The 60,948-nt window shown below is 38.7% G+C and overlaps 1 protein-coding gene, 1 long non-coding RNA gene and 4 pseudogenes across 15 annotated transcripts; 4 read left to right on the top strand and 2 right to left on the bottom strand.

The window, feature by feature from the left end:
- Positions 1 to 355: 355 nt before the first annotated feature.
- LOC147474471 (eukaryotic translation initiation factor 3 subunit G-like) lies at positions 356 to 1,955 on the bottom strand (annotated as a pseudogene). The gene is made up of 2 exons (XR_015208299.1): positions 1,538 to 1,955; positions 356 to 912 (listed from the first exon to the last, which is right to left on the bottom strand). The product of XR_015208299.1 is annotated as a eukaryotic translation initiation factor 3 subunit G-like (transcript).
- Positions 1,956 to 6,274: 4,319 nt separating this feature from the next.
- Positions 6,275 to 8,698, top strand: LOC147474470 (uncharacterized). The gene is made up of 3 exons (XR_015209405.1): positions 6,275 to 7,622; positions 7,730 to 7,751; positions 8,525 to 8,698. It is a non-coding gene; the product is annotated as an uncharacterized LOC147474470 (long non-coding RNA).
- A 4,166-nt stretch (positions 8,699 to 12,864) lies between these two features.
- On the top strand, positions 12,865 to 19,442 carry LOC147474469 (uncharacterized). Of its 12 annotated transcripts, none has more exons than XM_086581976.1 (11): positions 12,950 to 13,088; positions 13,266 to 13,385; positions 13,493 to 13,536; positions 13,630 to 13,703; positions 14,847 to 15,312; positions 15,594 to 15,703; positions 16,298 to 16,331; positions 16,744 to 16,803; positions 17,499 to 17,583; positions 17,689 to 17,762; positions 19,357 to 19,442. In XM_086581976.1, exons 4-11 carry the CDS (start codon positions 13,662 to 13,664, stop codon positions 19,425 to 19,427), a joined length of 942 nt encoding a protein of 313 aa, XP_086438102.1. In that variant the 5' UTR covers positions 12,950 to 13,088; positions 13,266 to 13,385; positions 13,493 to 13,536; positions 13,630 to 13,661; the 3' UTR covers positions 19,428 to 19,442. The 12 variants fall into 12 exon arrangements, with proteins under 12 accessions (XP_086438100.1, XP_086438111.1, XP_086438108.1 ...); XM_086581981.1 differs by having other exon boundaries at positions 13,626 to 13,703; positions 15,594 to 15,664; XM_086581975.1 differs by having other exon boundaries at positions 13,626 to 13,703.
- A 283-nt stretch (positions 19,443 to 19,725) lies between these two features.
- LOC147474468 (nicotinamide/nicotinic acid mononucleotide adenylyltransferase-like) lies at positions 19,726 to 24,332 on the top strand (annotated as a pseudogene). The gene is made up of 7 exons (XR_015209655.1): positions 19,726 to 19,752; positions 20,072 to 20,155; positions 22,533 to 22,617; positions 23,236 to 23,315; positions 23,542 to 23,643; positions 23,861 to 23,920; positions 23,999 to 24,332. The product of XR_015209655.1 is annotated as a nicotinamide/nicotinic acid mononucleotide adenylyltransferase-like (transcript).
- Positions 24,333 to 27,991: 3,659 nt separating this feature from the next.
- LOC147474467 (putative E3 ubiquitin-protein ligase ARI7 pseudogene) lies at positions 27,992 to 38,941 on the top strand (annotated as a pseudogene).
- Positions 38,942 to 52,307: 13,366 nt separating this feature from the next.
- Positions 52,308 to 60,948, bottom strand: part of LOC147474466 (protein NRT1/ PTR FAMILY 5.2-like) — a 10,718-nt pseudogene continuing 2,077 nt past the window's right edge.

Below are 60,948 nucleotides of genomic sequence, written 5' to 3'. Positions count from 1 at the left end.
GGGTTAATACTAGTTAACCCATTAAAGAATGTATGACTAATGTTATTGTCTATTAATTTGAGCTAAACATTAAGAGATGGTTTTCATACCAAGATGATAAACAACATAAGTTTGTCACCAATTCATGCAAGAAGGGGAACTAACTGAATGACACTTGAAAGCAAACCATTCAAGCTTTTAATAGTAAGTAATTAAACCATTCAATCTATTATCCGAAAAGACATCTCAAATATCTTTGAAAGCAAAAAACATAAGGGTAGTAATAAACCTCCAAGACATAAAAACAACGATCACATGCTCAAAATTTGATAGTGCCATACATATAAGAAAAGACAATTACGAGCAGACCGGCCTCAGACTGACTAACAATCTAGTTTGTTCTTGGTGCAGCCTATTGTACTCTAAGGATGAGGTTGTCATAACCATAACCATTGAGCTTTGCAATAGCCTTCCCGGCGTCATCGTTGTGTACAAAGTTGACAAAACCAAAGCCTCTGCTCATGCCAGTTTTCTGGTCGTAAGCAATGTAAACATGTCTCCACGCGGGACCAAAAGTCTTTGAAGAGATCTTGCGTCGAGCTCTCGATGTCCTCTAAGAGATTGGTAACATGAACCGAGTTCTCATCATTCCTACGCCTCATATCCTGTCCACTCCTGTTAGCTCCAGCCCTCTAACTAGGAGGAACATAATTGCTCCCTTTGATGTGCCAGAACTAGGTGGTGCGGTTTCAAAAGCGGGAGGTTTGTCGACAAAGCTTTCTGGTGGTTGAGCAAGATCCTTGAAAGGGCACTGTGCAGTTCAGTGATCACCTCTCTTACCACATGTCTTGCAAACCATGAGGAAAGCACCGCCGCCTTTCCCAAGATTTGACAGGAGATCTCCTGCACTTTTGCCTTCATCTGGTTTGCTACCTACAGATAGGAAATCTCTTCAAATTTAAAACCAAATCTAGAATGATCTAAGGAAAGACGAAAGTCGAATAGTAGTAATGAGGAAAACGTACATACACAGTAAACCAGATAAAAAGATCCAAAAGTATCATAGAAAATTAGCAAAAAAAAAAACATGAAAAGGAGCATATTGAACCATTCAAGTTTGAGACAACTTTGAAATGCAATAGCAAATATTTCAACTCAAAAAAATAGAGAGTGAATGATATAGAAGCCATCCAGTTATGATATGATGGACCAAATAGATATAACTTATGGTTAACTATTTAAAAGTGATCAAATCCAAAGTTCTTGTCAACGTTTAACAAAGAACAATTCTATTCAATGAAGGAGGGCTCGCACTAACAAATATAAGAAGGCCAAAAGTAGAAACAACAAAACCCTGAAAGAATGAACCAAGCACACTCTAATACATTCATCAGTCATCACTAATATTTGATAATATCCGTGACAATGTAACTTAACTAGTTAGCTATAAACATATAATAACTTTCTCAAACAAAGAAAACAAAACTAGCAATATCAATAATAAAATCACAATAATAATAATAATAATAAAAAGTTTTGTAAGGAGAGGGAATCGAACCAGGGGTTCTAGGGCGTTCAAGAATGATCTCTTCATTAGAAACCATAGTAAGCCGACTACCAATCTCATTTTTATTAGCAGCTTCCCCAAACTTATCCCAAGATCTCCTCTGAATAGCCGCTTTACTTAACCTCGCCTTAGATAACTTTCTAGTACGTACGGTAGTGGTCACCTTAACTTTCTTCCCTTCTTCATTAATCTTATATGATATTATTTTCTTGACACCATTTGCGTCAGGTTCGGTTACGACTTCAGGTGGTGCAAAATAATTGTAATCCTCATTGCGGTCATCTTCGTCTTCTAAATCTCCCCATCGTAGTTTGTTGTTGTTCAATTGGTCCATCATCGTCATCGCCATGGTTTTCGGTCTTGCCGCTACCCTAAGAAGATGTTGGGATGGAAGTTTTTTTTTGGGTTTCTGATTTGATTGAGTTGTGAGTTGGAGGGTAGGGTACAAATAGGGCTTTGATGGAAACGGTGTGTTATTGGGCTGGGCTTTAGGCACTTAATACGGAGGACATCAAAACTTCATATTGCAAATGGAGAAATTTAACTAGTCTTCAAAGCAAGAAAAGCCCATTTAGGGGTTGTTGTGGAAGATTAGTAAGGTATGGAAAGAGGAATAGTTTTGATCAACTAATGCGCGCACAGGGATGGACCCAGCATTTTAACTCTCTCCGGGCTAAACAACGATAACCAGAGTCTTAAAAAAAAAACACACACACATTAAAAAAAAACAACTGAAACACCATAATTCACAAGTAGCCAAATATATATACTAATTCATTAAAATATCTAATCAAGTTCGACTACAAATCTATTTAAAAAGTAAAACTACTTAAACAATATTTTACAGGTCTTGCGGGTGTCAAAATCATCTATTAACAAATCCAGATTAATATCATTAGGAAAATCTCTTTCAATGTAGATGACCATTGAATCTGCGAGAAACTCATCCTCTATCTTGTTTCGAAACTGTGTTTTGATAAGTTTCATGGCTGAGAATACCCTTTCTGTAGTTGTTGTAGATATGGGAAGAGTAAGTACAAGACGAACCAATCTATCAATCAAGTGGTAGGACTTTGACTTTTCAGTTTCAACTAATCTTCTACACAGCTCATACATCGTGGACATATTGTGGAAAACCGAATTACAATAAACATCAATCTCATAATGCTACAGCTGAGTTCTCAATATAATTAACTCTTGATCACTCAAATCTCGATTGTTAATTTTAATTCCCATCATGGTAAGGTCCAAAAGAAATGCCCACAAGTTTCTCAAATGTTTGCTCAAGCATGAAACCTTACAAATTACTCCTTAAGAAAACATGGTTTCAATACACTTGCACAAAAAGATCCTACCCATGGGAGAGGCAGAAATGGTTTTGTAATTCATGAAACATCTTATTCACCCAATTCTAATTCAAACAACCATAACAAGATTATACTATAATCAGACCAACTCATGCAACTAAAATCTATCAAAACAATAACTAAACCAATGTAACAAATGAACATACAAATCTAATTACCTGCCAATCTCGATAGAAAAATCACCACGAATAGTTCCAAGAGCAGACTTAGAAGGGTTAGTTGCTCCAATAATCTTTCTACCAGTAACAACAACATTCAAAATTCCAACGATATATATATTGTAGTATTAATAATAATATGTGGAACATACTTTTGAAGGAGTCAATGTGTAAAAGCTTGAGCCTTATAATCAATATCTGAGAATCATGAATAGAAGAATCAAGAGAGAGAGAGAGAGAGAGAGAGAAATATCACTTTAGCTAAACATACAAGAAGTGAACTTTCAGAAAAGTACCTAGGCATTCCTCTAGTGCAAGGTAAGGTGAAGTCAATGGTGATAGCTGGACTTGTAGACAGGATCAAAAGCAGAATCAACGTATGGAGAGGGAAACTCTTGTCTTTTCTTGGTAGAGCAACTCTCATTAAATCTGTACTCACTAGTATTCCTGTATACAACATGAGTATATATATAAATGGCCTACAACACAATCAAGCGAGCAGAGACAGTTCTAAAAAAAATTCTCTGGACTTTCTGGAAATCCTTATACTAGTAGGGATGTTACTACATTGTGGGAAAAAGTGTATAAACCATATGAAGAAGGGGGTCTTGGAATTAGAGGATTGAAGGAGATCAACTTAGCACTTCTTATGAAAAATGCATGGCATATCCTTACTGCAGAAGTTGACACATGAGAAATAAATATTTCACTAGGGATGGTGAGATGATTAATTATTATTTGAAGTCCTCAATATGGTATGAGATTAAATGGGCTATGAAGGAATTGCTACCTAGATGTCAATGGATTATTGGCGATGGCAACAAAGTTGACCTTGGGAGAAATGGTTGGATCAGTCCTGTGTCTCTCAAACAAGCTTTAAACATCTCTGATATGGAGCTGAAAGGATGTAGAACCAAAGTGTCTGACCTTATTTCTAATGGGAATTGGGAAATACCGGAAACTATCAAGGAGGTGATTTTATGATATATCGATATATAATTGACCGATATATACGATATAAATTGTTGACTTTGACCAATCTTTAATTGATTTTTATCAATATATCGTTGATATTTATGATATATATCAGTATATATCGGCGACATTTACAATATATTGACATACAAAACAAAATTTAAACCAGCCAACAAAAAGATATATACCCACCGATATATCGATATATCCCATAAGAAATCAGCATTCGAAAGAAATCAGAGTGAAGAGAGACAAGAAGAGTTGGCATGCAAATATTTGGAACCCTCATGTACCAGTCAAGGCTGCAGCCACGACATGGAAGCTCTTAACGAACGCAGCAGCAGTAGATGACAACGTTTAGAAGAAAGGAGTTCATTTAGCATCAAGATGCTATGTATGTAGTGTTGGAAATGTGAATGAATTTGTGTCCTCATGGGTTTGAACCCATGACCTTTTGTATCTACTACACTCTAATGTGGGGGGCTTTAGTCCCACATTGGTTACTAAACTTAAGACTCTTAAGTTTATATTGGTTGTGTCCTTATGGAGGGATAGTGTAGAGAGATATAAGGAGGTGCTCGCGCGCACACAAGGCCTCCTTGGTTTGGGGGCTCTCGGGAGGTGGGAGCTCCAGAAAAGCAAATCCACCCAATTGGGCTTCGCGTGGGTGCGAGTACTAGGCTTGTTTTTGCGTTTTTTGGTCTTCTTTCCAAAACTGTAACAGTTACAAAATCTTTCCTTGATTCGAGTCAAACCTTAAAGGCCAACCATACCGGCGGCGTTTTTCGTCTTAAGGAAATTGTGCCGAGCACAATCCTCAGTGATAAGTCTTTACTGCATTCTTATTACTGTTTTTTATTACTAGATATTACATGTAGTAGATGACAACGTTTAGAAGAAAGGAGTTCATTTAGCATCAAGATGCTATGTATGTATGACTCATGATGAAACTCTGAAACACTTGCTATGGGAATGTGAGCACGCACAGAAACTTTGGAAGTGATTGAGTATGAAATTTGGCATGAGTTCAATGCACATCCTTTCTAGAAGCCCAGTAAGCAGCAAAGTTTAGAAGCCCAATGATTAAACAAGTATGGGATTCGGCATTAGTTGCGACTATGGTAACTCTTTGGGGCCATAGAAATTTGATATTCCACGAAGACAAGACCACCAACTTCAACCTCTGTACAGGGACGATTAGAAGAATGATTAGAGCTGCTGCAGTTCTTCTAATAGGTCATTCTTTTCATTAAATGGCTGATTTACATGTGATGAACTCTTGGAATCATAAGGTACTTTTGCCTAAAGCTCCTAGAATTAGGAAATGTTGATAGACGCCTCCTCCTGTCGACAGTCAAGATTAATTGCGATGGGTCTGCACTGGGGAATCCTTGGCCTGCTGGTATTAGTTCTACTTTTAGAGTTGCTTCAGGAGATTTTCTTCTGGTGATGTGGAGAAAAATTGGAGTCAATACAAACTACATGGCCAAATGCCTAGCTATTGTAGAGAGTCTGGAGATAGCAGTCCAAAGAAATCAGGTAAATGTTTGAGAGTCTGACTCGGTGGTTCAGGCAAACTTCCTTGGCAGATAAAGAATAGATGGAAGAAGTGTATCTCGGCAGTGTGACAATTCATGATCACTTCAACCTGGATAGAAGCCAATTTCTCTGCAGATCAAGCGGCCAAGACTGCAACGGATATGCCTTATGAGACCTCTTTCTTGTATCATGGTAAGCCCCCATGGTTACTTAAATGGGAGGCTTCCACAAGTACGTATTTTAGATTTGACTGAGATGGGTTAGGCATTGAATGAGTGTTGTGTTGGAGGCCTACCTAGTAGGGTTGCAACTTTATTTACTCAATGTCCTAATCACAGGGAAAGGCTCACGCCGTGACCCTGGTTTTTTCCTTTCTTTATTTTACAATTATACTTGTTTGTAATTCCTTCCCTTTTTCCCATTCCTAATACAAAATCTTAGCTCACTTGGCAAAAACAAGTGATTGCGAAGACAAAATTTGCTAGATTCTCATCTCCTTCATGCTTTGTAAGAAGCGACACTAGACAGGTGATTCCTCTTAATAGATGCATAATGGTTGAAGTGTTTTTTATAATTAAAGCAGTTTGGTATTCTATTTGTAACTGATTTTCTTCCCTATCATTACCAATATGTGCACAATATACATTGTGGTCTCGTTCATGACTGAAATGCTATTATTTGATTGAGCTAAGCAGGTCCTCACTGTGAACCAAGTGGTCGAGATACTACTCCGGTTTTTGGAAACAAGAGACTGGAAGACTTCATTCTTTCAGGTGATTCCTCAGATAAAAAGATGTGAAGCTGAGGTGGAAGTACAAGACACAGAAGACGCTGACATTGAACCCAAAAAGAAGTGCACCAAGCGATCCTCTTATGCTGAGACGGAAGTACAAGAGACAGAAGGCAGTGATGTCTAGACAAAAAAGAAGTCCACTGAACTACCCTCTTATGCTGAGGGGAATTCACTGACTTGAGCCTGCTTATTTGTTTTGATGAAGAAGAATTTCTGATATTTGTAATTTCCAACTTGCCCCGATTGTGATCATATTGGTGAATTATACAATATCCATCAACGCAAAGGTAAGGTTTCTCGACATATTTTGGCTTTACTTCAAGAGATGGGATAGTTGTGTTTGACATTAACAGGAACAGTGCTGTATACGGTATACCACACTGGCAAGTATGTGAATAAGGAAAATCTACAGTAAGAAAATCAGTAGATTTGGTAGCTCATATATTTTGCCTACTCATAGGCAGTTGATCAAAATACTCGGAAGATTCCTTAAATCCAATTGTAGCTGTAGCATAAAAATGTATAAGACTACCAATGTATCTCATCACTTTGGCATCTAGAGGCCTCTTAGTAGGTAACAACCTAAGCTTAAGAAACTACCATATGGCAATCCAATTTAACTGCTAGCATCTTGGAATTAAAAATGTTAGTCATGTATGTAGAGAGGTGGCGCTATAGGTGGTATACTAATGAGATATTACTGGAGGGAGTGGCGGTGGTTTTTCCTCTCTATCTCAATGTAACTCTCCATATATAAGCGGAGGGAGTGGCGGTGGTTTCCCCCCTATCTCAATATAACTCTCTATATATAGAGTGTTATTGAGCGCTTGAAGTGGCGTGGAATGGAGTCAATTGTTTTGTATCCCCACCACCAAGTCAGAAACTAATTATGTTGGAATGGTCGAAGGTCGAAACAGTGTTTTTTTGGTGGAATGGAGATAGAGGGTGGATACTAAAATTATTGTTGAGAACCGAAACCGAGGAACCGATAGAACCGCAAATATAAAAATCCAAACTAAAACCGCTAAAGACATTTGATTTTTCTGTGAGAAGCACAAAAGACAAAGCCGAACATTAAAAATGATTTTGTATCCAACTGCAGGAAAAAGAGGATGAACGAAAGAAGAAGAATAACAATGGAATAGCAGGAAATGGATGAGAAAGAGGCTGGGGAATCAAGTCAATCAACTACTCCAACTGCATTTCAAATAAATCGTCCTGTTAGAGAACTCCGCATTGAAAAGGTGTTCTTTATTCGTTTCTTCTTCATTTCTTCATTTCGACTCGTGTTAATTTTTTTTTCTAACTCACTTCTAAGATTCTATTCCATATAATTTTTCAAATATTTCAGGGCAATGGTACTGCACTTAAAGGTATTGTTTTCTCAACTCTTGTCCATTTCCATGAACATTGATAAACACACGACCTAGGTAAAGCAAAAGCACATCAATGCCAATTACCTAATTTAGCATCAAATCTTGCACTAGAAGATATTCCTTTTTCAACATGAACTGAGAAGAACACAGTCAATTTGCTTGTTCCTGTGCATGAGAGCTGAAGTCAAAATGTCAAAATTTGTTGACTAAATGACCTTTAAAGTGTGTTAACTGCACAGAAACTAGATAAACAAACTCAACAATTGGGGTTGTAATATTTGAAGGTCAAAACTGTGGTTGTAGGCAGTGGTATATTGTTAAGGGAAAAGTGAGGCGAGAGACTTCCCAAGTGTGCTCCTTGTACTACGGTACAACCTGCGTAGATTGTTGGTCGCCTGGGGGATTGGGAGGGCCATGAATAATACTTTAATCATTGGGCTTGTTTGCCAACATAGACTAATGGCGCAGCATGAATTCTCGTTTAGGGTGTGGAAAATTTCCAACTCTAACTAGTAGATCCAAATATCATTTTGAATCGGCAATGGAATATCATGCTTAGATTAGATGGCAATATTTTCATGATTTATTGCAACTTTTCCTAATTCAATGGATTTGTTGGGGTGTCAGTATGAATGAATGGCTACAAATGATTTTACTCAATTTTGCTTGGTAATGCTTGTGATTCACGTAGATGTATAGAAGATGAAGTGCGAATTACGTGTTCATCAACTTATAATATTTCTAATTTGTGCTTTTCGATAATAATTCAGTGCAATACAAGCTATCAAGGAAAAAGAACGAGGAAATTCTGAAGATGCTTCATGTCATACTTTTTGGAAGGCGGGGAAAGGTAGTTTAGGATTTACTAAGAATGTTTTTCCACCCATAATTGAATTTTATCATAAATGAGTGAATGCAAATAGAGTTATACAATAATTTTGATGTTATAAAGTGTGTACAGACATGGAGTTTCTAGGCCTAAACACGTTTTTGTGTGTCAAATGATTGGATGTCTTTCAGATTATGTTTATCTATGTGGTTTTTGGTATCTCAGTTGAATTTTTGAATGCTCCATTCTGTGATCTGCACAGTAACTCGAAGGTTGATGTAACAACCTTTATTTGAGCTGTACCAACTTTCTTTTCTCTTAACATATAAATTATTTGGATTTTGTTACTTACCAGAAAAAAAAAACATATAAATTAGGAATCGAGAATACTTCAATCCTTTGTTCCACCTTGCTCGATGGATCTCCAGTCCGACTTAATTAGCGAGCAGTCTCTTGCAATGTAAATAAGTAAGTTGCAATTGATTGTGCGCTTCCATTGAATGATGCTAGTCTATGGTGTGGTGATGTGTTGCGTTGAAAGTTAGTCATCCTTCTTTATATATATATATGTATGAATCTAGTATCGAAAAACAGTAATAAGAAAGGAAGTAAAACTTATCACTAAGGATTGTGCTCGGCACAATTTCCTTAAGATCTTAAAAACGCCACGCGGTATGGTAGCCGCCGGCCTCAAGCGTACGTCTCCCAGGATACAACAGTGGATGAGCGTGTCACCAGCCAATGACCAGCTCTGCAGGAACTCTCAGCATACTCCAGACCAGTTTTTAATTAGAGGAAAATAATGTTGTGTTTTCGTATTTTCTAAAACAGGAGAGACCTTAGTTTTATAGATCTGAAAAAACGCAACTTCAGGCTATTGCCTTTGCCTTTATTGTTTGACTCGAATCAAGGAAAGACTGTTACAGTTTCAGTTTTGGAAAGAAGACCAAAAAACGCAAAAACAAGCCTCGCACCCATGCGAAGCCCAATTGGGTGGATTTGCACCCCCCCCCCTGCGCGCGACGTGCACTAAGGTTTTCTGGAGCTCCCACCTCCCGAGAGCCCCCAAACCAAGGAGGCCTTGTGTGCGCGCGAGCACCTCCTTATATCTCTCTACACTATCCCTCCATAAGGACACAACCAATATAAACTTAAGAGTCTTAAGTTTAGTAACCAATGTGGGACTAAAGCCCCCCACATTAGAGTGTAGTAGATACAAAAGGTCATGGGTTCAAACCCATGAGGACACAAATTCATTCACATTTCCAACAATATATTATAGCTCTACCCTCTTCAATTGAGGAAGCGTTTCTAGGGTGTCCACGTGTCATGGCTAATTAAGAAAAAACTAGATTTTTGGACCCGTTCAACGAACGGGGACCGTTTTTATAAATTTTATTATTATGTATTAAAAATATTATTTCCAAAGTATATTGAACTCATACAGTAAATTTATTGATCAAAAATATTATTTCCAAAGTATATTGAAACTCATACAGTAAATTTATTGACCATAGACTAAAAGACTGTTTTTTTTTATTCAATGGGAACGGAGTCCATCTGGATCCAATTCTAACACCTTTGCATACATGCTTTGATATTTCTTTCACTCGCGATGTTATTCATTCAATTGATTTGATGAATAGAACATGTACTTGTAACTATTGGCGTATTGATAATTTCTTTTGCATACATGCTATCGCCTGTATTGGTAGTAAGGGTGATTCCTTTTATGGCTACATTGATGAAGGATATACGGTGATCGCGTTCAGGCAATGCTACTCACATTCTATCAAGCCAGTTCCGAATGGTTCTATGCTAAGACGCATGCCTTATTCTCCTGCGGTTTATCCGTGTAGTCCAAAGATTGGTCCTGGTAGACCCAAGAAGAAAAGAATTGAAAGCACCGGTGTGATTCGTTAGTCTATGATTAGTTTTGATGTTCTCGGCAAACCATATGTTTTTAGTTGTCTTAATTGGGATTTTTAAGTTTGGTCTTTTGACATTTATTAATGAGAAATTGATATTCATTGTATACTTTTATGGAATGTTGATACTCATTTGAGATTATTCGCTAGTCGGTTTGTTTTATTTTTCATTTGTTATAATGAAATTTATAGTCTGTAAAATTATTCATGTTGCGGCAGAATGATGATCTGACATTCATATTGCGATGCATTGCGGTTGTAATGAGAGTGCAACATTCATGTTGCGGTTGTAATTGATAGTGCAACATTCATGTTCTGATCGTAATTGAGAGTGAAACATTCATGTTGCGTTTGTAATTGAGAGTGCAACATTTATGTTGCGATCATTATAATCGTAATTAATAGTGCAAACATTCATATTGCGGTTGTAATTGAGAGTGAAACATTCATATTGCATGCACGCGTCGTAATCGTGAGACTTACTGAACCTATCTCTTTTAAATGAGACTTCTCCATTTTACAGGTGTCATGCTATGTACTACAACTACATAGTTTGATGTTTCCTTTTAAACTTGGTGTTTTTGTCTTTGGAATCATGTACTCATAATGTAGACAAAGCTAAACCCATTTATTAGAAACTTGGAATTTAGGAAGCAATTGGCTAATGAGGTATTCAACGTCTACTAATACAAATTGTAGGGATTATAGGTCATCCTATATAGGGTCTGAACTTTACTACATATTCATAACAACAATCACAATTCACAAGAATGAACCTAAGCACAAAATGGGATTTATGAAGTACCAAATTCTCAAGAAATGACGAAACAAGCCTCAGTACCACAACCTTTCATCTCTAAGAACTGAATGAACCCTAAACATTGGCCCAAATGAATTCCGAGAAAATTTAGGCATAAAAAGTAACCAAACTTTACAATTATGCTAACATTTTCTTAACTCGACATCATTCCAATTCAAGATCCACAACCATCATCATTTATAACTATCTCGATTTGAACTAGGTAAAACGAGCGAAGAAATCAACCAAAATAGAGAACACCAGAAACCCTAATTTCATTCACAAAAGATCTAACTCTGATTCATAGGTTCCAAATCAACTATATATTACATCGACACTACTAACATTGAAACATTCTAATACTAAATACTAAAGACAGAAACATTGAAACATTGAAACAAACCCTAAACAAATATCTTCAAGAACTAGTAAATTTGGTAACCGCCTTGGTGCCTTTAGAAACGACATGCTTAGCCAATTCACCAAGAAGAACAAGACGAACAGCAGTCTGAATCTCTCGAGAATTTTTCATAAAATGTGTAGACAGAGGACACTTCGGCCACCCGAATAACTACGATGCTAGCTAGCTAACAACAAGACCAACATAACTACGAGTTAACAGTGCAACATTCATGTTGTATTAATGTTTCGGCACCCAACAATATATTTTCTTTGCCTTTCGTTTTTGGGTTTTTGCTCGTTGAGGCGGTAGTTGCATCTTTAGTTTGTTTCGGAAGGTTCAGTTTAGATTTAGCGGCCTTCCCTTGTTGCGTAACTCGAAAAGAAAACTAATGAATTAGTAGCTTGTTTCAACCAATTACGACTGCAACATGAATGTTGCAGTGTGCTTTTTTTACTGCAACATAGATGTTTTAGTGGAAAACATGCCTCAAAATTCAAACAAACATCACCAATTTAAACCTCAAACAACACTCATGTTGCATTCGACCCAAAATACTCATGTTAAAGTGGGATTCGATAATGCAATATCCATGTTGCATTGGGATTTGACAGTGCAACATCCATATTGCAGTGGTCAGTGACAGTGCAAATGAAAATCCAAGTATATTCGATGCAACACTCATGTTGTAGGGAATACATTCAACACACTTTAACCAATTTTTCATAAAATGAAAATCCTAATATATCAAAATTGTGAAACTATCAATGAAATTTGGTATCTAACATTTTTGCCCTCTTGTTTTCTTTTTTTTTGTAGTAGATCTTGTGTTTGCTTGCACATTATCGTTTGAATATTTTCTTTTTTCTTCATTAGGGTTATTCATTTCGAAATTTGGGTTTAATTTGGGGAACTAGGGTTTTGAAATTTGGGTTTAATTTGGAGAACTAGGGTTTCAAAATTTACATATGTTGTTGATTGCAACATGAATGTTGCATAATTGTCTAGTTTTGATTTTTGTTTAAGGGACAATTGTGTAATATTGCCAACAAATGGACCGGATGGGCTTTTGATATAATTAGAAAAAGTTGTGTCTTTTTTACGTAATTAAATTGGAACACTGGGCTTTAAGCCCATTCTCTGTTTAATCTATTGGTATTGTCTGTGAATTGATGAGTAGTTTAGTTGTCAATTTTAGGGCTCATTTTATTGTGTGTGTGAAGCCATGAATTGATTAATTATCATTTCCAGGAGTCTTTTATTGTTGTTCTTATATAGGTGCATTGAAGAATAAAAATCTCTCTTTGATATTTTCCAGGAAACACACGTTAGAAGTAATGTATCCCGGTTTTCTGGCTTTGTATGGCATGAAAACGAGGTAAGGGTTTTAGAACGAATCCTGATCTCACTTTTGTATTCTTCAACTTTGTGTGTGTGTATGTTTACTTGGCCTGATTTACTTATGATGTCTATTCACCACTCTGGTTTGATCGATACAAATTATCTGTATATATCTTTTTGAACTTCCTTAATGTGGAGTTTTTCTTCATTTCAGGAGAAACAGAGATTGAAAATAAAAGAAAGACTCAATAAGTGCGTGAAGGAGAAATTGTTGGAGTTCTGCGATGTTCTTGACATAGGTGTGGTGAAAACTACAATAAAGTCAATAAAGAAGGTTAAAATCTCGCCATTAAATGTTGGGATTTGGAGCTTTGTTTTTAAAAAAATATAGCATTTCTAGTTTTTTCAACACTTACAAACGTGTGGTTTCTTAACATGCAGGAAGATATTGTGACACAACTAATAGGTCACTTGCAGAAAAGGAGGTGGTTTTATTTTCTAAGTTGTGTGATAAATGCTCTGAGGTTTTTGTTATCGTGGTCCTGATCTATGAGGGTTTTGTATGTATTGCCAGTCAGGTACTACTAAAAAGCGTAGTGTGGAAACAAGCATGCAAGAGTCTGGACGATCAGCTGCAAAGCGCTCATCCGTGGTACGTGCTGTTTCTTAACCAATTCCTTTGCTGTATATTTTATAGGTAAAAGGTTGTGAAAAAAAAAAGTTCTTGAAGGGGGAATTAGAAGAAGGGGCAAACTACCTGAAGATTGTGACGATATTATGAGGGAGATTGAGGAAAGTATGAGACAAAACGATAAAGTTGTAGAGTAAATTGATTGATTCAATCTTTGGTACCTGGATGCAGAAATGGGTACCTGGATAAAACGGAATTTGTTATATACAAGTACACTGATGGATTGAAATATAGTATTTATTATTATTTTCTTTTATTAAACAAGTATATAGTTTTTAGTTTTTAGTGAGCCCAATCACAGTCAAGTGTATTTAACCATTAACTCAGTCCAATTCTATTCAAATGGTTCTACTGATTTATCTTCTTCTTTTTCGTCACGTGCACGTATTGGTGAGGTTGAATATCTTAAATTACAGATCAAAGAAAATGCAATAGTTATTTTGAACTTTACATTGCTATGAATTTTTTTTTTGAACTGAATTTGGGTGTTAGCCTTACCCCTCACCTGCGTTAAAATCTCAAATAAACTTAATTATATTTATCCTCCTCCACATATATACTCATTTGAACGAACGAAGTACCACTTGCGTACATTTTCAAGACCAGCCAGAAAATCTGCGGCCCTGTTGGTTTATTTATATACATGAATGAATTCTAGTGTAGTCATTGTGCTATAGATAGAATAGCAGCCTTCAGGTTCCAAACATACCAAGGAGCTTCTTCCTCTGCTCTCAGTATATAAACTGATCTTTTGGAATCAGATGCAATTATAATTTTTGTACAATGTAACAAATAAGCAATACAAAACCCCGTAGTCCCATTAGGATACCCTGCATCTCTTGAAGTACAGCTGACTTCGTTCCACCTGCACCAGTGTAGGCTAACACTGCTATGAACTAATGTTTCTTGGCATTTTATTGTGATTCTGTGTTGTACACGTATGGATGTGATCAAATTTCAAAACATGAAAAATGACATTTAAGAGGAATCTTGGATAGTGTTGTGAGTCAATCCGTAATTAACTCTTCCAAATTTAGAAGATAATGCTATTTTGGTTCTTATATGTATCTTTAAACTCTGGTTTATATTAAATTGTTTTTCCAGAAACAGAGAAAGACTGAAGGTAGTTCGAATGTGGTGGAAAAGGAGAGTGAATCTGAATCGGATGATGAGTTTGAAAAGGAGGAAGCTGAAGAAAGACTGAACTCTGATCCTGATGGATCTGATGATGAGGGGGCTGAGCACTCCGAAAGTGACGTAAAGGGAAGTGAATCTGGAGAAGATTCGGAAGAAGAAACAAGAAACCATAATTCTGGTTTGAAAGGATCATCAGCAAAGACCACATCCTCAGCGAAAGATAAATCCAAGAAAGTAACAACTGAAAAGAAAGAAACTCTAGTCAAGTCACCTAAAAAGGTCCCAATGACGAACAACTCTAAGGCCAATGATAGCATTGGTGAAAGTCCAGTTGTCTTCTCCAGGAGGAAGAAAAGTGAAGAAACAACTAACAAGAAATCCTTCGCTCCATCGAAGTGTTCTTCTAAGGAAAATGACAGTATGGAGAAATCTGGTAAAATAATTTTGAATCTTGATTTTGTGGTTCTTTGTTAAGTGAGTTAGGATAAACTTTAAAGGTTGGTCAAAATGGAATAGAAGCTTGGTTCAGGCTTCTTAATATGTCAATCCGCAGAATGAGTTTTCTTTGTCTCAAATTTTGAGAAAAAAATATATTAAAATAGTAATAATAGAATGCGTAGTTTAGTTTGACTTGATTATTTACTTTTGGTAGTCCATGTAGGTGAGTAGAGCAAAATCTTTCGACTAAAACCTGATTGTCTATAATTCTTGAAGGTAAAAAGAGTGTTAAAGGGAAGGATAAAGTTAAAGAGGCATGTGCTCCAACTGACGAGGAACTCAGGAAGGTGATCTATAAGATTCTGAGTAGATCTGATTTGAAGACGGTACACTTATTTTTTTATTCACCCATTTATATGATAAACTGCTCAGCCTGATATCATTTTGTGGTTATCATTGACTGTACTGTCCTTATTGCCTGTGAGAACTCGACTTAATTAAGTCTTGATTGTACGGATACAAGAGTTTCTGTTGAGAACTTCCGATTATTTCCTTTGTTGTTGCTAAGTATCCATGTTCTGTCTTTTGGTTTGCTTGTTGTGTCAAGTAGAGCACCTTATCGTATGTTTTCTATTCATTTAAATTTATGATATTGCTAGTTTATGGAGAGTTGAATCCTGTCTGAAGTGAATTGATAGGATTGAACCGACTTTTAACTTGGCATTTTTAAGAGAATCTAGTTATGAATAAAATACTTATTTAAGCATAAACTGCGTAAAACTTTCCAAAAGAGGTGAAGAAGGAACTAGGAAGAGGCACCAATTGAAGTTGATCTATGGATGGCTATTTAACCTGGCCTACTGAGCTTACTTTTAAGAACACATCCCATGTCTTCTTCATTTCTTCATTCTGACTCGTGTTAATTTTTTTTCTAACTGAGTTCTGAGATTCTATTCCATATAATTTTTCAAATATTTCAGGGCAATGGTACTGCACTTAAAGATATACCTAAAGGTATTGTTTTCTGAACTCTTGTGCTTTTGTTTTTTGTTCTAGACCGTTCTTTGCTAATCATTTACCAAACAAATTAAATATCATATAATATATCTAACATCTCCATTTCCATGAACATTGATAAACACATGACCTAGGTAAAGCAAAAGCACATTAATGTAGTACGATAAAATCTGTTTTCCCTGCCACCTTCTCATGCCAATGTAGTACGATAAATGTCCTTCTATCCTAGCAAGGACATATAGACTCAGTTTCTGGAGAGATGGGTTTACGTGGTTGATAAGTGATGAGTATTGTAACCGAAGAATGAAGAAGACATGGATGGTTGTGTGTTTTGTTAGTTTTTATGTTGGTTTACTTTTCACTTTGTCTATTCTACTTATCGGTGGTTCTCAGTCTTCTAGTGTATCAGTGTATTCTTTTCAGCACGCAGTGGGCATGTGTGGAAACTATTCTCTGGTGAATGAAAGGAGTAAGCGTTTGTTTGCTTGTTTTATATACCATAGGAGCATGCTGATAAACATATATAATTAGCTAGCCTTCGCACCTTAGATGGTTTTGAAGAACACTTCAATACTACATACTAACTTTCGGCATCATCTGTTTATCGATGGAAGAATAAAATTGGTTATAACAGTCTTAACATATTAACTAAATTCCCACCTAGGAGGGAGTCCACGCCATCGATATTAGAATTCTGGACTCTCCGCAGTTATAGGCATCCAAAACACATTAGAATTCGAAATCTCACCAAATTTGGTTAGGGTGAGAATTCTCATAGTTTCCAAAACGCAGTCATTTCCATGAAAAAATAGCAGATAAATTTTGGGCCACATACCCCCCTCGGCCCAGAATGTTCGCTCTGCTCACTTGATTCAAATATTCCCGAAGGAAAATATAAAGTAAATGAGCCATCATACAATACTTCTCGTGTAAATTTCGTTATATAAAAAATAATAAACAATAGAAATCTAAAAAAGCAAAACCGCTAAACTGCGAGCTTCCATAGCATAGTGGTAGTCGTTCGCTTCGTAAGCGAAAGTTCGCAAGTTCGATCCTCGCTGGGAGCTTCTCTCAATTTATTAATATCTGTTGTTTTTTATAATTTTGTTCCCCAGAATTATGAATGAAATCAATCTAATACCTGCAAAGTGATTATTGTTTCAGGAACAATGGATATTCCACTCCCCTTGGACAGACTATCTTTCCCATCACCGAGTAGTGATGCCACCACACTCGATGCTGTTAATAGGTAAAGCTTATATTATAGTAGTTTTTTTACACCCACTTTTATCATATTTATGAATTACAACAACTTGAATTACTTCTTAGAAGCATTTTTTTCTTGGTAAACTAGAGACCAGACATGCGTTGTTTTATTAGCAACTGGAAGCTTCAATCCTCCTACATATATGCACTTGCGATTGTTTGGTAAGTTCACTTATATATATTGTGTTTATTATTTTGCATATGCTAAAAAAATCTTGTTCTGACATTCATTCTGTTCGGATCCGTACAGTTCTTCCTTAATGTGTAAGTTTTCAAGTTGTATTCAAAATTTTAGATAATGTCACTAGATACTCCTGCGTACAAGTTACCTTTAACACTTATAATTTTCTGAACTAATAAAAAACATGAAATACTGTTGGACGGATTACCGCCATTCTTTAACAATATTTACAAGATCACTTGTCTGTTTGGTTTAGGTGGAAACTGCCAATTTTCATCTCTTAACGAGAAAAAAGTCCAATAATGTAGTTATGTACCTGTCCTCCTCTTTTCTGGTGTAGTGGTATGTATACATTTTATTTATGTTAGCTGAAACAATTCAAATGGCCAAACATAAAACTTGCTTGTGGTATGTTAGATCAAGTAAATTTTCATTCATGTATGAACAAATTGTCTGCAGAAATGCCCACTTGCAAAAGTGTTAAAATTGTGTGTGTGTGTGTGTGTGTGTGTGTGTGTTTTCTTTTCCACGTTTTTGTGGATATATTTTCTAAGCCATAGGTTACATTACTCGTCTACCTCACTACACTTCTGGATTTCATTGGTTTTTCAAATTGTGGCGTAAGTTATCAATTCCATTTAGAGATGACACATATGGCCTAAACAAATTATCAAATTTGCCTTGGGACACCAGTCTTTAACTCTCACTGTTGTCATATCAAACTCCGCTCTTCCATATTTGTCTATTGCAAACTTGTCACCGAAGCAAGAGCACAGAGATGCATGCAGATAACTTTAGGGTTATACTACGGGTTAAAACCACAGTACTCTTACTAAGAATATAGATTCATTGAACAAACTTAGTTTCTCCAAATTTTGTTAAAATAGAAATTCTCAAAATTAAATATTTAAGCCTTATTTGTTAGATGGAAGGATTTCTGTCAAAGTAAGTAGACTCAGTCAGTTTACCAAAAACAAAAGTAGACTCAGTCACTTTCGAGAAAGGAAACAACTTTATTTCTTTGATAATTGAGTACACAATTGGTCAGCTTGCATAGAGGTTCCATGGTTTTATTGGCATTAATGTGGCTGGTTGTGACGTCCAGCATGTTGGCTAGCTATGCGTCCACACTCTCACTGCTGCTTGGCGTGTTCTAAAGGACGTATGCGGCACGACAAGCAGAAAGCAGCAAGAGATGACCTTCCAACTTTTATATAATCCATAAATTTGTGTTTCATATTAGTTTTAGAATGCATAAAGAAACAAATGTTGAAACATGTCGATTGAGTTTTCACCGAATCAATTACTTAGTGACCTTTTGCTGCAAAAAACTTGTTCACTCATTGTTGCTAATCCTGAAAAAGTATGCATCAACCAATTTTCTTTATACAAGAATTGTCGTGGCTAACATATGTGAACCATTACAACTTGTTTGAGTGCACTTTAACCCATATTTCTTAGATAATAATACTTTTATAGTTTGTGGATATATGACCTGTCAGAGTAAAATATGATATTTTTTGTTTACTTTTCTGAAACTTCTAGTATGCATTTAATTAATTCACTCATGTACAGAACTGGCAAGAGATGCACTGAGTTTGGGCCGGTTGTTATGTTCTTGGAGGCTATATGTCACCTGTAAATGACGATACATGAAAAGAGTATGTAGCCATCTGTTGCCTGTTATCAAAGCAATGGATTAAAATTTCATTATGATAACATACAAATCTTCGTCTGTTTGTTTTTTTTTTTTTGAGAAGTGTTATTTAGGTTTTATGCATTTCAAAGGCCAAGTGCAGTAGTGGTTGCACATTGTGCCTCTTATCTCTAGTACCTTTGTCAAAAGGATGTGGAAAAGGAATTAGGTATTTTGGTCTTTTGAATAAGCGTCGCTCACTGATAGGATCTCCTTCTAAGCAATGATTGTGATTAAAGGAAAAAATAATGAGGACAAATATTGATGGATTTGGGGTACAAATTTTTATGAAGTTTGATGAATTTATAGGAATCTTATTTGAGTAAATATGTCACAAATGCCTTTTGGCATTGAAATGAGGAATGATCTCGTTTAAAAACAGGCTTACCAATAAAAAAAAAAAGAAAAGGAATGAGGCCTCTTGAGGTCATAACCTACATTATTTTTTTGTATTAAACGTAATCAGTTATTTTATCTTACATTTTTCTTATCTCAGGTTTTGCAAATTTTTTATTTACTGTACATTTTATTTATTTAATTTTCGTTCTACGTGTCGCAATATTGAAGCCACTATTAATTTCGCGTATTTTATAGGACCTGGTATCTGCTGAACATCGACTTCAATTGTGTGAACTAGCATGTAGAAGCTCGTCTTTTGTAATGGTGGATTCATGGGAGGTAGTTAATATGCAAAGTATACTTTGATTTCCGTTTTCTATGACAGTTATAGTCTTTTCTAGGTTTATGAATAACCATCTTTTTTTTCCTGGTTGTGTCTTGAAATTATATTAGCAGTATGTATCTGTTTGTCGAGTTGTCAACCTTCACAATGTCCTACTTTCATATTCTTTTTCTTTGAACAAATCTTGGAGTTAGACAGACCCCTACATTAATATCTTGGATAAAGCTTGCCACTCTATCATCTACGGTATTTCAAATCCAGAGGAGTGAAATAACAGTTACTATCTAGTTCATTGCCAATACTAGCTAAGTGATATGTTGCCTATTGGTTTCCATATAGTGATGGATACAGGCATTAACGGAGCCACATTAGAGTGACCTGGGGCACGTGCTCCAGGTGAAATTTTGAACACTAACTAATACTATTGCCTTGCTACTGATAATTTAACATTAATAATTCTATTGCATTGCCACTGCCTTGTTTCTTTTCATGTAGTGGACTGTTACGAGCCGTTGTCTTTTTAACTTGTAAAACACATGTCAGGGTTAGCTCATATTAGGTTATAAACTTCTACAGAAACATGTTAAATCCAACTACACATGATTCCTTTTAAATCATTTTGTTCACTATAATATTCAACTTGATAAATTTACAGTTTAATGCTCGATTGATCACATGGGGCCTGATTTTAGTGCGCAAGTTAAATCCTGCATGACGACTCCGTGTCCCGCTCGACTCTTTTTAAATCATTTTGTTCTTTTGTAGTATTCAACTTGATAAATTTACAGTTTAACGCTCAATAGTTCACATGGGGTCTGATTTTAGTGCCCAAGTTAAATCCTGCATGATGACTCCGCGTCTCCACTTGACTCGTCCGAAATTCTCATTTGAGTGGTCACCCGTGAAAGCAAGTAGTAGGAACTACTCCACTTCAAATTTTGGTAGTTTTAGTTAGATTCATACTAGATGATAACTTTATAAACCTCGCAAAAGACGATATTTGAAGAGGGAGAAAAAAGCAGTTACTCCGCAGGGCTACTCCGACTCTCTAAGTACCCCATGTGTAAAAGTTTCCTGGCTCCACCCATGGATACAGGCTTACAGTTAAGGCATGTAACCAATGTGAAAGTTCATGCGTAGCTGCTACTACTTAGCACAATAGCAAGGTAGATTTTCTATCTTTCTGACTATGTTCATTGCCCTCATACAGTCAGTTTCAACTATGATTCTCTTCTGGTTTTGCTTGTCGCATCCTCTGCGTCCCAACAATATGGCATATAGTTCTTGGTAAATGTCTGGTTTGATATCCTTCAAAGTTGTGTGTGTGGGTCAGGAGAGTATTGCCCTCTTCATATCTTATAATTCACCAGCATCACATCTGCATCTGTAATTGCATCATAACTTTTACTTCCCCAATGTTACACTTGAATGCTTGATCCATGACTACTGGATTAAAGTTCACATGCTTGAACTCCACCATAATACCAAGTCTATTAAGAATGATCTTGCTTGACATGATCCCTGATACTACTTAGTAGTCCTGGTAGCTAGGTTTTCATTTCTTTCATTATGTTGTCACAACATGCCAAGGTTGGCTCGAGCTCCTGAACCTTCTGGATTTGCGGTCTTTCCAAATAAAACATAGTAACACAGATGAAAGCATTGCCTATTTCAGGCTTTTCAGAAAATATATCATTCCTTATACAGATTTGCATCAGCTTCAACAAATCCATGTTAACATTGTTGTCACATACCCGAATTCCTAGGACCTGTTTGATGCTAGACCAAACTGCATTGCTGTAGAGACAACTGAGAAATAGGTTTTTCTAGTGCTCCATTTATTGATTGCATAGACAACTTGAGGTCTGAATAAGCATGTATTGGGTGGATATGTTGCCTGCAAAGTGTTCCCGTGACGTAAACAAGTGTCTTGGCATAAGTTACTTACCCCGTACAGTGGTATACCAGCTGACTTAATTCTTGGAATCCTTAAAGTATAGTAACAGATTTTGAGCTTCTTCAAATAAAGTGTTAGGTACCATATCCGTGTCCTGGATGTCATAAGTTCTTTGTTGTATCCCATATCAGTGTCGCCGTGTCTTCTATGTTAATGACTTTCTAGAACTAGATTTGCTTCCAAAACCAATTGAATTCTTCTATGGGTAGAAAAAAAAATAGATTCTTCAACTGGAGGGATACATTAATCTTTGTATTCAATGGAGAATAACACGTGTTTTTTGTGTACTAATGTCATGTTATTTTTCTAGAAGATAGGGTATATTTCTTACTGTGATTTTAATCTGAAGCGATAATAATTTCACATTACATTGAAAATTAATTAATTATCGATAAAGCTTTATAATTTATTTGCAGGCTAAACAAAGTAATTACCAGCGCACCTTAACTGTTTTGGCTAGAATTTCAAGTTCCGTTTGTGAGAGCAAATCAATTCCTAGAGGTAACTTATACCAATTTTGTGCATTGAGGTCCATAATCTTTCTTTCGATGTATACTCTTACATTGCATGTACTTTTAATCTTAAGTAAGAAAGAGAAATGCAAAATGCAAAATGCAAATTTTCGGTCTTCATAATTCCTTGTGCATGCTAAGAAATAGTGGTGGCGATGGTTAGGTTCTAGACAATTGGACTTGACATTCATGATTTTCTCACTAAATGGACCCTGTAACCGGATTGATTTTCTACTTGGCACAAGTTAGTTTATTGACATCCATAATCCAAATCCAACGATTCTAAGAAGTTAGATATTATAGGTGAAGGGGAGTTTGTGGTAATGAATACTTGAGACACTATTGTATCTTTTCATTGACTAGCGTGGTTTTCTTAGAACAAGTTTGGTAGATCTCGTGCAATTTATATTTATGACATTGTTGTCTTATTAGTTGTTTTTTCTAGGAACAAGTATTGTACCTCCAATATTGACAACACCTAATTGTAAATACGATTAAATTTGAGGTGTCATTTATCGTGGGATATGCTTGGTACATAATGGGAATAGTCTGTTGCTTTCATTGTTTGCCTGGTGAAATTTTAAGACTACAATTTGTTTTGTGATAGAGTCCCTCAGGGTAATGCTGGTCTGTGGTTCTGATCTGCTTGAATCGTTCAGTATTCCTGGAGTATGGATCCGTGAACAGGTACTTGAACGTTTATGAAGGAAAGAGTGGAACTGGTTTCAAATAAGTAGATCTTTCTTAGATTTTTTTTCCCTTGGAATTGTTGTGCGCCTGCTTGATTAAAAATTTCTTATTTATTGAGGGAAAAGAGGTGAGGGCTAATGCTAATTTTTTCTTTACATATTGAACAAATTGTTATTTTTTTCATGTATGCTAAAAACTTGATTAAGTTGTTCTTATTCTTTAGGTCAGGGCTATTTGTAGAGATTATGGTGTTGTTTGCATAAGAAGAGAAGGAAAAGACATTGAAAGGGTAATTTCTGCTGATGACATTTTGAATGAATATAAGGTAAGAGGAATATTTGGTTATACTAGCATTGTTGTTTTAGTTCTAGCGTAATGTATGATGATTCATCAATAAATCACAATTATTTAATTAATAAAAATAATATCATCCATCTATGTACTTATTAATACACTTCCAATCCATGGGTGAATATTACCAGTGTGAAGTCTATAGAGGAATGCAGTCTAAAAATTTGTTCCTATGATTTTTTTCCCCCCAGAATAACATCAAAGTTGTCAATTTAACTGGTGCCAAATCAGATAAGTTCAACAAGAGTAAGGTAAATAATATTTACTTTATTCACTGAAAACCAGCCAATAAACTGTATAAGGAGTCTTATATTTGTCTCTCATTGCAGGGAATGCATTTCGAGAAGGCTGTCAATTAAATATCTAACCCCAGATGAAGTAATTGAGTATGTCAAACAACAATCTTTGTATTTGGATTCAGCGAACAAATGAGTTATGTGGGCTATCAATCATGGTTCAGACCTTTATGATTAACCCATGAATTGAATTTACAGACTTTTCTTACTAGGACGGTGTTATTAATGTGGGCGTAGGCATTTCACGTGAAACAAACAAGTTACTAGGTGTGTTGGTAGTGTGATTTTGTACAGTCTCTTTCATGTAAAATACGGATCTAAATCTGCTGCATGCAAAATGTTTTTATATTAATTATTTTATTTGGCATTGATCTGGACATAGTGTAGGGGAAGTACAGGACCAGGATGGTAGGTTCCATCTATAAATTTCTTATACTAGGGCAGGCTCCGGGGCTCCAGGCTTGATCACTGAAGGGTTTTTTTTTTTGAGAGAGAGGAGAGGGGCAGTTTAGAAGACGAGTTTTCCTTGATTGTTCCTCCTCTGTTTTCAGTGTTCTAAAAATCGGTCTGGGCGCTAGGCGGTGCCCAACTGACTTGCCTAGGCCCAAGTCGTTTAAAAAATAGGCGTACCAATTAGGCGGGCCAAGTAGGCGGGTTAGGCGGACTAATCGGCCTCTAGGCGGTCCAATCAAATTTTTTTTTTTTTTTTTTTTGAATAATTAAATGTCGAAAATTAAAGACCTGTGTAGTCTTGAGATTTGAATGAGTTTAAAAGACTAAAGTCTAATATAAATTATATGCCACTATAAAAAAGAGTATGTTTTTATATGAAGTCGATATTCTTCAACTATTACACATTTTTGTAATAAGTATTTTTGTTTGTGTTTATTTTTTGAGTTGTGGTAAATGATTTTGTTCATTTTTTGTAGTATAGGTGTGTATTACTATATATATTATAAGATATGTTAAGAAAAAAAACCGCCTAGCCCGTCTAGGCACTGTCTAGAAAGCCTAGGCGTTAGGGACTCTCCCACCGCCCGACTACTGCCTAGTGTTTTTTTAGAACACTGCTGTTTTCTATCCTCACTTTAGAACCTGGGCTCACCTCACCCTCATTGCTATGCAATTAAATGTCCAGGGAAGGGACATTGTTGCTCGTTGATGGAGCCCATAACTTCCAAACCTCGCTGCTGCAAGTGAATGCCCCTGGGATCTTAGAAGTATTATGAAATCCCCCAAAGTGAGCAACTCTTAAATTGCATTGAGCAAGGGAGAGTAATACTCTTGCTTGAACTAACTATTTTTATCATTAGAGCTCCCTATTCATAACAATTTTCCTTCTGTATTATAAGAGCTAAAAATGCGCAAAATTCAGTTATTAATTTGTTCACAACCATGGAATACTAGCTAATCTGCCTGTCCTATGGCCAGGCTTACTACTATAGAGATTAGACCACATTAGTAAATACATATTTTGGGTATGTTTGTTATTAAGCTCATAAGTTTGTGTTGAAGAAAGATGTTACGGTACTTTTAGTCTTAAAAGTTAGCGTTTACAGTGTTCAGTGTTTTTGTACATGACAGACTTGCAATTTTCCTGTTTATATATAAACTTCAGAAAAAAATAGCAATAAAACTATTGACAAAGTCATATATACATTTGAAATTAACAATTATACCTTAACTGAATTCTTACAATGAAATAAAAGAATACAAATATAAATCAGCATGAATAACCTAGCCATATGGTGTCCAAAAACATATTTGAGTTTTTTTTAATAAAGAAGTGCGATAAAAGGAGTAAAACTTGTTGTATAGTACATTTTGACTTTGATCATACCTGGTGTTCCAATTAAGTTCATATACACAAAATCAATGTCAACTGGAATAAACCGACAATGGTATGGAAACATTTCAAACAATAGCAATTAACATCAACTAACTATGATATACGTTTTGACTTTGATCATACTTACTGCCATAATGTTGACCACCACATGATATTATGATGCATTGGTACCAAATAATTTTTATACTATAATGAAATATATATAAAAGCATGTATCAACATGAGTACATGATGTACACTCGTTAACTTAATCAAGTAATGACACTTTTGATTATCACCTGGCGCATAATCTTCTCAGCTCTATATAGGAGCAGTGTTGATGTAATGTAGTCTCTGTAAAATGCATGACATCAAAAAGAGCAAAAGCAAAGAGTTCAGTAGCATCAATGTATGAGATCAGTAATAGTTAAAATCAAGAAAAGTCAAAAAAGAGGTATTTAACGCAATGCAATCTATTAACTCAAATCAAAATTGTTTATTCTTCTTTCAACTCTCACAAATTGTCTTTACTGCTAAATTTCTACGGTGATTAACACATGAGAATGCTCCATATCTAGTGAATGGATTCTATTGTTAAAATTTGCAATATACAGGGTGAATGTCACTAAAACAGGAGTATAATAATAATCATAATAAAACAGGAAAGAATAGTGGAACAGGAGGACCTGCAACATTTTGAACACATGCAACCGAATCTCAAAAGACCAATCTTTCCTGACTAAAATAAAGGATGTGCCTGCTAGAGTCCGAATATCTCCGGATTTTATCTACAAACAAACAAATATATTGATCAGTCTATTATTAAAAAGCACTATTGAAGGATTTGAAAAAAAAAAAAAAAAAAAAAAAAAAATTCTAAGTAAGAAAGAGCAAATGCGTTTCTAGTTTCAAGAAGAACTCCAATCCATCATTGCAGACTATCGCACGTGCAACATTACTTGCAGTACTCTTCTCCTCCTCCATAACCTTTTTTTGATGAGGTTTGCTTTTTGCAAGGTGTTTCGGCAGTAAACTGCTTCAACACAACGAGAGCAATGGTGACGAACGCACTAAGAAACAGAGGATTTTGATGTTGGGGGAGATGAAAACTCAACCAAATAATGGCTGCCACGCACTCCAAGATCTATTCTCTAGGGATCAAGTTTCCACGTCGTTCCTTATGAAAAATAGTTCGATATTTATAGAGGTAGAGTCGAGAGTCCTTGTAGCTCAAGTAATCTTGTATCTTGAGTAATTGTGATAGAGTATAATTGTCAACTAATAACTATCTCTTTGATGAGAAATGAATCCGGACATAAATCAACGTCACATTAGTGGCAAGCCATGTGGCTAAGGTTGACCTTAGACACACATGAGTTAATGGCCCAGACATTGATCCACCATGATATTGCTAATTGGGCTTTAGCCCTGATTAAATGAATAAAATAGAGACCCTACTAATGGGCGTCCACACACGTGGGTGGGGTCGAACACCGCCCTCTTTTTGGTATGTGAGCGAACGTTCATATGGCAAAGAAGATGGAAGAAAAGATATGTAAAAAATGATGAATTGAATATATGTACGGGCATAGAAAATCAACTGATGAAATGGTAATTGAATTAGGAAGAATGAAGTAAAATATATGTGGGTATATAGAATACAAAAGAATTGAAGGTAACAAAGTTAGAAAAGACAACGTATTAAAGATGTGGGACACCGATATGCAATAATAAATTATTTGCATGAAAAAAGATAATGAAAGGAATTTAGGCTGAAAAAATAGTGATAAGGAATTAACGTATTGACTGATAAGACTAAGAGAGAGTTTAATGGGTGTCAAGAAAACAAAAAACGAAAATAATAGAAGCGAATTAAGAAGCTAACGAAAAAAGACACAACTTAATATACTAATTAATGGGGGGCATATATAACAACATATGCTATCAAGAGTGCATACAGTTGTATAAATAAGACAAAGAATTGTATTAGGAAACATAGTGGAAATTGGGAAGGAGGTGGCACTTGTTGGAATAGAAGACAAAAAGTGTGTTTGTGTCTAACTTGGACTCTTGGAGTTAGAATTGATTTAAAATACGCAAGATTAGGATAGCCTAAAAATAAAACACCAACGTTATATGCCCTAGAAGTGATACTGGTGCTTGAAGACGTATGTAAACCCCTCTCTCTCTCTCATCCTATGTCTAGAGATATCCATATCGAGTCATTATCCGTTACTTTTCATGGTCATGATCTCATAGTAGATTCTGAACTGGAGCTCAACTATGGAAGACGTTATGGCTGGCTTGGATTGAATGGTTGTGGGAAGTCTACACTTCTTACAATAATAAGTTGCAGAGAGCTCCCAATTCCAGAGCACATGGATATCTATCATCTTACAAGGGAGATTGAAGCTTCTGATATGTCTGCGTTGGAGGCATTATAAACCGTGATGAGGAGAGGATGAAATTGGAGAAAGAAGCGTAAACGTTGGCGCCGGATGATGGTGGTGGTGGAGAGATCTGTTGAGCTTAGATCGTAGTTATGAGCTTAGATGCATTGGATGCAGCCGATCGCTGAGAAGCGGGCAGCTGAGATTTTGTTTGGACTTGGGTTCGACAAGAAGATGCAAGCAAAGAAAAGTCGGGATTTTTCTGGTGGATGGCGAATGAGAATTGCCTTGGCACGTGGCTTGTTCATGAAGTCGGCCATACTTCTCCTTGATGAACCTAAAAATCATCTTGACTTGGAAGCTTGTGTCTGGTTGGAGGAGATGTTGAAGAAATTCGATCGCGAAATTCGTCCGCCGCGCGGTATCATCATTGCTCTTTCGAACCTGGCCGGTGACGTTAGGATATATGATAGATACTCGCGCAGATGACTGGTATAATCTAGGTCAGGATTGATCAGTTTCAAATTGGATATGCTAGGATATTAAGTTCAAATTGTTGGGTTTCGATCAAAATTGAATTTAGGCTGCCGAAGAAGACAGAGAAAAGTTCGGAGAATATGAAAAAAGCGGTGTCAAAGAGTTTCGACAGCATGAAACAAGTATGTTAGTATGTTTTATCAGTTATCTTAAAATTTTAGTTAAGTCTGAAAGATTAACGAAAATATTTGTATTTGCGTCGCAGGTTGAAACAGCGGAATTACGAGCAAAAAATATGGATGAAAAGTTTCGAACGGAAAGATCACAATGCCGTAGAAAATAATAATAATAATAATAAAGAAGCTGAATAAAGTTTTCGCTTAGAAAGTTAACGTAATGCGAATTTTTGCCGAACGACGGTTGTACGAGCCTCGGAATGTTTCGCTCAGAAAGTTCGGCTTAATGCCTTTGAAAAAATAATGACGCGGACGAAAATTTTCGTTTGGAAAATTTCTCGTAGAAAGAGCGGCAGAATGCCTTAGAAAAAATAACGACGTTGACGAAAATTTTCGCTCGGAGAATTTTTCGTAGAAAGATCGGCACAATGCCTTAGAAAAAATAATGAAGCTGACGAAAATTTTCGCTCGGAAAATTTTTCGTAGAAAAATCGGCACAATAGCTTAGAAAAAATAACAACGCTGACGAAAATTTTTGGTCGGAGAATTTTTCGTAGAAAGATCGGCACAATGCTTTAGAAAAAATAACGACGTTGACGAAAATTTTCGTCGAAATTTTTTTCGTAGAAAGATCGGTACAATGTTTAAAAAAATCGGAAGATAGTTAACCGAAAGCGCTAGCGAAACAAATGCAGATTTCGAAGAAGAAAACGAAGATTTAATAGAACGACCGTAAGACAATTGACAGAGACAATTGATTAGGTAATTGTGTGAATGTAATACCATAGCGCTAAAACTTCTTTTGATGAAAAATAAAAATAAAGATGGGTTTGCTATTGAATATTGTTGTTGTGTCAGATAACATACCTGCGGAAAACTGACAATGTTGTAGATTTATGTAATTGAAATGAAATAGAACGAGACGCCCCCATGTAGAGAAAAACACCCCCAATGCATACTTAACTTTGCAAAATTAGGCTAAGCGAGCATAAGAGCGTTCAAACTTAGGCTGACGAAGCTAAACGTGGTAACCTCGTCAGATTTTGTTGGAACGATAGTAATGGACTAAGCGAGCGTAAAAGCGTTCAAACTTAGACTGACAAAGTTAAATGCGATAACTTCGTCAGATTTTGTCGTAACGATATTAACGAACTAAGCGAGTGTAAAAACGTTCAAATTTAGACTAGCGAAATTAAACGTAGTAACTTCGTCAAATTTTGTCGTAGCGATAGTAATGAGTAAGCAAGCGTAAAAAGCGTTCAAACTTAGACTGACAAAGCTAAATGTGGTAACTTCGTCAGATTTTTTTTCGTAATGATAGTAATGAACTAAGCGAGCGTAAAAGCGTTCAAACTTAGACTGACAAAGCTAAATGTGGTAACTTTGTCAGATTTTTTCGTAATGATAGTAATGAACTAAGCGAGTGTAAAAACGTTCAAACTTAGACTGACAAAGCTAAATGTGGTAACTTTGTCAGATTTTTTTCGTAATGATAGTAATGAATTAAGCGAGTGTAAAAACGTTCAAACTTAGACTGACGAAAAGATGACTGCAAAAGTGATGTGTCAAACCCTTCGCTTCTAACGGCGGTGGAGAGATAAGCCAACGAATTTGCATGACGTAAGTCATTTCGGGGTCTTTGAGTAATAGAGATGTTATCAAATTGTCGAGCAAGACGATGTATCAAACTAAGATAAGCCGCCATACACTCATCTCTTGCTTCAAAAGACCCACCAAACTGATTTGCAACAAGGCGAGAATCCGGTATAACCGAGCTTTTCTTTACCGATCTGTCAAAGTTGTTCTCAAGGCACAAATGGCATCCTCATACTCGGCTTCGTTATTTGAAGCGGCGAAGCCAAGTCGCACAGATTTCCCAATCTTTTCTCCGCCGGGTTTAACAAAAACACATCCAATTCCCGACCCAGATTTACTATGGGAGCCATCTGAGTAAACAATACATAGGTCAATGGGTTTAGGAATTGCGTTTTCAAGTTGGTCTTCGTCGCCCCCAGTTATTGGCGGCAGAATGTCTTCCATAGATTCTTCCTGGCGCAAAAAATCGTCAATAGGAGAATCATCAATCGGAAAATCAGCTACCAAAGAAGCCAGAGCATGTCCTTTTTCAGTAGTACGACTTTCAAAGACAATGCTATATGCATTAAGATAACTTTCCCATTCGGCTAATCTTGCTTGATTCTTGTGCATTACTTAAAGATCTTGCGTAAAGGGATACTTCGATAAACTCGACCAACCTCCTCGAAGTATGGTTTTAACCGACGGCGGCATAAACCAATGCAAGTGCAATTTTTCCATCTTTGAATAACGAGACTCACCGGTTAACGTCTTACCGATAAAAAGACCGGGTCTACCATCATCGACGAAAAGAACAAAGACTAATAGCTTGAATTGTAGCTGCTAGGTATATGCCAATAGGTTGACCCGTTGAAGAACTTGTCAATATAGGAGGATAACAACCAGTATTTCTTCGGTTGTTGTTGCAATGCCATCTCACAATCAACGTTCCAAGTTGCCCCTTTAAAGTCCGGAAGAAGGGGATGACAATGATCGGAATATTTAGAAATAAATCTATGAAGAGCGCAAAGCCGACCGATGAAGTCGTTGAATTTCCTTCTTATTTTTTGGTGATGGCATTTCAATAATGGCGCGTATCTTATCAGGATTAGCCTCAATATCTCTACGAGTCATGAGGTATCTCAGAAATTTTCGAGAAGAGAGGCCCAAAAGAACATTTGGCGGGATTGAGTCTCATGTTATATATAACACCCCGTGTTTTTTTATACATATTTTTCTATTTAATTAATTAATTTAATTATTTATTTTAAAAATTTGTCGGATTGGACTCGGGATACGTGGGCTTGGTTTTGGGCCCGAGTCGGTGTTGGGCTTGGGTTTCGGACCCAAGTATATAAACACATTGTTCTAGAGAATAGGGTTTGGAAGATAATAAAATATAAAAAATGGAGGCGCGAAAAAGAAGGGGTTTCTTTGGGAGAGGTGGAGCACGACGATTCGGGCTAGAAAAATTCGTCGAGCTGTTAGTTAGGTGAGTAGCTATTTTGCTATTTCACTGGATTTATCGTTTTCCGTGTACATCTGTTTTATTAAACTTTGTTAAATTTCGAATTTTGTTATTAAACTGTCGTAACTTTGTTAATTGGGTAAACTGTTCGAACTCTGGAGGTTTTAATGGCGACATCGATAACTTCGCCCGAAAAACCTCTATGAGTGGACTGTCATTGTTGTTTGTTGTATGGTTTGAAGATGCGTTTTTGCGTTTTGTTGGTTGAAATTCGTTGGTTGATGTCGGGCTTTCGAAGCTCTGTCGAAGCTTCGACAGACGACAATGGCGTCAGCCACAGAAATCGTTTTGTTTGTTTTTAATTTCGTCGGCTTGAATGGTTTGTTGGGTTGTGTGTGTGGGGATGTCGAGTGAGGGCAGTGAAGCTTGGAGGCGTTAATGGCGCCGGTGTTGGGCTGTTTTTTCTTGGGTTTAATTGGTTGTTGAGTTTTGTGGATGAATGGGTTGATGTTTGGTTGTGAGGGGGTGTGTGTGAGGGTAGTGAGGAGGCGTGAATGCTGTTGGAAGCTTGTCGCAGCCATTAATGGCGGCAATGAAGGTTCCAGATCCAGTTTTGTTTGAAGTTTTTAAACTTAAGAATTGAGTTTGTGGCTTTGAGTAAAGTTGTAGGGTTGGTTATAGGGAGTGAAACCGTGGGGTCAAAGTGGGTGGTCGATTAGAGCTTGTGGTGGCGAATTTTTTTTGGTGGTGGAGCTGCTAGAGCTGTGAGGAAGATGACCGAATTTGGGCCTGGGGCTTGGGCCCGGTTTTGGTTTTGGTTGGGCCGACTTTGTTTTAATTTTGTTTGGGCCCTTTTCCCATTAGTTGTGTTGGGCCCATTTCTATTTTAAGTGGTTGGGCCGAAATGTTTTATTGGCTTGGCCGAAATTTCAATAGTGGTTGGACCGAAATTTCAGTTTAGTGTTAGTTGTGGGCCGAGTTCTATTCCGGATTTGGGCCAAACTAATTAGCCGCTTTGGCCTGCCTTCAAGATAAGTTTTTGGGCCCGTTTCTAATATTGATTGGGCCAGTTCAATTCGATGGTTGGGCCGAACCCATTTGGGTTTTGGACCAGTTTAATTAGTTTTCTTTGGACCGGTTTCTAATTTATGTGGGCTGGTCCTTATGACCCCAATTGGGTCAGGTGGAATAAATAAGTTGGTTTGAGACTTTCGGGTTCTAAGGTTTGGGCTTGGCCAGTTGGGTCCGAACTATGACCTTAGTCACGAGCCCATGAGCCACGCACTTTGACTTTAGTCATGAACCATGGCTATGACCACGAACCCTGAATATAGAATATAAAACGCCATGACCATGATGGTTGACCATGATGGTTGACTTTGACCAGGGTTGACTTTGACCAGGGTTGACTTTGACCAGTTGACCCAATTTGACCTTTTAACTCGGATTATGATTTGGGTTATTAAGATAGGTCTAGGGCTATTAGCATACTTGACTTTAGGCTAAGACCTCTATATATACGTGTGTATGTGTATTAACTACTATGTGATTTTGCTGTATTTTATGATATGCAACGTTATGACACTAAGACATCCCTGAAATTAATAACGCGTAAATAAAAAATACAGGAATCAAGATACGCATTCGTTATCTTAAATGATATATAAAATAAAGTTCAATAATGCGTAAATAAATTTACCGCACTCTTTTAGAATTCTCCACGCCTAAAATTTCATAATTGACTTTTATGACTGTTGATGTCATATGTTAGGTGGGCATTTATTGAATGTGTCATAAATGGCCCGTTAGCGTTATATAGGGGTATTCATTGAATGTGCCATGAATGACCAGATTGTTTGGACTACCCTAGAGAGGAACTAAGGTATACGCCTTGCGGGTTAGTTGTATTCCTTGAGTGTACAGGAATGTAAGGTTAGGTATTCCTTGAATGTGGCGGGAATGACCTAAGGTACATAGGTTGTGAAATATGTGTATAAGAAAAGTAATTGATTAATTAATAAGAGAAATTAATTTGAAATTGCGAGTGTGTTTGGGTTTACTTCTGAATACCTATAGGATATCTACACATATTATATATAAGTTCTAACTTTCTTTTGCAGGAGGGTATGACTTAATAACATTTTGTGCAGGGACGTGGTCCTACCCTTATACAGCAGTGGATATCGGTAAGTGTTAATGCAATGATTTAGATATTAAAATGAGTGATTTGAATGAGTTAATATAATGGAAGTCTTGCTTGGGAAGACGTTATGCTGGTTGAAATGACGGAACTACCTGTCTTCCAAGCTGATAATGATTAAGTTATGGGAAAATATAAAGTGGTTATTTGGATAATTAAAGTATGATAATGTTTATATGTGGTTAGTCTACTCATACCAGCAAATTCAATTTGCTGACCCATGTTTGCTTTGTTTTGGCAACGTGGGTGTGTTCTTGGGAACATAGGTGGAAGGCAGTGGAACCATGGCGTGTGATTTGGATTCTCGCCTGGAGCAGTCTGGGAGTTTAGTTTATTAGGTCTGATCTTTGGAATGATGTAATAACGTAGGTTACATTTTTATATGACATGAGAATACGATGTTGGAAATTTTTATTCTTAAAGTTTGTTTATGTTTGTATTGGGATGGAAGAAAGTTCTGAATAAAGTGATAGTTGAGGAATTTGGAGATTTTTGTTGTTAAGTTGATCCTGTTGTGATGTGGGTTTTAGGTTTTGACATGTGTTGTATCACCCCGTCATAGCCTGGGTTTTTAGACAATTGAACATAATGATGTTTGAGATATTTATATTTCAAATATTCATTATTTTAATTGTTTAGAAAATCGGGCTGTGACATTATACTTGTTAAGCCTATAAAAAACAAGTTAAAGATCGGAAAGATGATCACCCGTATCCTTCGATTTAACGACTATATCATCGATATAAGCCTCCATTATTTTTCCAAAGGATCGGAAAAATTGTATTGAAGAGTGAAATCCATTTCACCCGAAGATTTAAACAGACAGACGGCGGCCGAGCCTATGTGGAAGATGACACCGCCATTACCTCTTACAAAGAGTTAGAGATTTTAAGCGTACACACTTTCGAGTCCGGACCGAGATTGTCTTTTCTTTGCGTGTAACCAACCTATCTAGGTCGGTAGTTTGTCCGCGGGATTGTGGTCTTCCCTCTAGTTGCTTCACAGGACACCTTCCATCCCCGCCGGGTCGGACTCATGCGGGATGGCGTTTTTTCAAATCTGCGAGGTCGGCCTTCCCCGCCGTCGGTCCATCTAGGATGAAGGTTTTCTTATACTTTCTTCCGTGGCGCCTTTTTCCTTGTGCGGACCGGACTGCCTAGGATGGCGATTTTCCGAATTTTGAGGTCGGCCTTCCCCGCCGTCGAGGGTCCAATTTGGGATGAAGTTTTTCTTTATACTTTCTTCCGCGACGCCTTCTTTGAGGGCGTTTGTACCCGTTCGCGGTAGCGGCGGCAGCGTCTTCGCCGCTTTCGGAACCTAGTAACAAAAGTACGTAACTTTTCATCACGTTGTTGCTTGATGTTCAAAAGTAAGTCGACATCCTTTGGCGCCTTGCAATTGTGGCGAAACAATTAACAAACCGATTTTCTAGTTCATTGTATTGGTGAATTGATCTTGAAGGGAACTCACTAAACCAAATAATGCTGCTTCTCCCTTTAGAGTTGATGGAAAGAGCTTACACATGAGCGGATCATCTCCACCCCATAACACCAACTTATTTTTGAATGATAGAACATGCAAGCCAGGATCTTCTTCCGACTCTCTATCGTTAAGTTCTTTTGCAATCAACTCTTTCAACCGTTGTAACATTAGAGTTAAAGTATTGGCTCGAACAAACTGGGCGCCCCGGTCGTGCCCATGTGGAGAAAGGATACCTTCCATTATCTCTTATTGGAGTTAGAGATCTTTGGCGTACACACGATCGACTCCGACCGGTGATTGTCTTTGTCTATCCCTCCAACCGGCTGTCTAGGCGGTAGTCACCCTTGGCCGGGTGGTCGGTATAATTATACCACTTCTCCCTATTTTGTTGCTCTTGTCTGGGATGCCCGCCTTCCCAGTCATGTCGGACATATCTCGGATGGCGGTCTTCCCTGAAATTGCTTCTCAGAGGTAAATCTTCCATTTGAGATCAGACATGTCTAGGGTAGTAGTTATCCCTGCCAATCCGATTCTCCCCATAAGTACGAGTAATAGGGTCATTACTCTTAGAGCGTGCACTGGTTGATTGTGTTTGAGAAATAACACGTTACTGAGGACGATGAAGTGGATCTTCAAGACGGTCCCATACACTGGAATGGCCTGCGTCCCTTCGTGGTTGCCTTGATGTTGTTGAATTTACAGCATCGTCCACCGGCCTTTGCCTCTTTGCCAGCTTCCTTTTCAAGTTCCTATTTAAATTTTTGACTCGTCGTAACTCACGCTCAACCGTATTAGGGGTGAATTGGCTATTACTATCACCTTTTTAGTTAGTTGGTGTGAGAGTAATGTCCACGTCCATATCCATGTCAACTGAAGGATCGACATGGACAGACGGCGGACCGCATGGAGGATTACTGACTTGTCGGTTTTCTTGTTGCAAGACTGTTAGGGTTTGCCGCGGCGGTTGTACCGCCTTTTCGCGATAAAGCGGTGGCGGAGGCGGTGGCGGTTACTGCTTTGCGCTGATCGGATGTTGAGAATTGATCCTACCACTAGGAGCAACTTGATTGTTCAACGGTCCTTGCATTGGCCGATTTGAATTTCGAGGGTTGCGAGTATTATTAGCAGGAGGAATATGTCGACTATTTGGTCCGCTTCTTATGCTTACCATCTTGATTGTTTCAATGGATAATGAATTCTAAATTCCCCAGACGGCGGCGCCAATTATGTTTTAAAAACCGCCTTCAACAATAACGAGAGCAATGGTGACGAACGCACTAAGAAACAGAGGATTTTGATGTTGGGGGAGATGAAACTGAACCAAATAGTGGCTGCCTACGTACCCAAGATCTATTCTCTAGGGATCAAGTTTCCACGTCGTTCCTTATGAAAAATAGTTCGATATTTATAGAGGTAGAGTCGAGAGTCCTTGTAGCTCAAGTAATCTTGTATCTTGAGTAATTGTGATAGAGTATAATTGTCAACTAATAACTATCTCTTTGATGAGAAATGAATCTGGACATAAATCAACGTACATTAGTGGCAAGCCATGTGGCTAAGGTTCAGCCTTAGACACATGAGTTAATGGGCCTGTACATTGATCCATGATATTGCGAATTGGGCTTTAGCCCTGTTGATTAAATGAATAAAATAGAGACCCCTACTAATGGACGTCTGCCACGTAGGTGGGGGTCGAAACACAAGGCTTCTAAACAAAAATTTGTTGGTACATTTCGATTAATAGAAGTAGTGAGGCCGTGAGGGTGGGGTCCTTATCTCTTGAGATCTCTATCTCTTTTCTTATTGGTTTTTGACACTTTGAGCTTCAATTGTTTGTCACCTGATAGTCTCTAAGTCTCTATACACCATGAAAAACGCCCAAGATATTTCTTGTGTGGCTCTTCCACCTTTCATCACTTCCCATCCTTCATGTCCACACATATTATCCATAAGAGTCCACATCTGTAATAATTCAGAGAGAACATCCAAGAAATATGCAATTACATTTGATATAGCTGCTATAAAAACAAACATCAATGGAGTGGAACCAACTAATGAGATGCTTCTAAGTGAGATGCGGCTTCTATAGCTACAAACGAAAAAATCTAAAAGCTACACAACATCGTAATCTTTACTATAGACTTACCTTTCTACACTCGCTTTTGTCAAGAAAAACGTAAGATTCTTTGGGATCGATTTTGAAATAGGCGACAAATTACGTAGGAGCCCTGCTAAAAGAAAACACCTAAGTATCGAATAAGGAATTATATAGCTAGAAGCTAAAAGACTTAAAGTAGAATGCATGCCGCCTTGGTCATCCTTTTTAAAAAATGTTGGAAAGGTTATGTTGGCACAACAATTAATGATGTCCCTGGGTGTTTAGTGTTGCGATGTCCTGATCCCTTATGTCACGCTGCTGTTGGTCATGACATGATCAATTCTTTGGTTTCTAATGAAAGTAAGGAGAAGTATTCCCGTTACCTTCTTAGAACCTTTGTTGAAAGCAATCATAAAATCAAGTGGTGCCCTGCACTTGGCTATGAGAATGCTATAGATTTTGAAGTTGGAAGTGAGAGCTACAATGTTTGTGCGGAGGACGCTCATAGTGACCAAGTGGATCTTGAAGAATAGTGATGAGTCTGAAAACATCAACTGGATATTAGCTAATCCGAAGGCTTGTCCTGAATGCCAGAGACCTATTCAGAAAAATGACGGATGCATGCTTATGACCTGCAGACCTCCTTGTCGCCACGCGTTTTGCTGGTGGTGTCTTGCTCCATGGACTAAGCATGGCTACGATGGTCCGTGTAATCGGTATAATGAGAAAGAAAAGCAAGACGGGATAGAGAAGAGAAGAAAGATGGCTAAACAATTGATAGATAGATATACTCGTTATTATGAAAGATGGGTTGTCAAGGCAAAAGGCGGTTGGAGATTTGAAGCAAATGCAAGATGTCAGATGTGAATATGGAGAAGCTGGGAAAAAATCAATGTCAGACTCTATTATAGCTCAAGTTCATAACAGAGGCCTGGCTACAGATAATTGCAGGCGTGTTCTCGAGTGAACCTACTACGCCTATGGATATTACGTACCTAAGCATGAACATAAGAAGAGGGAGTTATTTGAGTTCGAGTTAGAACGTCTTCATCTATGTGCAGAGAAAGAGTTTCAATAACTTCCGTGCAAAGCTAAAATTTCTGACCAACACTACCTGTAAAATCCTAACTTTAATCGATAACAAAACACTCTTCCCCTTTGAGGTTTTTCAGATCTTCTTCTTCAGAGAAATTGTATAGAGAGATTAGAGATATGTTGATATTTTGAGAGAGTTTGGAGTAGGGTGAGGTTTTGTTTCTGTTTTCGGTGGTTAATTACTCAATTACCCATTATAACTCAAATATGAGCGTGTATTTGGTTTTTGTTTTCCTACACATGAGAAAAGACCAAAACGTTTTTTTATAATTTGCTAAACACACCAATAATAAGGCTAGCTTGGTAATCAACATTGTAATTATTTTTTAAGTGGGGACTTTTTTAAAAATATTGCTGATGTGGCTCTCTGTGAGCATATTGGAAGAAACGGATATTAATATAGGTAGGATTATGTCATTCAAGGATGCGTTTAGAACTGACTTTCAAGAGTTTAGACTTACTTGGAAATTTATCTATTATTTTTTCATGGAAATGACTGCGTTTTGGAAACTATGAGAATTCTCACACTAACCAAATTTGGTGAGATTTCGAATTCTAATGTGTTTTGGATGCCTATAACTGCGGAGTCCAGAATTCTAATATCGATGGCGTGGACTCCCTCCTAGGTGGGAATTTAGTTTAATATGTTGAGACTGGTATAACCAATTTTATTCTACTATCGATAAAGAGATGATGCCAATTTTATTCTACCATCGATAAACAAACAGATGATGCCGAAAGTTAGGCTTAGGCTGTGTTTGATAGCCCTAATTGCGATGGCAAATGCAAATAACGAGACTTCATTTGTTTGCCAGTGTTTGAGGTGAACAAATTTTGCCCCAAACCAAAAAAAAAAAGAAAAAACAAAAGCACGACAAAATCTCACGAACAACAATGGAGTTTCCTGTTGGGGATTATACCAATACCAATCGGTTCCCCCACTACACAGATAACTTGTATGAACACACTTCAACTCCAGATAAATCTCAAATATCACAAACTACCTATACTAACATGCCCAACTCGCTAAACAACTATTAACAACAGATAATAATGTAAAGCAGTTAAAGCAAACTACAACACAAAGATTTACCGTGGTTCGGCCAATGATGCCTACTTCCACAAGAGCCAGTTCTTAATAAAGTGGGAAGGAAGATTACAATCTCTCCTTTACAGTCTCTCACCTTACTAGATCACTCTTATCTCTTTACAGGGTTGTATCTCTGTAAAGGTTATCTCTCTTTGTTTTAGTCTGGATTCCAATCCTTCTGACTTGTTTTGGTTCTGTTGGTTAGGTTTTCCAAAACCTTGATTTTGGTTTTATCTCCAAAAACCAAATTCGCGGGTACTGTAGCAAAGCCCACGAAAAATAGACAGCGCTGGCGCTTTTCACTCTGCCGAAGTCGCTATTGAAGACTGAAGCCGAAGCGCTGGCCAAAGGCTGAAGCTGGTCGCCTCTATGTTATTCGAACTCCGAACTCGGCGAGTCGCTTCTATCCTCGCTATCTGGCCTCGTAATCGACTTCTGCCGATGTCGAAGTTTGCCCGTTTACGTCGAAAGTTTCTCTCCTCATGTGAGGGATAACTCCAACAATCTCCCCTCCCGAACGGTGAGGGGGATACCTCCATGCAATTGCCAAATCAATAGGGAGGAGTGTCTTTGCCATTCGCAATAGCACAACAAACATCAAACTTACCTTTCGGTAAGACTTTGGTCATCATATCCGACCCGTTCTTGTCGGTGTGGATCTTCTCGATACACAAATGCTTGTCTTCGAAAGTACTTCTCTAATCCAATGATAACGCGCGTGTATGCTTGGATCTAGAATGAAAACTTCGGATTCTTGCTCAAGTGGATGGCGCCTCGACCGCCACATAGAACTACAAACCTGTTTTACGCTTTTTAGCCTAGTTCGTCGAAGAACCTCTTCATCCATAGCAACTCTTTGCAACACTTTCGGTGGCTGCAATATACTCGGCTTCAGTAGTGGAGAGGGCAACACACTTTTGCAACTTAGATTGCCAAGAAACCTGCTCCCCGCAAAGGTAACGGATAACCGGAGGTGGACTTCATCGAAGTCAACATCACCGCCATGTTCGGTGTAGCCTTCAAGTAAGGGCTTACTTCCACCAAAGCACAAACATGATTTGAAGTGCCTCGGAGATATCTCAATATCCACTTAACACCTTCCCAATGTTCTTTACCCGGATTTGGCGTAAATCTGCTTACAACCCCAACGGGCGAAAGCAATATCCTGGGTCTAGTACACACCATGACATACATCAAACGCCCATCGGGATGCATAAGGAATCTTTTTCCATCTGACTCTGCTCATGCTCACCCTTAGGACACATCTCTTTGGTCATGCGGAACCGGCCACCAAGCGGATTAACCGATCCGGCTTCGGCTTTGATCCATGTTGAATCTCTTCAACACCTTCTCAATGTAGCTTTCTTGAAAGCCACAACTTTCCACTCTTTTCATCACGGTGATCCGCGATCCCAAGTATCTGCTTTGCTTGACCCAAATCCTTCATCTCAAAGGACTTACTCAAGTCTTTCTTCAGCTTGGATATCTTGTTGATGTTTGGGCCAACTATCAACATATCATCCACATACAGCGATAGCACAATGAAATCTCCATCTGGAAATCTCTGAACAAACGCACAATGATCGGGCGGACTTCTTGTATCCTTGCTTCACCATAAAGGAGTCAAACTTTATGTACCACTGTCTCGGTGCTTGCTTCAACCCATACAAGCTCTTTATCAGCTTGCATACTAGGTGCTCCTTGCCTTTGACCTCAAACCCCTCTGGCTGGTCCATGTAGACATCTTCTTCAAGGTCTCCATGAAGAAAAGCATCTTAACATCTAGCTGCTCAACCTCTAGGTTCATACTTTCAAGGCCATACCCAATACCACCGGATAGAAGTCATCTTCACTACAGAGAGAAAATCTCATCAAAGTCAATCCCTTTTCCTTTGACCGAATCCCTTCACAACAAGGCGAAGCTTTGTGCCTTGGGTGAGGATTGTTCTCCTCCCATGCTTGACTTTGTATATCCACTTATTCTTGAGAACTTTTCTCCCCGCGGGGTTTCTCTTCTAACTAACTTCATAAGTGTGATTCTTATGCAAAGAATCCATCTCGTCATGCATGGCCTTCAACCACTTTTCTTTGTCTGCACCTTCAAGTGCCTCTTGATAGTACATAGGTTCTCCACCATCCGAGATAGTAGAAGACGTGATTATGTGGTGGATACCGGGTTGAAGCTATTCTCCTCCTGGCGGACCTCCTTGCCCCATCTGGCGGTGCCTCGGGGAGGATACACTTCTTTGCTCGGTGGTGGTTCATGCATCTCATCCATCTTCTATACCAATAGGTTCTATCCCATCATGAGCAATAGGATTCTCATCATGAGCTTCAAACTCATGGTTCTCTGCATTCTCAATGCCTTCGCGACGCCCACGGTAGGAACTTCCGGTTCTCAATCAACAAGATCATTGGTGAAAGCTTGTAGCTTCACCCTCCTCAAAGTCTGCTATGGTTTGGTCTTCCAGAACACAACATCTCGACTTCGATTACCTTCTTGTTAATCGGATCATAGAGTTTGTAACCAAACTTTTCATCTCCATAACCCAAAAATGCACCGCTTGGCTTTGTCATCAAGCTTGAATCTCTCATCCTTCTAATATGCACAAATGCCCCCGCACCCAAATACCCTCAAGTATCCATAATCAACATCTCTCACCGACCATACTCTCTCTCGGATAATCACTATTCAGAGGCTTTGTTGGGTGACAGTTGATCACATGCACGGTATGCGCATTGCTTCTACCCGGTTAACTTCTAGGTAGCTTAGAGTGAGATAACATGCATCTTATCCTCTCTACAATGGTACGGTTCATTCTCTCTCTCATGATTCCATTCTCGTTGCGGTGTCTTGGGAACGGGTCCGCTCATGACGAATCCCATGACTCGCAATACTCTTCAAATGGCCCAATGTACTTTCACCCCCATTATCCGAATGCAATACACTTCAACAACTTCCCAGCTCTCTTTCCACCATCTTTGTGGAATTTCTCAAACACGCCAAGTACTTCATCCTTGGTCTTCGTGACTATAGACCCATATCTTTCTTGGACGATCATCAATGAATGTCAAGAAGTATGAAACTCCCTGGTGGGACTTCACTCTCATAGGACCACATAAGTCCAGGTGCACTAGTTCAAGGACGATTGTCCTTTCTCGGAGATCTCGAATCTTTGGAAAGACACCCTGTTGCTTTCCTACCAAACAATGAGTACATGTACTTAAATGTGTACCTTTAATGTCCGGCATGGCCTTTTGCTTAGCAAGAACTTCCATCCCTTTTATGCCCATGTGACCGCGATCTCTTGTGCCACCGTTCGGATGAAACTTCTTCTTCACAGATTCGCTCAGCTTTACACAAACTAGCCTTGTGGTTTTGTAAAGAGAGCAAGTTTTCTTTCCTCCGTTCTGCTACAATGGAACCTCTCCGGTCGGTTTCCATACCCGTTACCAAACGAGTTTACAAAGCCATCATCATCTAATTTCCCAAAACGAAATTAGGCTTAACCGTATGTCGGGGACATGTCTTACATCCTTGAGTGTCAAGGTGTAGCCGACATTGGTTTCTACATGAACATCTCCAATGCCTATAATCTTGAGGCGCCATCGTTACCCATCCTCACTTCACCATATTCACACCTGTAACCGCAGGTAGTGAAGAATCCCCGTCGCGTGTGACGTGATAGGATGCTCCCAGATCTATCACCCACTCAGATATCGACATGAGGTACTTTTCGGGACAAAGACACACCACAATCGACACAATTCCCCACTCAGGTCGCCGACTAGTGCGGTAAGATCTCTCGCCTGTGTTTCGTTCCTCTGCACCATGTCTTCATGTACACGGTTATTCTTCTCATCCCTCTTCAGTGTTCTCGCGACTCATATCTGAAGTGGCCTTTGGTTCACAATAGTAACATTGCCTCTCAGGCGCTTAGGAGTTCTAGCTTCACCCCTAGATTTATTCGCCATCACCTCTGAGCGAGATGGTTTTCTCGCTTCGACCTCTCCCCGTTTCTCTGTGAAAAGGACCTCTCGAGTGAGAAGAGTCGCTTTCTTGCACTCCCTTCTAGTCTCCTCATTCAACAAAGACGTGGTAGCCATCTCCATGGTAACAATTCCATCCTTGGGTCGCTCCATGTAGAAAACCGCTAATGTCTCCCAACTTTCGGTAGAGAGCCTAATAGAAACAAAGCCTCAACTTCGCCTCCCAAATTGATCTTCATCAAATGCATCGATTGATGATATTCTCAGACTTCATTAAGATGCTTTCGGACATTGAAGAACCTTCTTGGTACTTCTCGTGGTTCGCAAACTTTTAACGACTAGCACTTTGTTTCCACCCGACTTCCTCTCATAAAGGTCTTCGAAGTTTCTTCCATAGACCGGGTCGTAGTCTCTTAGGCCACATGGTGAAAGACAATGCCGCCTATCCATTGTCGAATGTACCACAGCTTTTCTCGTCAAGCTTTTTCCACTCGGCCTCATCGGGCTTTTTCTCGGTTTTACTCCCTCATTCTCAATGGGAAGTGCCAAGTCCTTGCAATTATAGCAAGTCTTCCATCTTGGCTTTCCGGATGGTGTAGTTCTTCCTATTCGACTCATCATACGAAGTGTTCACGGAATGGTCCATCTCTACAAGTTATTTAACCTCAAATCTTCTCTCGAATTTCACAAACACCTTTCCTACCAAGATTCGGATAACACCCTGTACTATTCTAACCAAGGCTCGATACCACTTGTTGGGGATTATACCAATACCAATCGGTTCCCCACTACACGGATAACTTGTATGAACACACTTCAACTCCGGATAAAATCTCAAATATCACAAACTACCTATACTAACATGCCCAACTCGCTAAACAACTATTAACAACAGATAATAATGTAAAAGCGCTTAAAAGCAAACTACAACACAAAGATTTACCGGTTCGCCAATGATGCCTACTTCCACAAGAGCCAGTTCTTAATAAAGTGGGAAGGAAGATTACAATCTCTCCTTTTCTGATCTCACCTTACTAGATCACTTTATCTCTTTTGAGGGTTGTATCTCCGTAAAGGTTATCTCTTTGTTTTAGTCCGATTCCAACTTTCCTTCACTTGTTTGGTTCTCATTGGTTAGGTTTTCCAAAACCTTGATTTTGGTTTTATCTCCAAAACCAAATTCATGGATCTTGTAAAGCAAGCCCACGAAAAAAATAGACTGAAGGGCGCTTCACTCTGGCCGAGTCAAACTGAAGACTGAAGCTGGCGGCGCTCACTTTGAGCTGGTCGCCCTATGTTATTGGAACTCGAGCCTTGAAGTCGCTTTCTATCTGGAGCTGGCGCCAGGCTCTCTTCATGTCGAGTTTGCCCGTTTCTGTCCAGCTCCAGTTTCTCTCCTCATGTGAGGGATAACTCCAACATTTCCAACGGTCTCTCTCCTTCTCTTCTCCTCTCCTTCTCTTGTCTACCATTGTTAAAACCTGTTTCAAATGAATGAAATTAGTAATCTAAACTTTGAATCTCAATTTCTTCGTTTAAGAGTCGTTTTAGCCAAACAACAAGAATCAGTGAAATACAGTTATCCAACATTTTCACCCTTCGAAATCATGAGCCACTTTTCTGGTAGAGAGATCGTAGGAAAATGAGTATGATTTAATGAGCATAAGAAACTAAAGAATACTGGGGAAATGAATCTCTTGGTAAGCTGATTAATTGATACAACTGGCGACAAAAGTCACAGCCACCCAAACAACTTTAAGAGACATAGGAAACAATGTGGAATTTTTTTCTGTACTGAACAAGCTATAACATATATATCTTCCTCTGTTGACACAGATATTGTGTCCTATCCCTTACATTATTTCCTTGTACTTCTTCACGTTATTCTTCCATGCTCATGTAATACTAAACAATTGAAAACCGTAAGGGAACAACTTGAAGAGACATAGGAACCAATGTGGAATATTCTTCTGTACTGAACGAGCTATAAAATAGATATCTTCCTCTGTTGGCACTTGGCACCGATATTGTCTCCTATCCCTTACATTATTTCATTGTAGCTCTTCACGTTATTTTTCCATGTTCATGAAATGCTACTGATTAGATGTGTAAAACATATAGGTGCCTATGTCTCTTCAAGTTGGAGGTCGGAAACTTGTTGAACTTGCAGAATTTGGATCTCGAAAATAGCCGTTTGAGTGGGCAAATACCACCTTCACTTGGCGGTCTTCGGAGCCTTCAATTCTTGTAAGAAGGTACACATGGTTTTACTGTTTAGCCATCCCTGAGTCATTTGCACACCTTCCCAGATTGATCAGAGTGTATGTGATCCCACTCTTAATAATACTCGTGTCGTGGATGTAGGATATTGTTACTGAAACTGAAGTGGCATTTAAAATCTAAATTGCATGATTAAGTTGATCCTGTAGCTGGTATTATCATTATTACTTTAGACGGTTCACTTTGTTAGATACTAGGGTTTGCCCGTGCCGTACGGCACTGAACAACTCGCCATGCCTTCAACGCACGCTACCTAGTACCTTTGCATGCCCATGTACATATTTACACCAAAACATTACTTGGTAACTTGATTATCGAAAGAAAAAGAAGAATAAGCGGAGGTGACTTGAGTGATCAGTTCCTAACAGATAAGGTGCAATTGCTTTTCGAATAAAATGTTTTGGTTTAGGTGTTTCATAATACGCTTACATTCTATTTGATTCTCGTTGTTTGAGTCCGACTGTAGATGCTCTTTGCAATCTTATAAAATCATTGTAGAAAAAAATGCTTTCTCACGGGCCGAGCGGCGCCAAGGCCAGAGTGGCGCGACTTCAAGCTTCACTACTCCAGATGATTTAAGCGCCCAGCTCAAAGAAAAACGGCCCAGCCATGACTTTAATACCAGCGTTCCAAGATAGAAGCTAGCGCCAGTTCCGTTTTTTCTCGGGCCCTCGCTTACAAGAATCACCGCGATTTTGGTTTTGGTATAAAAACAAAATCAGGTTTTTTGAAAACCTAACTTTTCCAAAACCAAGAAAGAGAGATTACAAGAGAACAATTCTTTGTGAGTCGAGTGTTCATTCTTTGTGAGTGAATTGAGAGAGACTTGTAATCGCCATCTCGACATCTAGTAAAGCTTGAACTCGCGTTGAAATGGGAAGTAGGCAAATTGCCGAACCCACGATATATCTCGCCTTGTGGTTTGTTCTTCTTTACATTGATTGTTTTATTTCATATGCTTGTTATTTGATATTGAAAGTGTTGGGATATTGCTTGGAGGGTGTTGAAGTCTTGTCTATTGAGAAAGATCAATCTTTGTGTAGGATTGATCCGTTTGGTTGGGTAACGCGTTGTTTCCGCAGTTAATTATTCACAACAATTGGTATCGGAGCGAGGTATACGACCTAGGATTTTGAGTTTTGGTAAAGAACCATAGTGCTCGAAATTTATGTAGACAAGGTGTTCGATAAAATTCCTGAGTGAGATAATTTTTTAGGTTATTGTGTGTGACTTGAAAAAGGGGCTCCCAAGATGTCAAATGCTAGATTTAAAGTAGAGAAGTTTGATAAAGAAGCAAAAGAAAAGATGGCGAGGGTGATGTCGACGAGATGACTTCCACAAGCAAGCAAGTGGAAGGGTAGTTCGAAGAAGCCTTTAAAACATGTACGGGTGCTACAATTGCAAAAGAAAAGGGCATCATTTATGTGATTGCTCTAGCCCCAAAAAAGAGTAACAAGATGAGTGGTAAGTTTGAGAATGAGGATGTTAGTGAAGCAAGTCTTGCTTCCGCTTCATGGGGATGATGTAAGTCTTTCGGTGTCTACACAAGATCGACCACCACACGACCGATACATGGATTCTTGATTCCGTGTTCCTACCACATGTGTCCAAATAGGAAGTGGTTTGCTACCTATGAGAACTTGAGTGGAGGTTCCGCTTTGATGGGCAATGACGCTGTTTTGTAAGACGGTTGGGATTGAACTATAATGGTCAAGATGCATGATGGTGTAGTGAGGACTTTAACCGATGTAAGGCATGTTCCCCGAAGTTAAAGAAGAACCTTATTTCTCTTGGTACTTTGATTCCAAAGGCCACAATTTTGTGGAAATGGTGGAGTCCTAAAGATCCTTAGTGGCTCTCTAGTCATTATGAAGGGTCAAAGACATGGAAACTTGTATACTTTGTTGGGTAGTACAGATGATAGGTGATGTAGCAATGGGGTACATATAGTGATGATTCCGAAAGTACAAAATTGTGGCATATACGCTTGGGCATATGAGCCACAAGGATTGTCCGAGTTGTCTGTGCGAGGGCTACCGAAAGACTTGGAGAAACCAAGTATGGAATTCTCGAGCATTGTGGTCTATGGCAAGCGGTCTGCAGAGTCAAGTTTGGTACAAGCAAGCATAAGGCGAGGCATCCCGGATTATGTGCATACGGATGTTTGTTTGGACCTTCTAGAGTGGCTTCTAAGAGAGGTAACCGGTATTATGTCTCTTTTCATTGATGATTATACACGCTTATGTGTGGGTATATATCTTGAAGTCAAGGATGAAGTTTTCGACATTTAAGAAGTGGAAGGCAAGGGTTGAGAATCGCGACAGATAGGAAGGTGAAGACTTCTACTGGTCCGACAATGGTACCGAGTATACCTATGGACCTTTCCAAGAGTTCCCTTGGCGCTAATGTGGAATTGCGGCATTAATCGGATACGAAAAGGGCACGCGCCACGCCAGAATGGAATGGCGAGAGGATGAATAGAACTTTGCTTGAAAGAGCAAGATGTTTATTGTCTAATGCCAGATCCCAAAAAAAGTATTAGGCGATGCACGTCCATGGCGTGTTACCCTCGGTATTAATAGGTCACCGCCGATTACCAGCTATAGATTGCGGGACACCTTATGAGGTGTGGTCGGTAACCCACCGATTATAGTATCTTGCGAAAGTGTTTGGATCGACAAAACTTTACTACCATGTGAGGGACAACAAGCTAGATCCTAGAGCTAAGAAGGCCATATTCTTAGGCCTTCCAAATGGGGTAAAGGGGATACACATTGTGGTGTCTAGAAGCCCACAAGTTCCCCGGGTCAGAGAGATGTTACTTTTGATGAGACTTCCGTGTTATCTTTTCAAGAAGCGGAAGTAGGCGAAAGGGCGTAATGGTGAGTCTATAGAAGTTCAAAACTTCGAAGCTTGAGTTATGTCATCGTGAGATGACCGGTTAGATCATGATGAGGTACCAAATCATGGAACCACACAAAGAACAGGAAGAAGAGCAAGAGCATCCGCGAACTTGTAGTGGGTGACCCTCAGGCCACGAGACAAGTTAAAGAAGTGCACAAGTATGGGCACGAAGCCGGAAAACACTATGGTCGTGGATTTAGTGGCATATGCACCGAATATCGAAGATGATGAGCCGATAGCTTCAAGGAAGCCGTTAGAGATGCTCATTCTGAGATTGGTTGGTAGCTATGCAAGCGAGATGGAATCTCTTGATAAAAATCACACATGGGACCTAGTTTTATTGCCAAAGGGCAAAAGGACTATCGGCAATAAATGGGTGTTCGAAAAAGAAAGAGGTCCTTCCCGAGTCCGACAAGATCTTGGGTACAAGGCAAGAGTGGTAGCAAAGGGTTTTCCACGGAAGGAAGGAGTTGACTACTGATGAGGTATTTTCCCGGTGGTCAAACATCACGTCCCATTCGTGTGTTATTAAGTTTAGTTGCTCACTTCAACCGGGAGTTAGAGCAACTTGATGTAAAACCGCTTTGCATGGGGACTTGGAAGAAGAGATCTATATGAGAGGACAACCCGCGGGTTTGTCGTTCTTGAAAGAAGATTATGTATGCAAATTGAATCGGTCAATCAGACGGGTTAAAGCAATCGCCAAGCAATGGTACAAGGCGCTTTTTGACACATTCATGATGCAACATGAGTACACCGGCAAGTAAGTATGAGCTGCTTGTCTACTTTAGAAGGCTTTCGTGGTAATGACTTCATCTATCTCCTCTTTTATGTGGATGACATGCTTATTGCTTCCAAAAGCATGGTGGAGATAGACAAGTTGAAATCTCAACTTAGCTCGTGAGTTTGAGATGAAAGACTTAGGTGGAGCCAAGAAGATCTTGGGCATGGAGATTAATGAGAGATAGGAAGAAGCGGACGGATAGTTGTATCTCGAAAGAAATACATTCAGAAAGTAATTTCTCGATTTGGTATGGAGAATGCAAAAGTCGGTTTCTACTCCTTTAATTTGGGCATTTTAGGCTTTTCACTAAGTTCTCTCCTAGTTCGGTTGGAGGAACAAAAGCATATGGCTAATGTTCCTTATGCAAGTGTCGTGGGTAGTTTGATGTATGCTATGGTGTGCACACCCGGACATTTCCATGCGCGATTAGTGTTGTGGCGGTATATGGCAAATCACGGGAAGCGGCATTGGGAGGCAAAGAAAATGGGTACTAAGGTACTTGAAGGGTACTTTGGATGTGGGATTAGCTTATGGTGGAGGCACTTGTTATGTCGGTGGGTTTGTGGATTCTGATTATGCGGTGATCTAGATAGACGACGATCGACTACCGGTTATGTGTTTATGATGCATGGTGCACCGTTAGTTGGAGGTCTATGCTACGAGCTACGATTGCTCTATCGACTCACCGAGGCGAGTATATGGCGTGGCGGAGGCGCTGAAAAGAGGCACTATGGCTTCGGCGGTCTTCTAGATGATTTGGGTATTGAAGCGTAATCAAAGTTAACGTGTATTGTGATAGTCGAGTGCTATTCATTTGGCGAAGAACCAAGTTCATCATGGTCGGACCAAGCATATTGATGTCCGATATCACTTTATACGGGATGTCATTGAGGATGGTGATGTAGCACTTGAGAAAGTAGACACCCATGACAACCCTGCTGATATGCTGACGAAAGTTGTCACCGGAGTTAAGTTCCAACACTGTTTGGACTTGCTCCAAATCCTACATGTTTGAAAGAGCCCTGTGTGGGCATAGCCGCCAGGCGATTATTTCATGAAGTCTTCCTTCTTTGGAGGTGTTCCTACTGGATGTGATCTTGCTGGATGTGTTCGGCTTGGTTTTATGTGTTAAAACCTCACCGAGGTGGAGAATGTAGAGAAAATTTCTGTTTCTCACGGGTCGAAAGCGCCGCCAGCCAGAGTGTGGCGACTTCGCTCCACTACTCCAGTGATTTAAGCGCCCCCGCCAAAGAAAGCGCCACCAGCTCATGACTTTTTACGAATACCGGCCAGAGTAGTAGCCGCCAGCGCCGTTTTTTCTCAAGGCCTCGCTTACGGTAATCGCGATTTTGGTTTTGGTATAAAAACAAAATCAGTTTTTTGGAAAACCTAACTTTTCCAAAACCAAGAAAAAGAGTGATTACAAGAGAACAATTCTTTGTGAGTTGAGTGTTCATTCTTTGTGAGTGAATTGAGAGAGACTTGTAATCGAGTTACTCCGGACATCTAGTAAAGCTTGGAACTTCGCGATGTGGAAGTAGGCAAATTGCCGAACCAATGCGATATATCTCGCCTTGTGGTTTGTTCTTCTTTTACATTGATTGTTTTATTTCATATGCTTGTTATTTGATATTGAGAAGTGTTGGGATATTGCTTGGAGGGTGTTGAAGTCTTGTCTATTGAGAAAGATCAATCTTTGTGTAGGATTGATCCGTTTGGTGTGGGTAACGTTGTTTCCGCAGTTAATTATTCACAACAATCATGTTTTTAAAGGCTTTGACGTGAGACAACAGAAAACTGTCAAAGAAGGTTTACATATTCCGGTTTAGCAAATTCAAATGCATATGCATTCACTGCCATTATTACTTGATCTCTATTGTTCATGAACTATGTACCAAGTCATCACAAACAACAAAAGGTTATGTACCAAGCAGCAAAAGGTTATGTGAAGCAAAATAATGTTCATATGGGAATAAAAACATTTCTCGATGTTTGTGAAGTGAAGTTTATAACGAAACTTTGTGACTATAGGACATATGTCGACCGCTTCTATGCCAAAATATACAAATGAAGATGGTCCTAAAAAAGCAGAGATAGAAAGGGAGCAACACATCCGAGTATCGGACTACTTTTCGCCTACTCCAAAACCACTTTCGGAACAAATTAGTTGCGGATGGTTCCAAAAGATGTCCTTTTTGGTCTGAAAAATTCCAAAAGATGTCAATACCCAATAACTGAAGTCAAAATCTCCTTATTAGCATTTACAAATGATCCACATAAACCCAAAACTAAAATAGGAGTTCAACCATTTTTAATAGCAGTCATCATCCACTAATCAAGTATTTGACTTTAAACAATTAACATAGTCAACAATTAACAGTCCACACACGATAACAATTAACATAGTCATTGAAGAATGCCATTTTAAGCAACCCGAGGGCAAAGAACATGATCCCCGTGAGGTATCAATCTGCTGCGGGTGGCATGACTTGCCACATGGAAACTCTAGGGTAGCCGATGAATGGCATCGGCTTGTTGCCGTGCTTGAGCTTGAGGAGCAAATGCAGTTGGAATGGCGTAAGGGTGAGGCATGAAGCTTGGCTGAGAAGTCATGGCTTTAACTTGTCGCGGCTTCTCTTTCTCTGCTTTCAACCTTTGCTTCTCATCACGAAGTTCATTTTTCTCGGACTACATAAACAAAGTGCCAAAACCATAAATAAAGAAAATTACATCATCCAAGAATTCAAAACTTCATCACTTGATTAAAAACCATAAATATGCCGATAGCATGGCCAAAGCATGATTGCATACAATGTCCGAATATGCTCCTCACCAAGAAGGCGCTCATTCTTTTTTAAGGCTTCTTGCAAATAACGAAGAGTCTGTATGCATCTTTCCTATGTCCTTGTACATCATAGCTACATTTATGAAAGTTGCAACCACGCCGGGGATGATCAGGACCACATGATAAACTTTGTAGGAGCAATGTCCCGGGGCATATGCCGTAGAGCGAGCTCCGTTTGGTTTAGACCAGGATAGAAGAGAGCCATATTGCCATAGCTGTAACAATGAAACCAGTTATTCAGTGACACACATACACAAGCCAACAATAATCTGAAAGCTAGTATACAACGTTAAATAAGGAATCTGAAAGCTCTTTGTGTGCTGCTTTATGGAGGAGTTTTCCCTTCTACAACTATTATTATGAGGGGATTGACAGATTAATTGGTACATGTGAGCAAAGATGTCATTCAGTCCAATCCGAAAATGCGGTCATTTATGATAAGTTCTTTGAGCTGCTGCATTATTGCTCTGCCATGTCTCCAAAGATGATATAGAACCATTGCAAGGTACCTAATGAAAGAAAAATTACATTATCAACACTCAAAGACATAAAAAATTACGGACACTATAAATACCGATCTACTCACTACATTATGTTTTTAGTTAAAAACTTCGTCAATGCAAAAGTCGCACGAAAAGATAATAAATGGACAATCTTTTTGCATTGACGATGAGACCTTAGTTTTCAAAGAAAATTCAGAAAAAATATTATGGTACCACTAAGATAGTTGGTAAGGAAGAACAATAGATGTCTCATCCACCCAACGATATGTATCACAAAAAAAAGAAACCAAGGGGTATATAAGAAGGGAGAAAAGTCAATATATAAATGGTAATTACGGCAAAATTTGCAACCTCTCGATGGATGGAACCAAGAACTTGCACCCGCAAATCAAATAGAAGCACAGAGCAGTTAAATTATTGTGTTGGTAGCACTAAAAAGTGATGCTTAAAAAGGGAAAAAGAAAATGGAAACCATGAAATGTGGGTATATGGAAAGAGCATACTTGCCGAAGTATGGAAAATGCAATGGCCAGACAAAGTGTAAGCCCATTAAGCATTCCCTTAAACAATTCCCAGAGCAGAACAGAGCATTCACCAATCTATCTAATAAAACAAAAAGGAAATCTCTACGGGAAGTCCCTAGACTTTTCATGCTTTAAGGTGCTTGGTCGTAGAAGAATTCAATCTGCATAAGAATCGCTAGAAATCGTCGGCTACCCCCATAAGCACAAATTGAGGGGGAGTAATATGAGATACTAAGAGGAACTCTCCGCCATTTACCATAACACCATGATCTTTAGCCACACCAAGCCTCCTCATTTCTGTAAGAGAGATGCAGCTTACCATGACTAAAATGTGAAAAATGAATCCCATTCCCATTCTTTGAAGAAGTGTTATCCCTCTCAGATTTTTAGTCCATTTCCGCATGATCTTTACAAAGAAACGGTCATATAAAACCACAGATATAAGCATTGTTAACGCCACGAATCCACTTAAAAGGCGGGCCGGAGGGATTTGGAAGTCATTTATACCTCGGCAAAGAGTTGTACCTTGCTTGACAAAAAGGGTGTTAACCTTGAGCTACCATAGTCTTGGGTAGAAATGTTGCAATCAAAATCGGAAGCATGCATATCATTTGTGTTGTTGTCTCCCAGACTTGGGTTACCGTATTTAGTATCCATGGATCGCGATGAACCCGCTTTAACAAAGACTTTGTTTAGGAATCTGCGGGATAATGCATTGTAAGTGAACATTTGAAAGCCTCGTAGTTCAACCAGTTTGAGACTTTGAGTTGAGTTTAAATCTTGGACAAGTTTAACAGACACTATATTTGATCTATAATAGAAGTACCGACAGTGTAATTGATATACCAAGTCAAGTTGCTAAGTTAGTTGAATCAAGTCGACTTGTCCAAGTTTGAATTCATTTTATACTTTTTTATTATGTTAGGTATGTTATCCATTAGTAAGAAAAAAACTGTTGTAGAAAAACTAACCTCAAAGAAGGTGTGGAATCAATCCTCGTATACGCTTTTTAGCATATTTAGCCATGTCAAGCTCATAAAGTTCTTTTGGATCACTTGGAACAGGTATCCTCCATTTCCTTATAGCGAAGAACCAACACTCTAGACATACCGGGTAAAGGGACTCCATGTGGGTACCTTGTGTCTATAGAATGGTGTTCCAACTAAAAAGATCAATATCAAAATTGCCGGTTCAAATTTGTTGTAAGCCCATAGCCGACGCCCAACCCACATTGTCTTGTACATACGTAAGGATGGTGTTAGCAAAGAGTGTCCCAAAGAAAATGTTGAATGTCCACCAGTTGAAGAAGGAAAGCTTCTTAGTTTTTTCTTTAGGTTCAAAATTGTCGAATTGGCTCAGAGAGGATGAAACACAAAAAAAAAAAAACCTCAGCCAACCAAACTTTCCCCGTTTCCACAAGATCCCTAGCTTCTACAAGTCCTGATTCATGAAACACTCAAATGGAGTGATGCCTGAGTAGCGGTTTCATAGAGCTGTGAATGAGGAAAAAACTTCTTAATAGCTATCCTGGTTTTCTTCTCCTAGGCATGACACAACTCACAAGCCTCCTGTAAAAGCTCAAGTCCTGTAAAGCTTATGAAATCACATCAGATGCTAGTATTATGCTTTAGGCGGCATATCAAGGAAAACCTCATTATTTGGATGAAAACACGGTAACTTCTGGAATCATAAATTCACCACAACAAAAAAAAAATCAAAGTGAACCTTGGGATATCATAATCTCCATCGAGAAAAGTAGAAACAACATAAATAAACAAACTACATATTGACTCCTAGCAGTATCAAACTACATATTGATTCCTAGCAGCATAAAAGTTTCAAGTACCAAAAATAAAGAAAATTCCATCATCCGAGAATTCAAAACTTCAGTCACTCGATGAAAAAAACCATAAATCTCCAAAAGGAAAATTTCCTAATGAGAAAGGCTCCCAAAATTCCATTTTTTTGCTCAAAGATCTTGCAATACAAACCTGCAATAATAAAAGAATGACAAATAAGAACAATAAGTCAGTAACATAAAAAGGGCACTTCAACATAGAAAAGGGAAGGAACACACCGGATAAGCATAGATATGAGAATCAAAGTTTCTTCGTTCAACATAGATCTTTAAGTTTTAAAGAGCATAAACAGACATCACCACTAAGTAGGAAATGAAAAATAGATTTGTATAGAAGAAAAAATTCAACTAATGTAAGGTTAAATAGAATGAAGGTGCGTAATGAAGCTAAACTGATGTAGAGAAGAAAAAGTCACTAACCAAGGTGCGTAATGAAGTCTCCAGCACAGAAACGGACAAAATGGAAATACACTCCAAGTCGCAGAACTACATAAATAGAATGAAGCACATTAACCAAGTCAGAGCCAATACAAATCTATAAATTTGATGACCATGAAGTCAATGAGAAACTACTCAAAGTAAATGGGAAAAGAACTTATGAATTATAGTAAGACTTCTGGGTATACAAAGTTTGGGGTATGATTTCCCGAATTTGGAGGGAGCGAATACTAATTAATGCGAAAGAAGTGCACCTTGATAGGGCAACATATAATTGACCATGATCAAAAACTTCGGTCAAGGGGTCAATTCCACATATTTCACTCGATTGTCCTTGTGACTTATTTATAGTCATTGAATAAGCAACACGCATAGAAATTGTCTTCTTGTCATATGGAAAGGAAAATCGAAAGACGGCGGCTTACAAAGATATCCTTGGAATAAATGCATGATCACCTGCCTTTTCACCAGTTAAAATTCTTGCAAAAAGAACATGTGGCTGACATTGGACCACCATCAAGCGGGTTCCATTGCATAATCCATCTTTGGGAGCAATATTTCGCAACAACATTATAGGACAACCAACTTTAAGGTTGAGACGAAACGGTGGCAGACCAGCTGGGTCAAGTGAGTTTAGGTGCTCATTTGGGTATTGATTAATATTGGCTAGATTGGTTGCATCCTCGTCTGTCATCTTGTCTGCAGCTAGAAAGAGAGTGTTTTCCCCTAGGAACATATTTAAAGCAGTTGCATTAATGTCGTTGACATCATCATTGCGTGCTGATAAAATTGTGCGCTCAGTTAAATATTCAGGTGTAACAATGGAAGCTTGATCAAGCTGAGGATATGTAGTAGAAATAAGATCTTGAAGATTTGCACATCGTCGAATTGTGGAGGGTAGTTCAACTGTCTCGCTTGGGTCAATTCCTATCTAAGCGTGGCAAGGAGAAAATAGTAATGATATTAGTACCTAATAAAAATAGTACAATGTAAGGATGCAAATGAATATTAGAATGAAGAAAAATAGTAGAAAGGAAAATGCAAAGTTTGGTACCTCCATTAAGAAATTTGCAAACGCAATATTTGCAGAGTTTCCATTTTCCAATCGCATGTTTTGGGCAAGAGTTAGAACATGAATGTGATTCCGAGGGGAAGGAAGAGCGCAAGGAAGCACGCACAATCTGTTCCCGAACCCCTTTGGGTATAACTGGAAGACATTGACGGAAATCACCACCAAGCACCACTGTTATTCCACCGAAAGGTTTATTATTGTCGCGAGTATCCCCCGAGTGTCCGATCAATCGCCTCCACACAAAAAACTTGTTTTGCATTGGGACTTCATCCCAAATAATAAGTTTAGCTTCCCTGAATAATTCAGCATGTATTGAATTCTTACTGAACCCACAAACAGAGGTATCAAGAATATCTATTGGGATGCGAAAAGTTGAGTGAGCCGTACGACTACCTGCCAACAGTAATGAAGCTATTCCAGATGAAGCAACCATAATAACAATATGCCCCTCAGCACAACATGTAGCAGCGATTATGTTGTAGACAAAAGTTTTGCCTGTTCCTGCTGCTCCATTAAAAAAAAATAGCTTCCCTTCATCTTTGGAAACCGAATCTATCACTGCTTTATACGAGAATTCTTGCTCTGCATTAAGGAGTACCCTGTTGCTATGTGCTTTTTCATTTTGAGGGTCAAACTGAAATTGCCGTTGGTCATATATGAGACGATTTGCAACAGCTAAGTTCCATCTGGTAGTTAACAGAGGCATCGGCATCGGAGGGAAATTAGCTAGTGATTTACCTGACTCTATTAGAATCTCATTTAAGAGAAACAAACCGTAATCTTACACTTCAGCAGGGGTAGGTTCTTGAATGTTGAACAGTGTGCGAAGCTTGTGTGGAAGGTCATCACATATATTTTTCCAGAAAGCATGCCACAGTGTATGGGGTTGCAAATGATTGCACTCTGCGAGAATAACACAAAATAGTCGGCGAAGATGATATCCAGTTTGCATAATTGCAGCCTCTTGTAGACATTGCACCCATTCACTATCATCCTCCGAAGTCCACGCAACAACACGGGCATCTTTGAAAGTTGGAAGTGGAGGACCATTTCCAATCCTCTTCGATCATCAAATGAATGGGGTCCTTTTAACCGCCGTGGAGAAGTAAGCAAAGTAAAATCGCTTACGAGGAGTTAGGGACCGGCAAAATACATTCTACCAATAGCAAATCTTCCTTTTGTCTCTCCCAGATGTCCAAGTCTGTGATTGTTTGTTCCGCATTTAGTATTCCTGAACTCTTGATAAGTGAGGTTGCTTGCTCTTGGATCTGATGCACAACACTCAAAGAAGGCAGTCAAAGTTGACTTCCTCGACGGCTCTTGATAGTATATCATTTATCGATTCGTCGCTTTATAAACTACGTGGTGCATTCCGGGAGATGAAGTGCCAAGCGCATAACCGTGGGAATCTCCTCGCAGCGGATGGAAACTTAACAACCTCCAAACAGCTTCGGGGGTCCAATGTATCTCGCATCAAGTATTGTTGGATCTCATCCAAGTCATCAGACACCATTGTTGTCCTGTCATGCCCTTTAAATATATACTTGTGAATGTATTTAACACAACGGATCCCAGCACAAACTTCGACATTAATGTGGCAGTTGAACATTTTAGAAAGATAAGGATTATAAGGAACAACATCCCTATTATCAACTGTATGCCCTCTCACAATATATGATCTACCATTGTCATGACGACGGTAGATAGGATATCCATCTTTATCCATGGTGGTAACATCTGCAAAAGTCCTGGGGTAATGATGCTTGCATTGACCATTTACCATGCACGGAGAGTTAGGATTTTTAGTCCACATGGACCATGAACCATACATGTGAGGGACGGTCCGAAACAAATCAGGTTAAACTTCGGATCGAAAACTCTGCACATACAATGCGATCAACCCGAAAGCATGTACAGCGGATCTTGTCGAATGTTGAAGATATATAAGTGCATGCATATGTGGCAACCCGCGTTTTGAAACTCAATGGTGTAGACATGTGCAACCGCATTACCAAACACACCTTTTTTTTTAATTTCCTTCATCAAGGCCCTTCACTTTAGTTCAAAGACACGGGCCACCACCTCAGGCCGATGAGTTGCGGTTTGGTGCGTAGACAATGCATCAATAACTTCCTCCCAGTGTAGGTTTGCAGTCATAGTGAGAAATATATCAGGATGCTTATTGTAACGCGTGATGGCCATGGAATCTTGAAAAATTTCGAACATGTGCCTTGGGCTGCCGACACAAGATGCTGGTAAGACCACTCGTCTTCCTATTTGGTTTGGGTCGAAGCTTCAGCTGCGACATCAGTGATACCTTGATAAAGTTCGGCCCGAAGCTTGTCTTGTTGTTGCTTGTAATATCTCATTTTGTTTTGTTCAGTCACTGCCCACCCATCAACCACAAACTCTTGGAACAGTTTGTGCCCTTGCAAGATTGCGGGGAATATTCTCCAGTATGCTCAAACAACCGATAAGAATAGAAATCCATCCGTGTCAATCGGTCATTAGTGGTCACGCTGCGGCTAAAACCGCTTTTGAACGCCTCATATCGGTGACCACCCAAGATCTCCCCGAAGGAAACATTAGCACATAATGCAAAGGCAAGTAAGCTGGATGACATTCACTGATTTGCATGAATTCTTGCCCTCCTTTAAGATAGATGACAATATCTTGCATGCTTCCCCGTTCGCTGCCATCCCCAGGTAAAATGACAGCAATCTCATCTGCGGTTGGCAAATTGTAACGACGTCTGTCTCTAGTAGCACTGTAATGCAAATACGCAGGGATGTTGAAGTTATCACCATGGTCAAGAGAGGTAGATCTAAGAACATCGTATGCATGGCGGAAAATAGCAGAGAAATGATTATACTGGAGCATAGTTTCATGAATGATTTTAAGAACATCGTGTTTCAAACCCGATTACGGTTGGCGTAACTCCAATGCAAAGACTCGGATCATATATGTAAAGTTGAGAGTAAGTTGGATGCTGCCCGAGAGTCGAATTAGAGCTCCATCCTACGCAAATTCCACCATGGATAGTAAAAGGCCGTGGACCTCGTCCGGTAAACACACGCTCATTTCCTCCAAGGCTCGTAAATGCAAAAGCTTGATTGTATTGCCTCATGTACTTGCGAAATGACTTTGACTTGCGATCATTTCCATCATATAGAGCTTTAAGAGCTGGTGGTAATGGTCGTAGTGGAGGCAATTTGACTTTCCCTTGCAAAACGACAAGTCCCAAATCGAGGATGTGATAATGATGATTTGGTTAGCCGTTCATCCATCCAATGGAGTGCATTACAAAATGGGCATTGAACATCCATTCTCCCTAAGGAGTGTCTTCCTTGTTCAATCAATCGGTCGGTAGGGAATATTGTCGCCCGTCTTCATCATCACTGATGTCAACATTATTAGCAGAAATTGGACGGTCAAAACCATTACGGTGAATATCCTCACAGTACTGTGCAGGATCTCCAAATGGTTGTGGTCTGTATGAGGAAAGAATTATTTAGACAAAGGAGCTAATTTTTTTGTATTCTTGTTTTAATAAATGTGAAGAAGTATACCGTGAATTTCGGGTAGTTGATGATGATGCAGAAGTTGAAGCTGCATTTGACGAAAGTGGTATTGTATGGACTAATGATGAGGTAGTAGACATGCAGCTTCGCGCACTGCGAAGAATGTAGAAGAATATTATAGTTTTTTTTTAAATGTAAACCAGGAAGAACCAAGAGAAAGGTGCATTGAACCCCGTACTAACCTTGCATTTTGGTGAGTCTGCGTTGGCACGAAGATCTCATTGTTTTGATTTATTGAATCAACATGGGCACTTGATGCGACATGTTCTTCGGGGAGCGTAAACAACCTAACAGGATTAAGGAACGATAGAGATTTCTGAAGAGA

The sequence above is a fragment of the Coptis chinensis genome, chromosome 9 (assembly GCF_015680905.1).
Source record: "Coptis chinensis isolate HL-2020 chromosome 9, ASM1568090v1, whole genome shotgun sequence".
NCBI lineage: Eukaryota > Viridiplantae > Streptophyta > Magnoliopsida > Ranunculales > Ranunculaceae > Coptis > Coptis chinensis.
Note: the sequence above shows the minus strand (reverse complement) of the source record. Positions and strands in the feature narration are given on the sequence as shown.

What these genes read in the sequence shown, in the direction of transcription:
- LOC147474469 (XM_086581974.1), top strand. Translation starts at nt 13,662, where the DNA reads ATGCAAGAGTCTGGACGATCAGCTGCAAAGCGCTCATCCGTG. An exon ending in TGACAGTATGGAGAAATCTG is followed by an intron (nt 15,313 to 15,593) that starts GTAAAATAATTT and finishes TAATTCTTGAAG; the next exon opens with GTAAAAAGAGTGTTAAAGGG. An exon ending in ACTTAAAGATATACCTAAAG is followed by an intron (nt 16,332 to 16,743) that starts GTATTGTTTTCT and finishes CTAGTGTATCAG; the next exon opens with TGTATTCTTTTCAGCACGCA.